This window comes from Notolepis coatsorum (assembly GCF_963971535.1).
Source record: "Notolepis coatsorum genome assembly, chromosome: 9".
NCBI lineage: Eukaryota > Metazoa > Chordata > Actinopteri > Aulopiformes > Paralepididae > Notolepis > Notolepis coatsorum.
The window spans coordinates 151,508,345-151,580,433 of NC_140173.1; the positions used below are offsets into that span (position 1 = coordinate 151,508,345).

The 72,089-nt window shown below is 44.2% G+C and overlaps 1 protein-coding gene across 1 annotated transcript; it reads right to left on the reverse strand.

Moving 5' to 3' along the window:
• Positions 1–13,988: 13,988 nt before the first annotated feature.
• Positions 13,989–47,613, reverse strand: LOC311234825 (E3 ubiquitin/ISG15 ligase TRIM25-like; the record flags this gene model as incomplete). Its single annotated transcript, XM_084322069.1, has 6 exons — positions 13,989–14,557; positions 30,124–30,283; positions 30,586–30,819; positions 40,232–40,327; positions 46,310–46,684; positions 47,383–47,613. 6 exons carry the CDS (start codon positions 47,611–47,613, stop codon positions 13,989–13,991), a joined length of 1,665 nt encoding a protein of 554 aa, XP_084178195.1.
• Between the last annotated feature and the right edge of the window lie 24,476 nt (positions 47,614–72,089).

Here is a 72,089-nt window from a genome sequence, read left to right on the forward strand (position 1 = left end):
CCTGCCCCCCCCTGGTCATCTAATCCTCACCCATCAGCCACTTCTGTATGTTGTGTTTGGTTTTGATTGCGACGTCCATAACGAGAGATATTAGGGTGAGCGGTGAGAGGGCGTGTGCCAGTGAGCGGGTGGAGGGCGTGGCCAGTGAGCGGGTGAGAGGGCGTGTGCCAGTGAGCGGGTGAGAGGGCGTGTGCCAGTGAGCGGGTGAGAGGGTGTGTGCCAGTGAGCGGGTGAGAGGGCGTGTGCCACACTGTGCCAGTGACAGAGCTGAGGCTGAGACCACTTATCCATTTATCCATAATTATCGTGAACTGCGTGAAATCGACAAGTGGCATTTTTGTAATACTTTATATACTCTATATACTAAGATACTAGGTCTTGTGGGCATGTTTTAGTTAAAACATCCCCCGTTTCATGTAAACTCAGTTGAGTTGCAGCTCTGCACCGAGCGTTCAACATGCAGCTCACTCCTCCATCACATCCAGAGACCAGACTGTGACATGAGGAGCATCACTGTGGTGGTTTAGAACGGGGAACTCTGTGACACTAAAGACGGCGGCAACGACAAAGAATAATATAAAAATAAAAAATTTTAATTTAATTTTTTTATAATACTAATAGAAATATGGATATGTATCGATAATTTGGTCCGATTTATCGATTCTTCCAAATGGCATATCGTCTCAGCCTTAATCCGTACGCCCAGCCGTCACCTCGGGTGACCCACGCCCCTTCTGGGAAGACCAAGTCACCCCAAAACACACACACACACACACACCACAATTTCACATCAACAATAGGTTATGATTAGCGATCGCGTCTATATTAATCCCAGCCGAAGAGTGCAAGAGCGCTTCCGCATTTTGCCCTGATTGGCCGCGGTAACGCCCTCCAAATGCGCATTTTCTTTTTCCCCGCTCAGACGCGAAATAGAATACATGTATATTATCGCGACGCGGACCAGATTCACTCGCAACGCCATAACGTTATTTCCCTGTACATTGTAACGTTAACACAACGCAGCTGTCAACTGTACTTTACATATTATCCAAACGAGGACCACATAACGCCATAACACGCCATAACGTTATTTCGCTGTACATTGTAACGTTACATATTATCCAAACGAGGACCACAAATAACGCCATAACGTTAACACAAAGCAGCTGTCAACTGTACTTTCATAACGCCATAACGTTATTTCGCTGTACATTACACAACGCAGCTGTCAACTGTACTTTGTAACGTTATGTTATTTCAGGGCATTCATAACGTTATTTCGTGCACTGTACATTGTAGCCCAGCTGTCAACTGTACTTTGTAACGTAACACAACGCAGCTGATTGATTGATTGAAAGGTTTATTAACAGATTGCAGAATGGGTACAGTACAGTACAGTACGGCTCAAAACACACAATTGCCAAAGTAAACAAACCCTGGTCACACAATACAGAGATGAGAGACCGGTGAGAAGATGCAGGAGATATATCACAGTTGTTGTTTTAATAGAGCGACTGTTAGTAACAGTGAGTCAAGACAAGACAACGCATGTTCTAATTTACCATATTCACACGACCCTATTCATACGGGGGGCCATTTTGCTCTCATGTCATGCTCAGGTGGGGGTTCCTTTCCACCCAGAGAGTCAATGGTCAATGTCGGCCTATAGACTGTGACTCAACCATACAGTACCGCATTAGCGACGACACAAACGCATTCTATTACTTCATCCCTCTCCTGCTCCTCCTCCTTTTCGAGGACCTCATGCGAATGCGCGGCGAGCACCTGGGCGAAGGAAAAGGAAATGCGCATTGCTTACCGGCGAATGGGGAAGAATGCGGTAAGCGCTCTTGCACTCTTCGGCTGGGATTAATATAGACGCGTCCCGATCACATTTTTTTGCTCCCGATCCGATCCCGATCATGTGATTTTGAGTATCTACCGATACCGATCTTTCCCGATCCGATAATTATAATTATTTTTTATAAAATATATATTTTTATTTAAAAAATTTTCCCCATCCCAATTTCTCACATTACATTCACCCTGAATGTTGACGTTATCCAGGTGAAAAGTTAACTTCATTCAAGCCCGGCATTGCAACCGGAGTAATCTAAAAACTCCGCCTCCAACCTGCTGCTTCATGAGAGCAATGGCGCCATCATCTGTAAAAATCAGGTGACTGCATGTTCTGCAACTAGTGGATGTCCCTCATCCTTGACATAAATCATTTGATGTATAATTAAATCAAAGGAAATGCGTTTGTTTTGGCAACATTCTGAAATGAAAGAAGCTAATAAATAAACAAGTAAATATATATATATTTTTTAAATTTGTACACAAAACTTCCATTTGAGTGGACATTTATGGAGAGAGAATCTACGCATATAGAAGATCTGAAGAGAAGAGAAAAAGAAGATGCATTTGGAAACACGACCTATTGGACTGAGTGGAGAACACTGGAGACAATTGTCTTCCTGTAAGTTTATGGGTCGTGTCTTTGTGTCATAAAGGCCATCATTCTTCTCTGTAATAGAACACTCTGTCCGGTGAGGATTCTTGCCTTACAGCCACTGTAGCCGCAACTATCCCTCTGCCTCTTGTTGTCGCTGAACTTTAATGGACCTTTTTTGGGAGTCTGCGGACTGCTCTTATCCACACCTTCATATGTCTCCTATCAATATATATATATATATATATATATATATATATATATATATATATATATATATATATATATATATATATATATATATATATATATATATATATATATATATATATATATATATATCCAGTGTCTGACTGTGGCTGGCAATGCCTAATGTGTCTGTAAGTAAGACTGCAGTGCCAGCAGTGGCCACCAGAAGGAAGACTTGAGGGTTAAATCCTTCACAAGATGCTCACTGCCCACTCAAAGCCCACGTGGTTTCAGGTGTAAATACGCCCAGGAGGTTGTGTCCTGTTCCTGTGTCTTCTTAACCCTTTCACTACCATTGATTGATTGAATGAAAACTTTATTAACAGATTGCAGAATGGGTACAATACAGTACAGCTCAATACACACAATTGCTAAGAGGATGCAGACCAGAAAAATACTTTCGTTTTGTTTACATCAGGGTCCCCCTTTAGGTTAACCCTTTCACTACCACACTACAGAAGGTTAACCCTTTCACTACCACACTACAGACGGTTAACCCTTTCACTACAACACTACAGACGGTTAACCCTTTCACTACCACACTACAGACGGTTAACCCTTTCACTACAACACTACAGACGGTTAACCCTTTCACTACCAAACTACAGACGGTTAACCCTTTCACTACCACATGACAGACTGTTAACCCTTTCACTACCACACTACAGACGGTTAACCCCTTCACTACCACACTACAGACTGTTAACCCTTTCACTACCACACTACAGGTTAACCATTTCACTACCACAACACAGACGGTTAACCCTTTCACTACCACACTACATAACGTAAAATGTTCACTACCACACTACAGACGGTTAACCCTTTCACTACCACACCACCCGTTCACTACCACACTACAGGCGGTTAACCCTTTCACTACCACACTACAGACGGTTAACCCTTTCACTACCAAACTACAGAAGGTTAACCCTTTCACTACCACACTACAGAATGCTAACCCTTTCACTGCCACAGTACAGAAGGTTAACCCCTTCACTACCACACTTGAGAGGAGTTAACCTTAAAGTACAATGTCAAGTATTTTCCTTTTAGGAACTTTATACTTTTACTCCACTACATTTCAAGGGAAATATTGTACTTTTTACTCCACTACATTTATATGAACCCATCAGTTGTTAGTTACTTTGAAGAAAAGGATTTTGCATAGAAAACACAATATATACTACATTAAAAATAATTATGAAGATTATATACTTTCACATGTGAAGCCTGTCAACTTCAAGAGGATGTAGTCAGAGCAGCATAACTGGACCACATACCACTTTAACATAACCTTTAATCAGAGCAGCATAACTGGACCACATACCACTTTAACATCACCTTTAATCAGAGCAGCATAACTGGACCACATACCACTTTAACACAACCTTTAATCAGAGCAGCATAACTGGACCACATACCACTTTAACATAACCTTTAATCAGAGCAGCATAACTGGACCACATACCACTTTAACACAACCTTTAATCAGAGCAGCATAACTGGACCACAAACCACTTTAATATAACCTTTAATCAGAGCAGCATAACTGGACCACACACCACTTTAACATAACCTTTAATCAGAGCAGCATAACTGGACCACATACCACTTTAACATAACCTTTAATCAGAGAAGCATAACTGGACCACATACCACTTTAACACAACCTTTAATCAGAGCAGCATAACTGGACCACATACCACTTTAACATAACCTTTAATCAGAGCAGCATAACTGGACCACATACCACTTTAATATAACCTTTAATCAGAGCAGCATAACTGGACCACAAACCACTTTAACACAACCTTTAATCAGAGCAGCATAACTGGACCACATACCACTTTAACACAACCTTTAATCAGAGCAGCATAACTGGACCACGTACCACTTTAACATAACCTTTAATCAGAGCAGCATAACTGGACCACATACCACTTTAACACAACCTTTAATCAGAGAAGCATAACTGGACCACATACCACTTTAACATAACCTTTAATCAGAGCAGCATAACTGGACCACACACCACTTTAACATAACCTTTAATCAGAGCAGCATAACTGGACCACAAACCACTTTAACATAACCTTTAATCAGAGCAGCATAACTGGACCACACACCACTTTAACATAACCTTTAATCAGAGCAGCATAACTGGACCACACACCACTTTAACATAACCTTTAATCAGAGCAGCATAACTGGACCACAAACCACTTTAACATAACCTTTAATCAGAGCAGCATAACTGGACCACACACCACTTTAACATAACCTTTAATCAGAGCAGCATGACTGGACCACACACCACTTTAATATAACCTTTAATCAGAGCAGCATAACTGGACCACATACCACTTTAACATAACCTTTAATCAGAGCAGCATAACTGGACCACATACCACTTTAATATAACGTTTAATCAGAGCAGCATAACTGGACCACATACCACTTTAACATCACCTTTAATCAGAGCAGCATAACTGGACCACATACCACTTTAACATCACCTTTAATCAGAGCAGCATAACTGGACCACACACCACTTTAACACAACCTATAGAGGTCAATGGATACACAAACGTCACAAATGTAGAATGTGTGCTTTTACTTTAGATACTTAAGTACATTCAATAGGGACCACATCTCCCAGTCCTTGTCTCTCTCCACTGGCTCCCAGTGAGGAAGAGAATCAACTTTAAAATGCTACTCCTCACCTACAAAGCCCTCGACGGTCTCGCTCCGGCCTACATTGAGGAACTCTTGGTCCAACCCATCAGCTCCAGGTCCCTCAGATCAAATGACCAACTGTGTCTGAGGGTCCCACGGGTCAAACTGGTGACAAAGGGTTTCCGGGCCTTTGCAGTGATGACGCCGACACTGTGGAATAAGCTCCCCCTCAACATCAAGTCTGCCAACACCGTACAGACATTCAAGGCCTCGCTTAAAACCCACCTCTTCTCTCCGGATGATCACTGAGTTACTTTGCTGTTGTGTTGTGTGTCTGAGGTGTTCTCATGTTCTCTGTCAGTCCGTCTGCCTGGTTCCGTTTTCTTTGTCCTGACCATTTATTGGTATTATTTCCCCCCCGGGCTGCGCCCCGGACCGATGTAAAAATTAGCTGGGGGTGCATTATAAATGCAAATATCATATCATATCAATAGCAAACACGTCTCTACTTTTACTTAAGTCGAATTTTTATGGAGGACTTTTACTTTGACCAGATTACTCATTTATCTGAGTACTTTTACTTTTACTTAAGTAAAGGAACTGTGTACTTCTTCCACCAATGACATTTAGTCATTCTCATTAAAAGTTCTGTACAACAGGTCAGCAGGAAGGGTGCAACTCCTTCAACGAAGTAGCACTGCTTGTCAAACAGTGCTAAGCTTGAGTGCTACAGTCTTGAGTGCATAGTACTTGGGACATTGATGTTATATTATTATTATTGAGGACATTGGGACATTGATATTATATTAGTATATTATTATTGATATTATTATTTTGCACATGTTATATATTCAGTATGTTTGTATGCCAGTGGTGATGCTCCAAACTCAATTTCGTTGTACCAACAATGACAATAAAGATTCTATTCTATTCTATTCTATAGTAGTAAAGACATACTACCATATATGTAGTGATAAAGGCAAGGACGATTATTTACATTTACATTTAGTCATTTAGCTGACTTATTTATCCAAAGCGACTTACACGTTTTAAGTATAGTAGAGGGCAGATTATTCTAACCCATGCAAATACTAACAGTATGCAAAGAACAGTTTTTTTTTTTTTTTACTTTATTTTTTAGCGTTTATCGCTTTTTCTGGTCAAGCATGACCGACAGAAACAGGTTGAAATGGGATGTAGAGCAGGGGAAGACACTCTGAGAAAATACGGCGGGTCCGGGAATCGAACTCGTGTACCCCAGATCCGTGACGAGCACGGTTGTCCCCGACGCAGAAATGGCGCAGAGGTACGCGGTGAGCTACGGGAGCTCGCCCATGCAAAGAACAGTTTTATATACTGTAGGGCTATCAGGGCATGGAATTGTCTTCCACGTGACATACTGTACGTGACATAAGAGGTGTAGCAAGCTTCAAAAAGTTATTAAAATCTTACATGTGAGCCAATATTGATAATGTTGGGTAATGCAATATGTTACCTTAGATTTTTATATATTTGTATATATTTAGATATAAAAAAGATTTTTGATCCACTTTTTCTCCTTATTTTTCTCCCATCTCAATTTCGCCTCGCCAATTCTCCCTTCAATTCTCCCCTCCCCTGTCTCAAACGTTGCTAGACCATGCCTCCCACTGGTCGGCTGTAGTGAGGATAGAAGCCTTGCATCACGTGTCCCCTCCGGTACACGAGGAGGCAGCCGTCGCATCTTTTCACCTGTAAGGCGCAATCTCTCAGTGGCGAGGAGTAACGCGTGGGAGGCTCACGCTGCCCCCGTTACTTCCTGATTCTGCTGTACAGACGCACCAACCGACCTGTAGGAGTCGCTGTCCACAACGTCCAATCCCCATCCACCAGCTTTCCCACCCCTAACACTGCCAATTGTGTTAGTATGAACGACCAGCCAAGCCGGAAGCAACGCCGAGAGCTGGGCTCGAACCCAGCATATCCTACGTTAGTGGCAAGCGCCTTGCCCACTGCGCCACTTAGCCGCCCTGGATATTTAGATATAATTTGTTTGTGTTCCACACGATATGAAAATCTGCATAAAATATATACCTAGGTAAATGGAATATTGCTCCACTTCTACAAGGGCTATTTGCATATTCTTGGTATCTAGGTACATCTATGGACCTCAGGGAATGTATTCATAGTGTCAGAAATATTGTGTCTATTACTAGGCTTGCTTAAATTGTGATGAAACAAAGGAGAATATGAATTATGATTTTTCTTTGCATCTTTGACAGTGAATAACACCATGATAATAATGACCAAACTTACCAAACTGCCACTGATCTCGTTCAATACACTCTTGAGATCATGTGTACAAAAAATCTAAGGAAATTAATAAAGGGAAGATGATAAAACCGAAGGTTCTGTAGATGCTTCTCCTACCATTGTTATGCCGACGATACTCAACTCTTCCTCTCCTTCCCTCCCTCAGATATCCACGTCTCTGAGCGGATCTCGGCCTGTCTGTCCGACATCTCAGCCTGGATGACGTCCAACCACCTCAAACTGAACCTAAGCAAAACAGAATTGCTCCACCTGCCGGCCAAATCCTCCCCCCTAACCGACCTAACCAATCACAGTCGAGAATACAGCTGTGACTGCGTCCCCGACCGCCAAGAACCTTGGTGTTGTCCTCGACGACCAGTTGAACTTCTCTGCTCACATCGCAGCGACGACCAGAACCTGCCGATTCCTCCTGAGCAACGTCAGAAGGATACGCCCCTTCCTGACAAAAGAAGCCACCCAACTCCTCGTCCAATCAACAGTCATCTCCCGCCTCGACTACTGCAATGCACTGCTCGCTGGCCTCCCGGCCACTGCCACTAAGCCTCTTCAACTCATTCAGAACGCAGCGGCCCGCCTGATCTCAAACCTACCGAAGTCGGCCCATGTCACCCCACTTCTTAGGGACCTGCACTGGCTCCCCATTGCTGCACGAATCCGCTTCAAGGCCCTCGACCTAGCATACCGTGCGGCAAAGGGAACCGCTCCCGCCTACCTCCGGTCAATGGTCTCTAACTACACACCCTCAAGACCCCTACGCTCTGCATCTTCTGGCCGCCTCAGACCTACTCCTATCCAAGCTCCGGGAGGGTCATCAAAGAGAAGTCGCCTATTCTCAGTCCTTGCCCCACAATGGTGGAATGAACTACCCACCCCAGTTAGGACAGCCGAATCACGTCCAATCTTTCGCCGTCGACTAAAGACGCACTTCTTCAACCATTATCTGAATAAAAAAAAAAAAAAAAACAATAAAAAAATCTAACCCTAACTAACCGTACTGTCATGCACTTGTCCTAATAAACTAACCTACACTGTAGCACTCAACACTTTGATGAACATTGTTGCTCAGCTGATAGAGTTGTGCCCTTCCTGATGGCTTGTCGTACAGAACTTGTAAGTCGCTTTGGATAAAAGCGTCAGCTAAATGACTAAATGTAAATGTAAATGTATACAGTACTGAATTCTCCCATCCGGACCAATGCAATTTGATTTTTTTTTTTTTTTTAACTCAATTTTTATTTGCATTTATATTCACAAACATACAAATAATAACATCTTTGATTGTCAATCTTCCACCGTTTGGCTTTTCAGGTGGTTACACAGACAGTGTACATCGCCCTTATACAGGCCTAAACCATAAAGAGAAAATTAAAAAAAAAAATACAAAAATACCGTTCTTGCAGAAAGAAGAATATATACAATTATTGACTAAGTCATTCTTTGAATAGTAATCGCACATTCGTTGGCCTGTACAAAATCCAAAGACGATATGTATATCTTCCTTGAACAGGGATATATAGAAAATGTTTTAACTCAGTTTACCTTGCATTTTGTTTTACATACATATATACCCCATCATCCTTGGCTATTAATCCCACATCAGTTGATTTCCCAGATATTTGGTACTAATACTTAGTGTATGTCGTCCTTAAACCATCATATCAAATTATAATACTTGCTCTAAAATTTTTTTAATTCTGACTCAGGTAAATATGCGCGTCATGGGTCCAAGGACCCTCCTTGAACCTCCTTCCTCCTGTATCCTTCTATTTCCTTTAAACCTCCCTTTTCTTCTAGTACAATATTTGTATTGGGTTTTACAGTACACATTTCAGGTTTTCATTGTAGTCAGTTATTCTTAATTCCTTTTCTCCACAAGATTATACCTATACCCACATACCCCCCCTCCCCCCTCCCCTTTTCTCTCTCTTAGCATCTTTGGTTTTGTTTTTACTGCTCTCATACAGAAATAATATGTACATTCATTTGTACCTCCATTAGAATAGCTCGTACACAAATATAAATAATTGAAAAGAGGAAAAGAAAATGTACATAAAAATAAAAATAAATAAAAATAAATGACATCTTTACAACACCTTCACTGACGTGTCTCCGGTCTCTCCCGGGGTCCGGGTCACGGCTGACCGCGGGAGAGAGCGGGGGGACTCATCCTATAGCAGCCCTCCTATATCTTCCCTTCTCAGATATTCATTAAATGGTTTCCATGCAATTGGAAATATTATTATAGAATATGATGCTTATACATTACCTTATTTTAGCCAATTCACACATTTATATTTATATATATACATATATTATCTTTAAAATGCCCGAGTTCAATTTGGATTTAGTAACACCAGGCGTGCATAAGAACAGATAATGATATCTACTGTAATCTAGTGTACTTTTTTATTTTCCCCACAGTGCAACCGTTTTGAAACTAATTTCAGATCTAATTGTTCCTACATGCTAACAATATGGAGGAGAAACTAACTGTATTTCAATATTTGTCAAAAACGTTACCTTTTGTGGCTTATTATCCCGAATAATAACAGTTATTGATATGATTCATTCAGAACGCTGAACTTTGAACCCTCACAGTATGTGACAGGAAGTGTAGTTCGGAAAAATTCCAACGCTGGTCGACAGCTATGCATGTCCTCTACAAAATGGCCGCAAAAAGACTACAATTCCCATGGTTCAAAATGTCCATTTCCGTTTCCGCCTTGGAATAGAGTTCAGAAAAACGAAAACTTAAAACTATCTAATGGCACTTTTAACCTATTTATAAACTAACGTATTGATGATAATTTTTTTTATTGATCTTTTTCCCCCTCCATTTTTCCTCCGATTTTCTCCCATCCCAATGTTAGTCGTATGCCAATTCCCAATCCCTTCCTGGTCGCTGCGCACTTACCCCCCACAGTCAGATCATCTGGGAGAGTGGAGGCTACCACGTGCTTCCTCCGACACACGTCTAGCCAATCAACCGCTTCTTTTCACCTGGCAGCGCGGATTCTCATTGAGAGGGCGTAGCGTGTGGAAGGATCACACTACCCCCCTTAGATCCTATCCGCGCTTAGCAGGCGCCCCGACCGAACTGTAGGAGTCGCTGTTTACGACCCGGACCCACCCCGCCAGCTTCTCCCACCCTCTAATACAGCCAATTGTATTAGTGTGAACGGCCAGCCAAGCTGGTGACAACCCCGGAGCTGTGAGCTGGATTCGCCTGGATTCAAACAGGCGAATCCAGCTCACAGCTCCGGGGTTGGTGACGAACGCATTCTCCGCTACGCCACCTAACCGCCCCGTATTGATGATAATATACATTCTACATGCTTTTGTGACATGTTAGTGATGTTAATACTTGAAAACGTTTGATGAAAAAATCGCAATAAATAATGTCATTTTGGGGTCGGTACCGACCCTAAGGGGTGGAACAGGTTGTTGTGTTTCCTCGGTTGGTACGTCTTGCTATGTTTTAATTGTATTATGTTTTAATTATACTGTATATGTTGTAATGTGTTAATGTTGTCTCGGACCCCAGGAAGACTAATGGGGATCCTTTGCTAATAAACAAATAAACAAACGTTCTGTACAACAGGTCAGCAGGAAGGGTACAACTCTTACAGCTGAGTAACAATGTTCATCAAACAGTGCTGAAACCTTGGTGCTGCAGTGGTGAGTGCAGAGCAGTAGAGACATATTAGTATAGTAGGAAGAGTGCATGATATTATAGGACAGTAAGAAGGTTATTTTTTTAATATTTCTTTTTCATTTCAGATATTGATTGAAGAAGTGTGTCTTTAGTCGACGGCGAAAGACTGATCGGGTTTCGGCTGTCCTAACTGTGGTGGGAAGTTCGTTCCACCATTGTGGAGCGAGGACTGAGAATATGCGGCTTCACTTTGACGACCTCCCGGAGCTCAGATAGGAGTGGCTCTGAGGCGACCAGAAGATGCAGAGCGGAGGGGTCTTGAGGGTGTGTAGTTAGAAGATGCAGAGCGTAGGGGTCTTGAGGGTGTGTAGTTAGAAGATGCAGAGCGGAGGGGTCTTGAGGGTGTGTAGTTAGAAGATGCAGAGCGGAGGGGTCTTGAGGGTGTGTAGTTAGAGACCATTGACCGGAGGTAGGCGGGAGCCGTTCCCTTCGCTGCACAATATGCCAGGTCGAGGGCCTTGAAGCGGATTCGTGCGGCGATGGGGAGCCAGTGCAGGTCCCTAAGAAGTGGGGTGACATGGGCTGACTCTGGTAGGTTGGAGATCAGACGGGTGAGTCTGGATGAGTTGAAGAGGCTTGGTGGTGGTGATCAGTAGACCAGCAAGCAGTGCATTGCAGTGGTCAAGGCGAGACATGACTGTTGATTGGACAAGGAGATGAGCGGCTTCTTTTGTCAGGAAGGGGCAGATCCTTCTGACGTTGCTCATGAGGAATCTGCACGTGTGTGTGTATGTGTGTGGGGGTGGGTGTGTGTGTGTGACACGCCCCTTGATTGTAATGAGCTGGACAGGTGTGTGTGTGTGGGAACATGAACGTGATATCTGCCATGCGAGACTAGGCGAGCAGGCTATAAGGCTTGTTGTCAACTATGAAGTGTTCGACTTTCTGACTCCCCCCCCGGCTGCAATCGTCTACTCTCGCTTGTTCGATACGAGAAGGCATGAGACGTAATAATGTTACCCTGAGATTTTGTGTAGAGGGAAAAGAGGAGGGGTCCAAGGACCGAGCCCTGGGGGACACCTGTCCGAAGGGTGCGGGGGGCCGACAGGGTCCCTCTCCGTGACACTTGGTAGGAGCGGTCGTCGAGGTAGGATGTCGGAGCCAGCCACTCCCATTCCTGTGAGGGACGCGAGGAGGATCTGATGGTTGACTGTGTGGAAGGCTGCCGACAGGTCCAGGAGAATCAGGACAAAGGAGAGGCCTTTCACTTTTGCTAAGTGAAGAGCATCTGTGACCGCTATGAGGGCCGTCTCTGTGGAGTGACCAGTCCTGAAGCCTGACTGATTAGGGTCTAGGAGGTCATTCTGTAAGAGATAATCACTAAGTTGGTTGGATACAGCACGTTCAAGTGTTTTAGAAAGAAAGGAGAGAAGAGAGACAGGACGATAGTTGTCTATTTAGTAATAATATGTTTTTGGCTAAAACTGACACATTTACAGAAATGTTTATTAATATGTACGGTCCTTTTTTAAATAAACTGAAACTGAATAATAATAATAACTTTATTTTTATAGCACCTTTCATGCAGGGGATTGCAGTTCAACGTGCTTTACATCAGTAAGAAATAAGACATAAAATCAGTGTAAAACAAGCAAGTTCAAGTTCTTTAATAGTTGTCATACAGAAGTACAGAATACTTTCATACAAAATGCTTCTTACTGTTACGCTCCATAGCGAGAGCAAAGCATAAAGTTGGATAAATGCAGATATATTAATCAAATCATATCAGAACCTCACGTACAGTAGGCTTCTTGAATTTCTGTAATCTGTTACAAAACATGATACAGGTTATAGTATGGACCCAGCGGATAGTGGGGCGTAAAGACAAAAGTAAAAATAAGTAAAATAATAGCAAGAGTAAAATGAGCAGACATATAAAATCACAGTTTTTCACATTAGGATCCAACATTCCAACAGGCCACCTTGTTTATGGTTTGATTCGGTTTTATTAGAATAGAAAAGACATGAATGATGAAATGAGCACATACAAATTAATTTCAGGTAACTAACATTGCATACCTCTTGTCGTGGAATTAACACAGCATTATGCATTTTGACAATAAAAGTCAGCATTGGTGGGTTAATTTCACTGGATGCATCAACAAGGCTTTCTAAATGTAAACATTATCTGTGCACCTCCCCTTTTCTTCTCTCTCTCCCTCTGGTTCTCACTCTCCCTTTTCCCCCTCTTTCTTTCCTTCTCTCTCCCTTAATTATTGTAATTCTCCTTGTATACTATTGCTACTGTCATTTTGTATTTAATTTACTTGTACAGTATGCATGTACAGTACACATAACCTTGTTTTTTGTTGCAGCCCCCCCCCCCCCCCCCCCCCCCCCCATTCCCTCTAAAGGATTTAGGTTTAGGCTGCTTTTGTATAATAAGAATTTGTTCTTACTTGGTTGCCTGGGTAAATAAAGGTTACAAAAGAAAGAAAAAAGATTTAAAAAGAAATAAAAATTAAATCCGATATTACATTTTAATGCCAATATGGGCCAATAATATCGGTAGGCCAAAGATATCGGACATCTCTAATTGGTATCAATTATATTTAAAAATAGATACGCTGGTCTCAGGCTCTACCATATCTTCATTAATTCTGCTGTGTCTCCATCATAGTAAACACGTATCCCTGGATAGAGGGCCTGAGTGAACGTGGTGTGAACTGTATGGAGGAGGGTCACGGTCATGTTGTCAGAGACACTGTAGAAGGACAGAGTACCTGCCTTGTGATCCAGGTACACTCCTATCCTGGAGGACTCAGGGCCTGAGACTGTAGTCCGAACATTATTGTGTCTGAAAATGTAGCCTCCAAAACAGGAGCTGGAGCTGTAGCTGTTGCTCACTAAACACCAGGACTTGTTATTGTTTCCAAAGCCTGACTGAAATGCAGGAACATCAGCAGCATCTCTTCTTCTCATGTCTCTGTAACAGACTGCTGTATCAACATAGGAGCCGCTCCACTCTACTTCCCAGTAACAGCGTGCAGACTGACCCTCTCTGCACAACACCTGACTACAGTCAGTGAATCTCTCAGGATGGGCAGCGTAGTGGTGGTTCTTTCCTGTACTCGTCACCATCCTGTTCTCCTCTGACAGGGACAGGCTGTTGTTCACTGTGTTTGGGTCCAGTGAGAGGGGACGGGCGTCTGGGAGAAAAAGACATGACATCAAATCAGAGCAAGTTAAACACACAACCTCTACAGGGAGGTGCAGTCTGACGTCACTCTGGAGCGCCCGCGAGGTCCACCCGTACAGGGATCCATCATCACTGGGAAAATGGATCATGGGATAAAAGACTCTGTGCGGAGCTCCGTTGTTAGGTGCAGGTCCAGGCAAAGCAGCCTGGCAGACGGACAGCTTCTGTAGGATCCGTCTCTCTCGTATCTCCAACTGACCCATATTCAATTCAGATTCTTTAACTGTCATTTTTTTTTGCTGTTTTGCTTCATGTATTACATACCTTGTAATTTTATTTGGTTGTTTGTTTGATGTGTGTTTTAATGATTTCCCTTACCTCTGTGATGTATGTGTCATCTGTCTCTTTTCTATTTTATCCTCTCCTCTTGTCCTCTCGCCAGGCCGTCATTGTAAATAAGAATTAGTTCTTAACCCTTTCACTACCACGCTACATAGTCTTTTACCGACAGGTCAACATCGATAACTGCCACATCACCCTCCAAGCAGTCATACGGTTTCATTTTTATTTTACAATGGTAATAAATTACGACATGTCAAGTGCCAAAACAAACATGCTAACCTTTTTACTCCAAATTATGTAAGGGATAATGTATATGTGTATCATCACTGGGAAAATGGATCATCGGCTATTGTAACAATTCTGCCGCATGAACATTGAAAAGCGTTCCATTCTTGCACAAGATGTGTTCCCTTCTATCACTAACATTATCGTTTAAAGGGGGACTATCTTATAAATGGCCTTTTTCAGTGTTTAGCATTGTTTCCTAGCTATATGGACTTATATTAATATGATCTATGTCTCTAATTCTCATATTGGCGCATTCTTCCAATTCTCCTCTCACAATATTCACCCTCACTGAACTGAGTCATTTGAAAATGTGCTGATTTGTGATGTCAGAGAGACACCGCTGCATGTTAATGTTCAGGGGGGCCGACGCTGCTCAGTGGTTTAGGAGCCCAGGCTGCATGATAATGTTCAGGTGAACACCACGCTCAGGGACCGAAACTAAAGCCCGCCGCCCGCCAGGGGCGCTCAGTTTTTACCTTTGGCGCTTGACACTTAGAGGGCTGCCCGCCGTGTGGCGTGTAATCAATCAAGTTCATAACGATACTCTTATTTTGAAAATCTGTGCGGGTCTCATTTCCGCCCCAAGCGCATCTCCAGTCATAATATCGATGGCTCCGGCAGTTAGCAACAATTAGGTTCGTATGATACTCTTATTTTGAAAAAAAACGTGGCAACGAGTCATATCCGCCCAGCCCTGCAGCGGGATACTATTGGCTAAGGGCTTCTGCTCGCAGTGCTCATGTCAACTCCATGAGCTACCGTTACTGTTTAAACAATGACCCAGTCAACTATTCACTTTTAGTTTAATACATGACGAGGCATTGTCTAACGGTATCTAGCTGGCTAGCTACTGATAGCTGCTGATATCAACAAATGCTCCAGCAATAGTCGACTCGAGTGCATAATACCTCCGTTCCCTCGTTAGCTAGCTTAGCTAGCTCACGTTAGATCTATCTGTCCCAGTAAACTAAATTGTCTTAACGTTATCTACCGGGCTAGCAGTAGCTACAGATAGCTCCTGATATCAATGTCTTATAACATTGATTGAATGCGTATTCTAGCTGAGGGCATGTTGAATGTGATTTGACAAAAGAACCGTAACGTTATAAATAGGGTCCAGCTGCATCGCCGGAGAATCCTTGCATGCTGAATGTAGGGTCTAGCTGAATATAGGGTCTAGCTGAATATAGGGTCTAGCTGCAGGGCCGGAGAATCCTTGCTGGAGCTGGAGGCTACTCAAGTATACACAGACAGTGGAGCTGTTTGCAGATAGCAAGCATTTTGACTTATTGCGTGGTGGCGATGTCTCGCAGATAATACAATTACAAGTATGATTATATAATATATATTTTATTTAAAAAATTTTTTTTTATATAAAATATATATATATATCTTTTTAATCAAAAGAATTTTGGCAGGTAAGAAATATGCTTGGCGGGTAGACTCTTCCCATCTACCCGCCACTGGCCGGTGAGTCAAAAAGTTAATTTCGCTCCCTGACCACGCTGCTCAGTGGTTTAGGAGCCCAGGCTGCATGTTAATGTTCAGGTGAACACCACGCTGCTCAGTGGTTTAGGAGCCCAGGCTGCATGTTAATGTTCAGGTGAACACGCTGCTCAGTGGTTTAGGAGCCCAGGCTGCATGATAATGTTCAGGTGAACACGACGCTGCTCAGTGGTTTAGGAGCCCAGGCTGCATGTTAATGTTCAGGTGAACACCACGCTGCTCAGTGGTTTAGGAGCCCAGGCTGCATGTTAATGTTCAGGTGAACACGACGCTGCTCAGTGGTTTAGGAGCCCAGGCTGCATGTTAATGTTCAGGTGAACACGCTGCTCAGTGGTTTAGGAGCCCAGGCTGCATGTTAATGTTCAGGTGAACACCACGCTGCTCAGTGGTTTAGGAGCCCAGGCTGCATGTTAATGTTCAGGTGAACACCACGCTGCTCAGTGGTTTAGGAGCCCAGGCTGCATGTTAATGTTCAGGTGAACACGCTGCTCAGTGGTTTAGGAGCCCAGGCTGCATGTTAATGTTCAGGTGAACACGCTGCTCAGTGGTTTAGGAGCCCAGGCTGCATGTTAATGTTCAGGTGAACACGACGCTGCTCAGTGGTTTAGGAGCCCAGGCTGCATGTTAATGTTCAGGTGAACACGACGCTGCTCAGTGGTTTAGGAGCCCAGGCTGCATGTTAATGTTCAGGTGAACACCACGCTGCTCAGTGGTTTAGGAGCCCAGGCTGCATGTTAATGTTCAGGTGAACACCACGCTGCTCAGTGGTTTAGGAGCCCAGGCTGCATGTTAATGTTCAGGTGAACACGCTGCTCAGTGGTTTAGGAGCCCAGGCTGCATGTTAATGTTCAGATGAACACGACGCTGCTCAGTGGTTTAGGAGCCCAGGCTGCATGTTAATGTTCAGGTGAACACCACGCTGCTCAGTGGTTTAGGAGCCCAGGCTGCATGTTAATGTTCAGGTGAACACCACGCTGCTCAGTGGTTTAGGAGCCCAGGCTGCATGTTAATGTTCAGGTGAACACCACGCTGCTCAGTGGTTTAGGAGCCCAGGCTGCATGTTAATGTTCAGGTGAACACGCTGCTCAGTGGTTTAGGAGCCCAGGCTGCATGTTAATGTTCAGGTGAACACGCTGCTGCTCAGTGGTTTAGGAGCCCAGGCTGCATGTTAATGTTCAGGTGAACACCACGCTGCTCAGTGGTTTAGGAGCCCAGGCTGCATGTTAATGTTCAGGTGAACACCACGCTGCTCAGTGGTTTAGGAGCCCAGGCTGCATGTTAATGTTCAGGTGAACACCACGCTGCTCAGTGGTTTAGGAGCCCAGGCTGCATGTTAATGTTCAGGGGGGCCGACGCTGCTCAGTGGTTTAGGAGCCCAGGCTGCATGTTAATGTTCAGGTGAACACCACGCTGCTCAGTGGTTTAGGAGCCCAGGCTGCATGTTAATGTTCAGGTGAACACCACGCTGCTCAGTGGTTTAGGAGCCCAGGCTGCATGTTAATGTTCAGGTGAACACCACGCTGCTCAGTGGTTTAGGAGCCCAGGCTGCATGTTAATGTTCAGGTGAACACGACGCTGCTCAGTGGTTTAGGAGCCCAGGCTCATGTTAATGTTCAGGTGAACACCACGCTGCTCAGTGGTTTAGGAGCCCAGGCTGCATGTTAATGTTCAGGTGAACACCACACTGCTCAGTGGTTTAGGAGCCCAGGCTGCATGTTAATGTTCAGGTGAACACCACGCTGCTCAGTGGTTTAGGAGCCCAGGCTGCATGTTAATGTTCAGGTGAACACCACGCTGCTCAGTGGTTTAGGAGCCCAGGCTGCATGTTAATGTTCAGGTGAACACCACGCTGCACAGTGGTTTAGGAGCCCAGGCTGCATGTTAATGTTCAGGTGAACACCACGCTGCTCAGTGGTTTAGGAGCCCAGGCTGCATGTTAATGTTCAGGTGAACACCACGCTGCTCAGTGGTTTAGGAGCCCAGGCTGCATGTTAATGTTCAGGTGAACACGCTGCTCAGTGGTTTAGGAGCCCAGGCTGCATGTTAATGTTCAGGTGAACACCACGCTGCTCAGTGGTTTAGGAGCCCAGGCTGCATGTCAATGTTCAGGTGAACACGCTGCTCAGTGGTTTAGGAGCCCAGGCTGCATGTTAATGTTCAGGCCGACGCTGCTCAGTGGTTTAGGAGCCCAGGCTGCATGTTAATGTTCAGGTGAACACCACGCTGCTCAGTGGTTTAGGAGCCCAGGCTGCATGTTAATGTTCAGGTGAACACCACGCTGCTCAGTGGTTTAGGAGCCCAGGCTGCATGTTAATGTTCAGGTGAACACGACGCTGCTCAGTGGTTTAGGAGCCCAGGCTGCATGTTAATGTTCAGGTGAACACGACGCTGCTCAGTGGTTTAGGAGCCCAGGCTGCATGTTAATGTTCAGGTGAACACCACGCTGCTCAGTGGTTTAGGAGCCCAGGCTGCATGTTAATGTTCAGGTGAACACGACGCTGCTCAGTGGTTTAGGAGCCCAGGCTGCATGTTAATGTTCAGGTGAACACCACGCTGCTCAGTGGTTTAGGAGCCCAGGCTGCATGTTAATGTTCAGGTGAACACCACGCTGCTCAGTGGTTTAGGAGCCCAGGCTGCATGTTAATGTTCAGGTGAACACCACGCTGCTCAGTGGTTTAGGAGCCCAGGCTGCATGTTAATGTTCAGGTGAACACGCTGCTCAGTGGTTTAGGAGCCCAGGCTGCATGTTAATGTTCAGGTGAACACGACGCTGCTCAGTGGTTTAGGAGCCCAGGCTGCATGTTAATGTTCAGGTGAACACGACGCTGCTCAGTGGTTTAGGAGCCCAGGCTGCATGTTAATGTTCAGGTGAACACCACGCTGCTCAGTGGTTTAGGAGCCCAGGCTGCATGTTAATGTTCAGGTGAACACGCTGCTCAGTGGTTTAGGAGCCCAGGCTGCATGTTAATGTTCAGGTGAACACCACGCTGCTCAGTGGTTTAGGAGCCCAGGCTGCATGTTAATGTTCAGGTGAACACCACGCTGCTCAGTGGTTTAGGAGCCCAGGCTGCATGTTAATGTTCAGGTGAACACCACGCTGCTCAGTGGTTTAGGAGCCCAGGCTGCATGTTAATGTTCAGGTGAACACGCTGCTCAGTGGTTTAGGAGCCCAGGCTGCATGTTAATGTTCAGGTGAACAACACGCTGCTCAGTGGTTTAGGAGCCCAGGCTGCATGTTAATGTTCAGGTGAACACCACGCTGCTCAGTGGTTTAGGAGCCCAGGCTGCATGTTAATGTTCAGGTGAACACCACGCTGCTCAGTGGTTTAGGAGCCCAGGCTGCAAGTCAAGTCAAGTCAAGTCAAGAGTTTTAATTGTCACGGCATACAGGTATACAATGAAATGCGGGTGGTCTTGCCCGCAACGATGTGCAATACAGTGGTACATATAATAGAATCAAAAGAAGAAACAACATTGTGCAGTAACAGGTAGCAGGTAACATGGAGTGACATCTCGGTATCTGTACATAGTTATTTACAGAGCATGTGTGACATGCTAGTTAGCTTTGGTAGTGCAATACACTGTTCCTGTTATTCTAATTTAAAGTGTCCTTTCCTTTGGCCATAAGTGTGCGTGTGTGCGACATGAGTGTGTGCCCGCTCATGTTAAAGTGTTAAGTGGCTGCTCGTGTGTGAGCGTGCACAGTGTGCGTGTCGTGTGTGTGTTCATGTGTGCTTGTGTGTGGACAGTTCAATGTTCTGAGCACTCAATGTTCATTGTTCATGGCTCTGATGGCCTGGGGGAAGAAGCTGAGCCTAAGCCGCTCTGTCCTAGTAGCTGGGGTTCGCAGGCGTCTGCCTGACCTCAGCAGCTGAAACAGGCTGTTATTGGGGTGGTGAGGGTCTTTCATTATCCTGCAGGCTCTGGATTTGCACCTCTTGTTGTATAGAACCTGCAGGGGGGGTAGTGCAATACCCGTGGTACGCTCGGCTGAGCGCACCACTTTCTGTAGGGCCTTCTTGTCCTGTGCCGTGCTGTTTCCATACCAGGCAGTGATGTTTCCGGTCAAGATGCTCTCTACAGCTCCTGAGTAGAAGGACTGGAGTATCTTCCCCGATACTCTGAACTTCCTTAACTGTCTCAGGTGGTAGAGACGCTGTTTCGCCTTCTTTACTACTGTGTCTATGTGTGTTGACCATGTCAGGTCCTCTGAGATGTGGACCCCCAGGTACTTGAAGCTGCTCACCCTGTCCACGGTAGCCCCGTTTATCATCAGTGGTGTGTGTGTCTCCTGCTGTCCTCTCCTATAATCCACGATCAGTTCCTTGGTTTTGCCAATGTTCAGGAGCAGGCTGTTGTCCTGGCACCAGCGTTCCAGTACCTCAACCTCCTCCCGGTAGGCCTTCTCGTCGTTGTCCGAGATCAGCCCCACCACCACCGTGTCATCTGCGAACTTCACTATGGAGCTGCATGTTAATGTTCAGGTGAACACCACGCTGCTCAGTGGTTTAGGAGCCCAGGCTGCATGTTAATGTTCAGGTGAACACGACGCTGCTCAGTGGTTTAGGAGCCCAGGCTGCATGTTAATGTTCAGGTGAACACCACGCTGCTCAGTGGTTTAGGAGCCCAGGCTGCATGTTAATGTTCAGGTGAACACCACGCTGCTCAGTGGTTTAGGAGCCCAGGCTGCATGTTAATGTTCAGGTGAACACGACGCTGCTCAGTGGTTTAGGAGCCCAGGCTGCATGTTAATGTTCAGGTGAACACGCTGCTCAGTGGTTTAGGAGCCCAGGCTGCATGTTAATGTTCAGGTGAACACCACGCTGCTCAGTGGTTTAGGAGCCCAGGCTGCATGTTAATGTTCAGGTGAACACCACGCTGCTCAGTGGTTTAGGAGCCCAGGCTGCATGTTAATGTTCAGGTGAACACGACGCTGCTCAGTGGTTTAGGAGCCCAGGCTGCATGTTAATGTTCAGGTGAACACCACGCTGCTCAGTGGTTTAGGAGCCCAGGCTGCATGTTAATGTTCAGGTGAACACCACGCTGCTCAGTGGTTTAGGAGCCCAGGCTCAAAACAGCTCCAGATCTTGAGGTAGAAAAATGCTGTTTTTGAGGACTTGATTAGAAATACAAAACAATGAATAAAAAAATATATATATATTACAGAGGTGTTCCATAGACTCACAGGAATTGTGTAAAAGTGCCCAAATAGTGAAAGAAATAGTAAAATAGTTCCCCTTTAACTGCCTCTCCATTTTTGGTTAAAATTTTATTCGACGATTTCTTTTTACCATTAATTGCGAATATCTTTCATGTATCAGTTGATTGATTGCTTGGTTAATTGAATCATTCATCCATTGATTGAGTGTGCTAGACGGGTTCCAAGGTGAGTAGGTACTGAGTAGGTAGAGAGTAGGTACTGAGTAGGTACTGAGTAGGTACTGAGTAGGTACAGAGTAGGTAGAGAGTAGGTAGAGAGTAGGTACTGAGTAGGTACTGAGTAGGTACAGAGTAGGTAGAGAGTAGGTACTGAGTAGGTACTGAGTAGGTACTGAGTAGGTACTGAGTAGGTACTGAGTAGGTACTGAGTAGGTACTGAGTAGGTAGAGAGTAGGTACTGAGTAGGTACTGAGTAGGTAGAGAGTAGGTACTGAGTAGGTACTGAGTAGGTAGAGAGTAGGTAGAGAGTAGGTACTGAGTAGGTACTGAGTAGGTACTGAGTAGGTACTGAGTAGGTAGTGAGTAGGTACTGAGTAGGTACTGAGTAGGTACTGAGTAGGTACTGAGTAGGTACTGAGTAGGTAGTGAGTAGGTACTGAGTAGGTAGTGAGTAGGTAGAGAGAGTAGGTACTGAGTAGGTACTGAGTAGATACTGAGTAGGTACTGAGTAGAAACTGAGTAGGTAGAGAGTAGGTACTGAGTAGGTAGTGAGTAGGTACTGAGTAGGTAGAGAGTAGGTACTGAGTAGGTAGTGAGTAGGTACTGAGTAGGTAGAGTAGGTACTGAGTAGGTAGAAAGTAGGTACAGAGTAGGTACTGAGTAGGTACTGAGTAGGTACTGAGTAGGTACTGAGTAGGTAGAGAGTAGGTACTGAGTAGGTACTGAATAGGTACTGAGTAGGTACTGAGTAGGTACTGAGTAGGTACTGAGTAGGTAGAGAGTAGGTACTGAGTAGGTACTGAGTAGGTAGTGAGTAGGTAGTGAGTAGGTAGAGTAGGTAGAGTAGGTAGAGAGTAGGTAGAGAGTAGGTACTGAGTAGGTAGAGAGTAGGTACTGAGTAGGTAGAGAGTAGGTACTGAGTAGGTACTGAGTAGGTACTGAGTAGGTAGAGAGTAGGTACTGAGTAGGTACTGAGTAGGTACTGAGTAGGTAGAGAGTAGGTACAGTTTTTTTTCTTTTTTTTTATTTCTTTATTACAAGAAAAAAAAATTTTGAACATTTTCAGTTGTAGATATTGTACATTTTCCATATTTCTTTCTTTTTTTCCCTTTCATTTCCCCTTCCTCATTCCCACCCCATCCCCCCCACATCGAGGTTGTTGACAAACACATCTGCAAAACATACAAACACATAGCATAGATGTTTCTGGGAAAGAACCCTCTAAATTTTGGAGATTCAACTCCCACTTATTATCTGAACCTGAATTTAAGGATTTTATTCATACACAAATAAAAATCTTCTTTGAGATAAACGACACACCTGAAATTAGCAGTGACATACTCTGGGAGGCCTTTAAGGCATATCTCCGCGGACAGGCTATCTCCTTTGCCTCTCATTTTGGGAAGCAGGAACAATCCAAATTAACGGGTATATCAGATGAGATTAAACGATTAGACATCCAGTACTCGTCTAAACCCACCCCTGCTCTATATAAAAAACGACTCCAGCTTCAATCACAATATGATTTGCTTTCAACTAGTAAGATCGAGAGACTACTCCTGCACACCAAGCAACGTTTTTTCGAGCAGGGGGACAAGGCAGGAAAATTACTTGCATACCAAGCATGAGTGGCGAGTGCCTCTAGACTGATTAGACCCAATTAGGTGTCACTACAACAGACCCTACGGAAATTTCTGAAATTTTCTCTGACTATTATTCCAAACTTTACACGTCGGAGTCTTCCCAGCAGGACTGGGATCGCCCAAACCCCCTCAAGTCTCTCAAGTACCCTCAAGCGAATAAAGCGGAAGCTGAAGAGTTAGGCACGCCTATAACCATCTCTGAAGTGACTGAGGCAATCAAATCTTTACAAAGTGGTAAATCACCCGGGCCAGATGGCTATACTACAGAATTTTATAAAACTTACTCCGTGTTGGTTGCCCCTTTCCTACTGAGAGTATATAACGACTCCCTTCTAAAGGGCCAAATGCCACCCACGCTATCAGAGGCGTCATTGTCCCTGCTGCTCAAAATAGGGAGGTGCAGTCTGACGTCACTCTGGACAGCCCGCGAGGTCCACCCGTATAGGGATTCATCATTGGGAAAATGGATCATCGGCTATTGTAACAATTCTGCCGCATGAACATTTAAAAGCTTTCCATTCTTGCACAAGATGTGTTCCCTTCTATCACTAACATTATCGTTTAAGCATTTTTGGTTAAAATTTTATTCAACGATTTCTTTTTACCATTAATTGCGAATATCTTCATGTAGAGCTATAGATTGTGGATGAATACGCACAGAAAGGTACACCATGCAAATGTTCATGCTTTACTTGGTTTAAACAAGACAATTTAGAAATGGGCAAATACATTGTGTTTTCAAGATGGTGGACCGGCCGGAAACAGCAATGACGTAACCACTACACCTCCCTATTATGTCAGAGTCTATCCGTCAGCCGACACACGACAACACAAGTGATAGAAAGAGGTCATCGTTGAACTCACATTGTAAAAGGTACTCTCTCGTCCCGGGCTTTGGTTGAAGTAGAACAGCCACTGGAGAAACTAGAGACACAAAATATCAGTCACAGCATGTTATTATCAACATGGATGAAACAATAGAACTCATCACTTATTTCTGATTTGCTCCCTGAGCTGTTCCAGAGGTCCTGACGAGTGGGTTCACAGGGAGGCTCATTCTGGGTTTCTATTGTGATGTCACTTGTCTTTATTTATTTGTCTTTGTATGCATCTATCTCTCACTCTTTCGGTCTGTTATCTGTTGCTATTTGATTGGATTGAGTGATCGATGTACAATCAATTACAATTTCTATTGATTAAAAATGAAAATAAATTCCATTTCACTGCTTCACTGCTTTCCTAAAACATACTTTCATGATCATCTAAAGTAAACAAAAGAAATGAGCAGAAATAGATACCATCTTACTGAAATATTGTTTATATATATATATATATATGTTATCATAGAACCTGCTGGAGTGAACCTGCCGTTCAGAGCCGGCTACAAGGCAGTAGCCGCTCCGCCATTAACGGGGTCCTCAAGCTCGAGTGACCATGACTCCATCTTGCTATTTCCCGCATATCAACAAAGATCACGTGACGCCGTCGTGTCACGTGAGACAAAGAAGTGGACCGACGAATCAGAGGCCACGCTCCAGGACGTGTTAGCAGACACGGATTGGGATATGTTCCAAGGAAGCGCCAGTGACGTCAGCGAGCTCGCAGACAGTGGTGAGCTACATAACAACAATAGCTGATGGTATTGTCCTCACGAAAATGGTGCAGGTTTTCCCAAACCAGAAACCGTGGGTGGACAGCACTATTAGAGCAGCTCTGAACTCTCGCACCACCGCCTACAACCTGGGTAGAGAGTCAGGAAACATGGAGGAGTATAAGGCTTCAGTCTATACTCTACGCAAGGCTGTTAAACTTGCTAAGAGGATGTATATGCTGACAAACTGGAGACACAAATGGCACAAAACGACACAAGAGGATTATGGCAGGGACTGAAGACAATAACTGACTATAAAGTCAGCGCCCCCTCAATGGGGAGCGACGACGCCTCCCTCGCAGACAAGCTCAACACCTTCTACGCTTGGTTTGGTGTAGACAGTGGCACTGCTGGCTCTCCGGCTAGTGACGTCACTGGCGCGCCGGCTGTTGTGGAGGGGGGGGCAACCGCGGGGGGGCGGGACGCTCTCTCGTTGTCGGAACACAGTGTGAGAAGAGCATTTATGCAGGTGAACACCAGGAAGGCTGCTGGCCCAGATGGTATAACAGGACGCATACTCAAGTCCTGTGCCAACCAGCTGGCCCCAGTGTTCACCGCCATATTTAATCAATCCCTGGCGGAGTCAGTGGTCCCTGCCTGCTTCAAGATGTCTACCATCATCCCTGTACCGAAGAAACCCTCCCCAACATGTCCAAATGACTACAGACCGGTGGCACTCACCTCTGTGGTCATGAAATGTTTCGAGAGGCTGGTCAAAGACCACATTTGTGCCTCCCTCCCCAGTGATATGGACCCTATGCAATTTGCATACAGGACAAACCGGTCCACCGACGACGCGGTCTCCCAGGTACTGCACAGCACCCTCTCGCACCTTGACCGTCAGAAGGGGGGCTATGTGAGACTGTTGTTCATTGACTACAGCTCAGCGTTCAACACCATAGTCCCCACCAGACTGGTGGACAAGCTGATTGAGCTAGGTCTGAGCTCCGCCCTGAGCGCCTGGGTACTGGACTTTCTGAGCGAAAGACCCCAGGCGGTCAGGGTGGGGGGTCAGACCTCCAACACCATCACCCTGAGCATCGGGTCCCCCCAGGGCTGTGTTCTGAGCCCCCTGCTGTACTCACTATACACACTATTGTGTGGCCAAGTTCAGCTCCAACTCCATAGTGAAGTTCGCAGACGACACGGTGGTGGTGGGGCTGATCTCGGACAACGACGAGAAGGCCTACCGGGAGGAGGTTGAGGTACTGGAACGCTGGTGCCAGGACAACAGCCTGCTCCTGAACATTGGTAAAACCAAGGAGCTGATCGTGGATTATAGGAGAGGACAGCAGGAGACGCACACACCACTGATGATTAACGGGGCTACCGTGGACAGGGTGAGCAGCTTTAAGTACCTGGGGGTCCACATCTCAGAGGATCTGACATGGTCAACACACATAGACACAGTAGTAAAGAAGGCGAAACAGCGCCTCTACCACCTGAGACAGTTAAGGAAGTTCAGAGTATCGGGGAAGATACTCCAGTCCTTCTACTCAGGAGCTGTAGAGAGCATCCTGACCCGAAACATCACTGCCTGGTATGGAAACAGCACGGCACAGGACAAGAAGGCCCTACAGAGAGTGGTGCGCTCAGCCGAGCGTACCACGGGTATTGCACTACCTCCCCTGCAGGTTCTATACAACAAGAGGTGCAAATCCAGAGCCTGCAGAATAATGAAAGACCCCCACCACCCCAATAACAGCCTGTTTCAGCTGCTGAGGTCAGGCAGACGCCTGCGAACCCCAGCTACTAGGACAGAGAGGCTTAGGCTTAGCTTCTTCCCCCAGGCCATCAGAGACCTGAACAATGAACATTGAGTACCACAGAACACTGAACTATCCACACATAAGCACACATGAGCACACACACGACACGCACGCTGTGCACGCTCACACACTAGCAGCCACTTTAACACTTCAACATGAGCGGGCACACACTCATGCGCACACACTCACACTTATTGCCAAAAGGAAAGGCCACTTTAAATCAGTATTAGCAACAGTAACAGTGTATTGCACTACCAAAGCTACCTAGCATGTCCTATATGCTCTGTAAATAACTATGTACAGATACCGATTTTGATGTCACACCATGTTACCTGTTACCTGTTATTGCACAATTTTTTTTTGTATTGGATTCTATTATATGTTGTACCACTGTATTGCACATCGTTGCGGGCAAGACCACCCGCATTTCATTGTATACTCGTATGCCGTGACAAATAAAACTCTTGACTTGACTTGAAAGTGTAGCCAGCATTGAGTCATGTTTTACAAGTCTATACAGGTGCAGCTCAATAAATTAGAATATCGTGGAAAAGTCCATTTATTTCGCCGCATTGATGCAGTAATATGTGCAAAAGGAGCCCCAACTAAGTACTAGTAGAGTGAACATACTTTTCAGTAGGCTGACATTTCTATATTAAATATATATATTTTTTGATTGGTCTTATGTAATATAAACATTTGAGATACTGAATTTGGGGTTTTCATGAGCTGTAAGCCATTACTTACTTTTACATAGGTCTTTAAATCCCTGGCTTGTGCCCTCCGCTCCAGATGTTGCCAGGACAGCCCTTCTTTCTTCATCTCCTGTTCTGTGGTTCTTCTCCAGGTGGCTTTCGGTCTGCCTCTCTTCCTCCTGCGCTGTGGGTTCCATGTCAGCGCCTGCTTTGTGATTGTAAGCCATAGTCATCAAAATTTAAACAAATAAAGGCTTGAAATATTTCACTTTGTATGTAATGAATTTATAAGAGTTTTGCTTTTTTAATTTAATCACTGAAAAGAATGAACTTTTCCACAATATTCTAGTTTATTGAGCTGCACCTGTATATTCATCTCACCTTCTCCTGATATCTTCATGTTTTACAACAGTGTATATATTCATCTCACCTTCTCCTGATATCTTCATGTTTTACAACAGTGTATATTAGGCTTGGGCGGTATGACGGTATGACGGTATACCAGGGTATTTCGAGATCCCGCCGGTATGATTCTCAATACCGTGACGTCACAGACTGCTATTACACTGACACGGAGTTGATTGTAGTGCACTGCACAGCAGGCGCCAGCAGAGGGTTACGTGGCTACCGTTCTGGGACTGGGAGCTAACGTTAGTACAGTAGAAGCCCTCGAGAATCACGTCCCCACTGCCACTCATCTACCACTCCAATGTCACTTTAGAACTCACTCAGGTGTTAATTTTCGGGGGCTGGTACTTAATTTAAGTGCTTCCCCAGGGAGGGGGTCGGGGGCTACTGCCCTCAGACCCCCAAGATCATTTGTATATGGGCAGTCTGACTTGGCGTACTGACCATATATTAGTGTTGCAATGCATGATAAATAAACAGTGAAAAAATCTAAGAAATCGGATGGGGCTGGGACATTTGGGACGAATAAAAATGTAAGATGAAAATCTCCCCAGCCGTGGAGGTGTGAAATCTGGCCCGGTCGAGAACAATAGGAGTCACAAAATCAGAGTGGTGAAGTAGTGGCAGAGTAGCAGTAAATGCCTGACTTCTAAGGGCTTCTACTGTAGTACCTGGATGGTGCGGGCTAACTAGCTACCGTTCTGGAACTGGAAGCTAACGTTATAGTAGTACCTGGATGGTGCGGGCTAACTAGCTACCGTTCTGGGACTGGGAGCTAACGTTAGTAGTACCTGGATGGTGCAGGCTAACTAGCTACCGTTCTGGGACTGGGAGCTAACGTTAGTAGTACCTGGATGGTGCGGGGTAACTAGCTACCGTTCTGGGACTGGGAGCTAACGTTAGTAGTACCTGGATGGTGCGGGCTAACTAGCTACCGTTCTGGGACTGGGAGCTAACGTTAGTAGTACCTGGATGGTGCAGGCTAACTAGCTACCGTTCTGGGACTGGGAGCTAACGTTAGTAGTACTTGGATGGTGCGGGGTAACTAGCTACCGTTCTGGGACTGGGAGCTAACGTTAGTAGTACCTGGATGGTGCGGGCTAACTGGCTACCGTTCTGGGACTGGGAGCTAACATTAGTAGTACATGGATGGTGCGGGCTAACTAGCTACCGTTCTGGGACTGGGAGCTAACGTTAGTAGTACCTGGATGGTGAGGGCTAACTGGCTACCGTTCTGGGACTGGGAGCTAACGTTATAGTAGTACCTGGATGGTGAGGGCTAACTAGCTACCGTTCTGGGAGCTAACGTTAGTAGTACCTGGATGGTGAGGGCTAACTGGCTACCGTTCTGGGACTGGGAGCTAACGTTAGTAGTACATGGATGGTGCGGGCTAACTAGCTACGGTTCTGGGACTGGGAGCTAACGTTAGTAGTACCTGGATGGTGCGGGCTAACTAGCTACCGTTCTGGGACTGGGAGCTAACGTTAGTAGTACCTGGATGGTGCGGGCTAACTAGCTACCGTTCTGGGACTGGGAGCTAACGTTATAGTAGTACCTGGATGGTGCGGGCTAACTAGCTACCGTTCTGGGACTGGGAGCTAACGTTATAGTAGTACCTGGATGGTGCGGGCTAACTAGCTAACTAACGTGGCAAATGTTCTGAGAGCTAACGTCGGGACCTGGCTGATGCTGGCTAACTAACGTGGCTAACGCTCTGAGAGCTAACGGGACCTGGCTGATGTTGGCTAACTTAACGTGGCTAACGTTCTGAGAGCAAACGTCGGGACCTGGCTGATGCTGGCTAACTAACGTGGCTAACGTTCCATGATTTGTTTACTTGGTAACAACTGATATCTTCATGTTTTACAACAGTCTATATATATATTCATCTCACCTTCTGCTGATATCTTCGGCCACGTATCCTTCAGGATGTCCGTCAGTTCGTCTCTCAGCTCAGAAACAGCATCACTCACATTCCTGAAGTCACGTAGAGGATGGACAGCGATACTGGGTAAGTCTGGAGATACGCTGGGACTGGAGAAGGACTGGAAACCCTGGATAGAGATAAATTATATTAAACAAAGAGTCAGAATCATACGAAAATCACCTACAGTAAAACTAGTATTTCTTTTTTTTCCAGATGTACAAATGGCTGTAGAAATACTATAGTGAATCACTATAGAAATAACTATATACATAGTATTTCTTTGGTAAAACCACAGGGATACTAGTGATTCACCATACATTTCTATTGACTTTACTACTGCAAATAGTACATGGGCAGAAACAGACATTTTAAAGTAGATCTATATGGTTTAAATATAAAAGGAATAGAATATATTAACATCCAGTGAACCTGAATGAAATGGATGTGGTCGTCAGTGTGCTCCAGCTGCTCCAGCTCCACCCCTCTCCTCCTCAGCTCCTCTAGCTCCTGTTCCAGTTGCTTCAGGAGCCCTTCAGCCTGACTGACTGCAGTCTTCTCCTGGGCTCCGATCAGGGCCTTCACCTCCTTGCGCCTCGTCTGTATGGAGCGGATCATCTCAGAGAAGATCTTATCACTGGCCTTCACTGCTGTCTGGGCTGAACTCTGTTAAGACACAAAGACATGAATGGACTGCACTTTTATAGCACTTTCTTCTAAAGAGCTTTACAACTATGTGTCAATGGAAAGATGTACTGTAAAGATGCCAAGAACAAATGCAATGAAAAGGACTGTGATGTATAGAGCCATGACTGCATGGAATACCTTACCATCTGCATTAACTAGGGTTGAAGAAAAACAGACATTTAAAAAACACAAATCATATAAGAAAGAATCGTACCGTCAGTTAAGTAAACATAGTGGGTGATTGAGAAGATGGGTATGTGTGATTGGTGAACTTAGATTTTAATTAGGGATGCTCGATATTGGCTTTTTTACCAATACCGATATACCGATATTGTCCAACTCTTAATTTCCGATACCGATACCAACCGATACCGATATATGCAGAGTTTCCCCCCTCAAAAAACTGAATAATTTCAGGTAATTAACATTACATATCTCTTGTCGTGTAATTAACACAACATTATGCATACTTTGACAATAAATGCTTGCCTGGGTAAATAAAGGTTAAATAAATGTAAAAAAATATATATATATATATTTGAAAACCGATACCGATATTTTCCGATATCACATTTTTATGCCAATATCGGTAGGCCGATAATATCGGACATCCCTAATTTTAATATATTTGTATGTTGTATTGAGATGTATTGTTGTACTTTAAGTGAACATATATGTCTTGAAACATGAGAGTAGATGGGTATGTGTGATTGGTGAACTTAGATATTTTATTATATAATATTTGTATGTGTTATTGAGGTGTATTGTATTGTTTTATTGTATTGTATTGATTGTATTGTATTGAGTATTGTATTGATTTGTGTGGACCCCAGTAATAGTAGCCTATGCCTGTGGCAATGGCTAATGGGGATCCGAATAAACTAAACTAAACAACTTGTGCCTCACATTCAAAGAGATTTGCACTCATTCATACCTCATTGCACCTTACCCTAAGTTTTGTACCTCATTCCATTTCTGCGTTGTACCTCACTGTTACTAATTTGACTCTGTATTGTATATGTATATTGACTGAACACTACTTTATTCTGCATACTTTTTACTTATTTTCTTTTATTTATTACAGTATGAAGCACATTCTCAGGGGCTCATACAGAAAAAAGCTAATCATTTTTTTTCGTTCTTTTTTTAATATATATATTTTTTTATCTCATTCATTCCATAAGAACGTAGAATACACATTTACAGACTTTTTTTTAATATGGTCCATTTGCATGTTCTTGGTATCTGATTCTAGGGACATCTATGGATCTCAGGGAATGTATTCCCAGTGTCAGAAATACTGTGTCTGTTACGAGGCTTGAGGAAATTGTAATGAACCAAATGAGAATATCAATTAATTTCTTTTTATCTTTGACTGAATAACATCATGCTCAAATTGACCAGACCTGAAAAATCTAAGCAAATGAATAAATGGAAGATGATACAGTACTGAATTCTGCCATCCGGACACATGCAATTTGAAATTTGATTATAGAATATAGAATAACAGGCCTAAAGTTGTTATGCGATTAAAATGCGATTAATTAGATTAATTAATTACAATCCTGTAATTAATTAGATACATTTTTTTAATCGCCTGACAGCACTAGTTTTTATCTCTTTTTGTACTTACTTTTAGGGTGTCCTGTCTGTGTACATGTCCATTCGTGTTTTTGTGCCTTTTTATGTTCCATGTAAATGGACCACAATGGAAACAAGCCACGGCTTTATTGTGTTTTATCCATTTGACCAGCGTTAGTTAGTTAAAATGTTGTCCTACTGTTGTGTCAATAAAGTATTCAATCACACACACACACACACCGAAGGCTGAGGTTAACATGCAAGGCGCTAACCTGCTTGTTGGTTCCGTCAGTGTCTTTTTCTTTATTAAAACCATTATTTATTATTATTAAGAGAGTATGTTTTCTTTATGTAGACAGTAAGATGGTGGAGAGGGATGCAGAATAGGGCAGATACAGGAAAGAAGGCTCTGGCAGGATTGGATCGCAGGCTAACAGGGGTACATGTGGTTCCAGAGTAGGGTCCTAACCACTACACCATCTCTGGGCACATTGGGCCTCATTCACCAATACTCTCATTATTTTTCTTATATTTTTGCTTAACCGACTGTTATCTCAACACACTGGGATTTTAAAGTCATATTTGGGAGCAATTGACCAATGGTAGGCTTTTAAATAAATGTTTTATCTGGGTACGAGTTTCTTATCTCGGTAAGAGTGCTCTCGAACACTCTTAGAATTTGGTCTTGCCTAAGAGAAAAGCAAAAATAGAAAACATTGCTGAAGCCCAGGTAAGAACAAAATAAGGACTTCCGGTTTGCGACGTTCTGGTGAGCAGCCACACGGTCGGTGAATATCAAGAAAAGGAAGTAAAACAATTCAAAGCGAAATAAAAAGTGAATGATTCAGACTAGCATGACGCAGTGGGCAGCTAGCATACAGACTGACATCCAAGTTAAAATGCAGATCGCCCAGGACATGCGGGCTAGCACACGGGCTATTGAGTTAGCTAACCAAGCTATCAAAGCTAACACACGGGCTATCCGGGCTATCCAAGCTAGCACGCAGGCCTGGCTGGAGGAGCTGCAGGCTAACATGGAGGTTAACACGATGAATGCGACGCAGCAAGGGATACAAGCTAACGTGGTGTTGGACCGCTGCGAGGTCTGGCTGGAGAAGGAGCTGCAAGCTAACATGGAAATTAACACGATGAATACGACGCAGCAAGGGATACAAGCTAACGTGGTGTTGGACCGCAGCAAGGTCTGGCTGGAGAAGGAGCTGCAAGCTAACATGGAAGTTAACACAATGAATATGATGCAGCAAGGGATACAAGCTAACGTGGTGTTGGACCGCTGCGAGGTCTGGCTGGAGAAGGAGCTGCAAGCTAACATGGAAATTAACACGATGAATATGATGCAGCAAGTGATACAAGCTGGTTTGGGAGAGGTGAAACGGACAGCCCCCAGGGGAGGGACGCTGGATACAACCGGATCAACCAGGACTCGGACACCGAGGTCGGCCGGACCATCCGCACACGAGATGCAGGCGCGGAGGTCGCCTGGGCCACACACACCAACCGAGATCCGAGCACCGAGATCAACCGGACCAGCCAGAACTTGAATAACGAGGTTTCACACACCAAGCAGGACTCGAGCACTGAGGTCATACACACCGACCAAGATTCAATACCACATATGCATATAATGTGATAGTGAATATAATGTGATAGTGAATGGAGGTTATGATTCGAGACACACTGCAGACAACACACAGACCACTGGGAATACAGACCGGGTAAACACATTAGATGGGGAAATTGGGACTTGATTCGGGACATATAATACAAATAACACGTACTAGACTAAACTGTAGACACAAACACACATGACGCACAACTAAGCATATTATTTGATAGTGAATGGAGTAGGGCTGACCTTCGAAGCTTTTTTTGGCAATCGAAGCTTCGGGGCCGAGCTTCGATTTTAATTCGAAGCTTCGAGAAAAAAAAATTATATTTTTTTTTAATATATATATTTTTTTTGTTTTTATCTTATGTTGTTGTGGGACTTGTACAGCACTTGGTAAACTTTGTTGTTTTTAAATGTGCTCTATAAATAAAGTGGATTGGATTAATTAATTAAGTAGCCCCTTTCGTGACTGACGCAGCCAACAAGGTTTCACTCGGCTGCGCTGCCTGGGTGCAGTGGGGCTGCTCTCACAGCCAACAACATGACATTACATAATTATGTTGCAACCTTCGTCTATCAAGCAAACAATTATATAAATATTTATATGTAGTTGATAGAGACAAAGGCAGAATTCGACTTAATTAAGCACGTTTTATTAAGACATATTTTTATATGGGTCGGGACACTTTAAAAAAGCAGCACAATGAACACAAATCTGTCCGACATAGTCTTAAATAACAAACGGCATTGCTTCGCTTCTTCGTCGACATGTCTGCTGCACATGTTTTCAACACAGATAATCTCCACGTGCTTGTTGTAGAGAGGTGGAGTCGAGGCGCCGCTTACTTCCGTTTCATTGGAATGGAGGCGGGAAGGCGCCGCTTACTTTCGTTTCATTGGAATGGAGGCGCAAGATTTTGGAGGCAAAAAAATAAATAAAAAGTATTAAATTTTTTTTATTATTATTATTATATATTTTTTTACTTTGATAATTTTTTTAATGCTCGAAGCTTGTGCCATCGAACGAAGCTTCGAAGTATTTAAGACAGCCCTAGAATGGAGGTTATGGTTCGAGACACACTGCAGATAACACACAGACCACTGGGAATACAGACAAGGTAAACGCATTAGTTGGGGAGGTTGGGACTTGATTCGGGACATATAATACAAATAACACGTACTAGACTAAACGGTAGACACTAGCACACATGACACACAAACAAGATGACAGGGAACATGGGGAATCACATGGGGAATCACATTCGGAGACCGGACCGGGAGCTCTGGAAATGTACCAACATATGAAAGATAAAAATTCAAATAAAATGTTGGATAATAATAGGGACATTGGAGAATCCCCATTGGGGATATCTACGTCGTTATAGGAGGGGCCCTCTCCAGGAGGCGTCTATGCCAAATACAACGCAGTTCGGTTTCCGGGTTCCTCTGATTGGCCACGACGCCCACGTGACCCCGCGCTAGCACGCCCCTTATCCACGCCTGCCGTTACGCCGCGCCAAGCTCCTCTGTGTGTTGCAGCGCGCGGCACAGCGGCAGAGGTCCCTGTGTGTTCTCGCTTCCTCAATTTATACGCATGGAAGTATTGACTACGCCGTAACGAATCATTAAAAAAATATACCGTTAACTGGAATATGTTGTTTCTTTACACATATGTTGGATTATGTAATTGGTTTGTCATGACAAACCAATAAAATCGCTACTTTACATCAGGGTGAACGCTGTTAATGTCGGCGGCGGAGTCAATACAATGTCCTGCATTAGAAGCGAACATCACAGTCAATAATTACAGCTTTAATAGCGGAGAAAGTGGGATAAAAAGGTCTCTGCCAGTTTCGCCCGAAAAGGTTATTATTATGACTCAACGAGTCGGAGACAAATGATGACCACAACACAATTGCACATCAAACTACGGACATCGCCGCGACGTTGCTAGTGGCACCAGCTGGTTTGTCATGACAAACCAATTACATAATCCAACATATGTGTAAAGAAACAACATATTCCAGTTAACGGTATATTTTTTTAATGATTCCTTACGGCGTAGTCAATACTTCCATGCGTATAAATTGAGGAAGCGAGAACACACAGGGACCTCTGCCGCTGTGCCGCGCGCTGCAACACACAGAGGAGCTTGGCGCGGCGTAACGGCAGGCGTGGATAAGGGGCGTGCTAGCGCGGGGTCACGTGGGCGTCGTGGCCAATCAGAGGAACCCGGAAACCGAACTGCGTTGTATTTGGCATAGGAGAGCCTTACCCCTCCAACCCGCCAACGGGGGTTAAACGGGGTTAAAAAGAATTACCTGGGAAGCGCCATATTGTCTTTAGTCTTCTTTTATATTATTTTCTTCTGAGTTATGTTAGAATAGCAGTTGCTTTAAATGTGAACATGGACAAATATGAAGGACAAGAATTCAAAATGTTGGACATGAAGAGAGGCTTGGAGAATCTCCTTTGGGGGGTATCTCCATCTCTGGGGGGGGGGGGGGCTTCTCCAGTGGGAGGGCTGATCCCCCCCCAAACCGCCAATCGGGGAAAGAGTGCTAACCATATAACAATTTATGTTCAGTTCATTTTTTCTTATTGTGTTGTTAGTTTATTTTTTCATAAATATGTGCGGTGATGTCGGTGACATGGGAGGTACAGAGGTGGGCAGGCGGGGTTCCGTGGGGGGGGGGTCAGGGGGGGGGGCATCGTTCCGGCGGTTCGACCCGGGGGAGGGGGGGCCTTGCGTGTTGTGGGATTGGTGTGTGGGGGGTGGGGTTTCCAGGGGTCCTCGGACGCCGTGGCCTGGGCGGTCTGGTCACCGGGCCGGGGGGCACCGGGCTTGGGGTCGCGGGGGGTCATTGAGGCGTGGTGCTTTGGCCTTCTGCGGGCCTGGGCTTGGGGTTCTCGTGGGCCGGGGGCCTGGTGGTCGGGCGGGGGCGGGTGGGAGCTCTGGGTGCTCGCCTCCGCGCATGGTGGACCAGGATATGGGGGTGTTCTGTTTCTCGGGGAGGAGGGCGGGAGGGAGGGGTTTCTCTCAGGGGGATCAGAGCGGCTGGGCTTTGCCAGGCGGGGTCCTGTGTGTTGGGGGGGGTCGGTGGGCGTGGGGTGGGGCTCTCGTGGCATGGGAAATAGCAGGCTTGGCTCGGTGGGGGGGGGGAGTCCCCCATCCTTTCCTCTACTGGGCCTGGCCCAATTGATTCAAGGGACCCGTGTCGCTGGGGGCCCGGCGGCGCGCGCATCGGCCTGGGATATGGGGGGCTCCTATGGGCTTAACTCAGGGGGGGACCATCGTTTCCGCGGTTTGGCCCGGGAGAGTGGGGTCTTGGATGTTGTGGGGTCGTCGGCCGTGGGGTGGGGTGCTGGGTGGCATGGGAGGTAGCGGGCTGGGCTTGGCTCGGTGGGGTGGGGGGGGGGGGGGGGGGAGTACCACCCCTCGCCCCTCTCCTGGCCCTGGCCCAATCAAATTCAAGGTACCCGTGTCGCTGAATACTCTGCCACGCGTGAGACGGCCCTGGGATGTGGGGGAGCCCTGTTTCTGGGGGTGGATGGCGGGAGGGGGGGTCCCTCTCATGGAGGTCTGGGAGGCTGAGCGCGGCCGAATTCAAGGGGCCCATGTGGATGTACTGTTGTGTTGTTGATGTCATTGTAGATATGGTGTAAGTGTTGTTCGTCTATAAATGTTAATAAAAAAAGTAAAAAAGTAAAAAAAATAAAAATAAATGCTAGTTAACACTTTAATCGCCGATGACGTGTTTAGACGTCATTCCTAGCCATGCTCATTCTGCCGAAGACGCCGTAACGCGTCTTTGATATCAATATTTCAAAAATCTGTGATCGAAATCATATTTCCCCTCCGGGGCCCTGAGATATACTGCAAAGCTCCACTCAACTCTCTAGCTGTTCAAGAGCGCCATCTGGTGGCCGATCGGCAGATCGCCAACAGGAAATGACTCGTCAAACAGGAAGTGCTCATCCATATGTCGTCCGGGCACTCGCGATCGTTAGCCTGACTCTATCTCCACACACTGGATAATCAATCGCTCGCCCTAACTCAATAAACAACGTTATTTGGACGTATATAGTATTATACAACCTGGAAATGGTTCATCAGGATCAACATCCCATAATCGAAAACTGTCTACTCCACGCTGATCGCCCAACGACCCGAGGAGACTGGGGTGAGTTTTAGCGTGTAGTATTACCGTGTTCGATATGGCGGCACGGTGGTGTAGTGGTTAACACTGTTGCCTCACAGCAAGAAGGTCCAGGGTTCGATTCCCGCTTGGGGGCCAGGTTTCCATGATGCCAGGTACCCAGGTGGGGTATCTCCCAGGCCTTTCTGTGTGGAGTTTGCATGTTCTCCCCGTGCTCGCAAGGGTTTCACCCCCGATAAGATAAACCCAATGGAAAAACATGCACAACAACAGATCGCTAACGCTGTGGCGTCCTTGACGAAGACGGACAGGAGCACTTGGATTGGTCCCCTGGCGCGGCTCACGTTGACGCCTGTCTGCTCCCGGCTGCCCTTGGGGGGGAAGGACGACGGGATGGGTTAATCGCAGAGACAAATCGCATCTGCGATCCTAAAGAGACAATGCATGCGTGTGTGTTCCGGTGTGTGTGCTAAACTAACCGCTGTGTGTACCACTAAAACATTGAGTGTCGTTGCATGCCGAATAAAGACCTCTGCAACAGGTCCTGCATTATTATTAAACTGCTATGATGATCATATGACCCACACTGGATGAATCATCTAACGCTGCCCACGGAATTATAAACGACCCCCCGCCCATCCGGTCAAGATAAGATGATACGTAGTAACTTCTAGAAGTACCTCCAGTTGAAATTTTTTATCTGGCACAGATCGCTATCAAACTGTATTTCATCATGCATAGAATGCATTTGGGGCTATAAATCACATTCTGAAGAAAGCTGCAGAAAACGATAAAAACATACTTATACTTTAGACCGTATTTTAGTATGAATATGTGAATGAAAAAGTATAACGTTGCTACACACTGAACAATATATATAGGACCTTGAATGGGCCATGATAATGTCAATTTAGCAATACAATTTAAAAAGTTATAGCCCTGCAAAGAAGGGGAACTTCTCCATAGACAAATAGAGATGGCGAGGGATGGTAAATTATGAATTTTAACCATGGCGATCAAAGTGTTAAGAACTAAATATGTTCTTATATCGCTTCGTAAATGAGGCCCATTGTGTCTTGCTGAAGGACACTTCGGCATGCTTCCAGGAAGAGCTGGGATCGAACCGGGAACCTTCAGATTACCAGATGAAAAAAATGCATGCGTGTCCTACAGGATGTGTCACCCATCTCGCATGTGTGTGTTCGCTGCATGACGATGTAGCAAAGTCCAGTTTCATATGACCTAGGGCTGGGCGATATAACGATAAATATCACGATATATTTTAATAATCGATATCGAATAATTTTTTTTTTTTTTTATATATATTTTTTGTGACCTGCAACAGGGCAGTTTTAAAACCAGAGACAGTGGACAGACTTGTCTTTCTTGCCTGCAACTTAAAGTAATGGCTTTGCTTGTCCAAATGACAATACTGACCAAATTGAGATTTATTTTTCTCTTGTCCATTTATTTCCAAGTTCCAAGTTTCTTTAATAGTTGTCATACAGAAGTACAGAATACTTTTATACAAAATGCTTCTTACTGTTACTGTTACGCTTTTGTTTGCTTTCTAATTTAAAATACAGTTTGAAACCGTCTGTACACAGTAGGCTATGTGTGCTAGCAGAACTAGACTCCAGTCACGAGTCACGGTGCACATGTGGTTTGTGGTGGTTTGTCCACCAAAAAAGCGCCAAAAGATCAAAAATAAACTAGCAGAGCCAGAACTGTTCAACTCCCCTGGAGCCACAGCCAGCAGAGAAGCCGGTTTACTTTAGCTTTTAAACCAGCTGCAGCCCGAGAACTGGAGTGTGAGGCGATGTAACACTAAGGATGGCGGCAATGACAAAGAATTGCTGCAAAATAAACATACATCTGTTAAAAAATTTAAAAAAATATTTAAAAAATTAATACTTATAACAATTCGATAATTATCGATATCGAGAAATATGATAACATTATCATATCGTTATCGCGATATGCTTTTTTTCCATATCGCCCAGCCCTAATATGACCTCACCTTCAGTGTCTCCACAGCCAGTCTGAGTGCTTTCAGCTCCTTCTCTCTCTCCTGGACTATCTCCTGGACTTTGAGAAGACTCCCCCCCAGCTGTTTCTGTAACAAATCAACATAGGAAAAAGAGTTTTAGTTAGGGACTTCATTTAAAGCTACACTAGAGACAGCTTTATCTATAGTGTAAGATTGGCACCCTGTGGCCATGAGAGGTAATTGCATCTTGGCGGATGAGAGAAAACAGTAACAAACTAGAATGGGTGCTCGTTGGAGCACATTATGTCCGCGACATGCTATATAATTGGGAATAAATATGTCCCCCCAATGAGTGAAGGAGGTATGGCATGTATACCAGCGTTTCCGTTAGCCGGTAATTACCGGTATTTGACCGGCAAAATCTGTTGAAGTCCGACATATTTAATCTCTCCGGTCATAGTGTCCGGTGAAAATAGTTCCCTCTGGGCACAGTTTGATTATTTGAATTGTATTTGGATGGGCTGGAGTTGGGTGGCCTATGCGATGAATGAAACAATCATTGCGTTTGTTGTCGTTGCTTCGCTCAGCGAGAGCTTGCTGCTGGATTTGCGGAAGGCATGCAGCTGCAGACCCACAGAACCCACCAGCTTTGCTGGCACAGTGCGGTCCCCAGACCTGGAAAGCTGCTCTGCGGGTCTGCAGCTGGATGCTTCTTGCAAACTAACTGCGGCCGGCTCGCGCTGATAACAGCTTTCATTGTTGGACCGGCTGCTTGGTGGAGCAACGATGAAACGAATGTAATGAATCGTTCGTCGCATGGGCTATTTAATTTTGGCCTGTTTTGGTACGGTTCGGGTGGTCAAGTTGTGCTTGGAGGGAGTTGTTTTCACCGGACATTATGACCAGCACCAAGTCGTTGGGAGGTGGAGATATACATCACGCAAACCCACGATAATGTTGCCGTCTCTCTCTGCAAAATTTCTCAGTTCTTCGCTTGATATAATTAATACAAATGTCCAATATAACGGAATTCGTTAGCTCATAAAAATGTGATTATAACAGACTGCTGTTTAGTGTCGGACCGACTGCCCACATACGCGGTCTATTTTATTTCAAGTCAGCAGCAGCACGGAGTATCGAGGGACTTATTTTATTTGGAATATATTAATGACTGTATACGCAAAAGTAGCCTCGTTTTAAGTAATAATATTATAAATCTACATGCCTTGAGGATGACATTCTTTATATAGCCTGCCTATCAATTGTTTTAAAGCTCAATAAACTATGACCGGAATTAATCTCATTTGTCCGGTAGATTGAAATCTTGCAGGTCACGGAGACCGGCAAAAAAAAATTCTAACGGAAACCCTGATGTATACATATGTTTTATATCGTCTCTTGTGGTCTGTTCAGGAGGTCTGTGAGTCACAAGTGCTTTCTTGCAGTTTGTGGTTTTCATTGGGATTGATGTGCCTTTAGCTACACAAGTTGCTTCCAATAGAAAACGCTAGCGTTTACTCTGACTGCCCAACCAGTCATGTCATGATTTCTCAAAACACAACTGAGTAACACTAGCTGGTTACTGGAAAACAAGAGACGTGCTGGCGGCCTTTGGCCACGCTGTTCACATCACAAAATGAACTCCTCACTCCCTCACACTAACCTTCTGTTTTTAAAGAATCAAACTTTGAAATTCACTGACCTGGTTAAATTCAAAACAGCGCAAATTATGTTTAAAGTAATCAATAATACAGTGCCTAGTAACATTCAGTACATGTTCACAGGCAGAGATGGTATCTACGGGTTAAGAGGGAAACTGCTCCTAAAACACCCTACGACCTTGAAGCAAATGGGCATCTCGGTCTGTGGGGTGTCACTTTGGAGCAGCCTGCATGAGACGTACTAAAAATATTAGAACATTTAAAAGCTGTTATAAACAAACATTCTTAAACAAATACATGGAAGAGGAAAATCTAGAGTAGTACTGTTACTTACGATTATGATGACATATTCTATTCCTTGCAAATACTGCTTTCTTTTCTTCTCAGTTTTTTCCGTTTTTTTATCATTTACTATATGTTCACACCGAAACGTCATGATATGATTTATTTCAGGCTGCCAATAAATTTGAAAAACCTGGAGTGTGTGCCTGGACATTGTTTCCCTATTGTTATGTATGATATCAGAGGTTACAGCACCCAGTGGCAAGTCTAGTGAGGTGAGCGCGTTCTACAACTTTTTTCACTATAGATAGAGAGCAAGAATCTGTCAATTGTGTGATGTAAGGACTAGATAAGCACTAATTCTTTCTACCCTTCTCGAACCAAATTCTATGTTTTGGTTTCTTTCTTTTTATTTGTATGTGTGGGTGTGTTTGTGTGTATATGTATGTGTGTATGTATGTAGATATATGTATGTATGTATGTATGTATGCATGTATGTTAGGGATGGGTACCGAATTCGGTACTTTTGAGGTACCGAACCGAAACACGTCGGTACTACCGAGTATCGAATCAAGTGAGAATTCTTTTTTTTTTTACTTTTTTCTTTTCATGTCAACGTTCACACGCACAATATATGCTTACCTAGGATTTGACTTGATTCAACAACAAAGCAGTCAAAGCAATGACAAGCCGAAAACTGTCGAAATGGTAGTTATTTGAAGTTTGGATTTTTTTTTAGGACTGAGGTAGGTAAATAAAATTTCTTGAGACTAAAGTACCGAAAAAAGGTACCGTTGGGTACCGGTATCGATTCACAGGTACCGGTATCGGTTCAAATGTGAAAGGTACCCATCCCTAATGTATGTATGTATATTGTATATTGTTTTTGCTTTTATCAAATTTGTTGTGATAGTTATGTGTGTTGGTTCGAGATAAATAAAAATCAATCAATCAAAATGTCTAATTTATATTATATATACATTTTCTAAATGATAATCATTGCCCAAAGCTGTTGCCAAGTAAAATAATTGGGCTGTTGATGAGATCGCACTGGGTGAGGCTTGGCCATTGCACTTTGTTTGTGCCGACTCCTGTGAATGCCGAGCAAAAGGGAATGTTTTATTGTATAACTGCGTTAGAAGTAGGTCAACATGAAGGCTGATCTTTGGACCGGAAGGGAGGAGGCCTGCACTGAGAGCATATTGCAACATCCTGCATCTCTCGTTAGGTTATGCAGTATGATGCCGCAGGCCTCTTTGTCCCCCTCCCGTCGGGCAGACGCTACCGCTCTATCACATATCACCTAACCTATCTGTCTATCACCTAACCCAACCCCCTCCAATGTACAGTAAATTACCAAGTATGGTTTCGTCAATATTCCAATCTACAGTTTTGCTTGTACAATTGTACTGTCCCCCCCCCACCCAACCTACCCAACCTCCTCCAATGTACAGTCCCCCCCCCCACCCCACCCCACCCCCCCGCCCCACCTACCCAACCTCCTCCAATGTACAGTTTCTACGTCAAATGTATATACTCTCTTTTCTGGACTCTTCTTGTATCACAAACAGTACTGTATTTGCAAATCTGGTATGTCATAAATGTATAGATGTAGCAGTACTGTCTATCTGTATGTCGTGTATGTCATATATGTTATGATGAATTGAAAATGGGGGACCCTGATGTAAACAAGACGAAAGTCTTTCTCTGGTCTGCATCCCCTTAAAAATTTTATGTATTGAGCTGTACTGTACTGTACCCATTCTGCAATCTGTTAATAAAGTTTTCAATCAATCAATGTTCTACCTCTGGGTTTACTAAGAGCTTCCTCCAAAGGCTAGATTTGTATATTATCCTATTTTATTTTGGTGTGTTATTAGTCAGGTTGTGGAAGTGCTGTTTCTGTGTGTCTGTGCATCACACACTTTGATTATATGCACTTTTACTGTAAATTGTGCCCCTATGCATTATGCACTTTACTATGTTAAAAAAGTGAATATCAGGAAGGCAGCAGGTCCAGACGGCATCCCCGGCCGCGTCCTAAAAGTCTGTGCCGACCAACTGGCCCCAGTATTCACTGACATATTTAACCTGTCCTTAGAACAGGCTGTCATCCCCACCTGCCTGAAGAAGTCCACTATTATCCCTGTACCCAAAAAATCCAAGCCTGCTTGCCTCAACGACTACCGCCCTGTAGCTCTCACCTCCATAGCCATGAAGTGCTTTGAGAAGCTAGTAAAGGGCTACATCTGCTCCTCCCTCCCCATCAACATGGACCCCCTGCAATTTGCATACCGCCCCAACAGGTCCACGGAGGACGCCATATCCCATGTGCTGCACACAGCAGCATCACACCTGGACAAGAGGCAGGGGAACTATGTGAGAATGCTGTTCATCGACTACAGCTCAGCATTCAATACCATAGTCCCCTCCATACTCATAGCCAAGCTCAGGGACCTGGGCTTGGGCTATGACCTCTGCCAGTGGGTCTTGGACTTCCTGACTGGCAGACCCCAGGTGGTGAGAGCAGGCAACTGCACCTCCTCATCCATCACCCTCAACATAGGGGCCCCCCAGGGCTGTGTTCTGAGTCCCCTCCTCTACTCCCTGTACACACACGACTGTGTGGCTCAGCGGAGTAGCAATACAATCGTCAAATTTGCTGACGACACAGTGGTGGTGGGCCTGATCTCTGCCAACGACGAGAGGGCCTACCTGGAAGAGGTCAAGGTCCTGGCGGGATGGTGCCAGGAAAACAGCCTCTCCCTGAACGTCAGCAAAACAAAGGAGATGATTGTGGACTTCAGGAGGTCGGGGGTCAAGGACTACAGCCCCCTCAGCATCGACGGGGCACCGGTTGAGAGAGTCAACAGCTTTAAGTACCTCGGAGCCTACATATCCGAGGACTTGACATGGACCACACACATTAACAGTGTTGTGAAGAAGGCACGACAACGCCTCTACTTCCTCAGGCGCCTAAGGAAGTTCCAAGTCAGCCAGAAGATCCTTAAGAACTTCTACTCATGTACAATAGAGAGCATCCTGACCGGCAACATCACCTCCTGGTTTGGGAATAGCACTGCACAAGACCGTAGCAGACTACAAAGAGTGACACGTTCAGCCGAACGCACAATTGGAGGGGGGCTCCCCACCCTCCAGAACATTTACTACAAGCGTTGCAAGGGCAAGGCTAAGAGAATCATTAAAGACTCCAGTCACCCGAACAACTGCCTCTTTGAACTGCTGCGGTCAGGCAAGCGATACAGGAGTCTCAAGGCGAGCACAGAAAGACTCAGAAGAAGCTTCTATCCCCAGGCCATCAGGCTGCTAAACGAACAATGAATGAACACTACACAACAACAACCACCAAACGCACATAGCACACACATCCACACGCACACACTCACTTTAAACAAACACACTGTAGCACCCACTCCACACACTTATAGCACACACCCACTTTAAACAAACACACTGTAGCACCCACTCCCCACACTTTATATTTATGGATGAAGGATTGCACTACAACTCGTACACCTTACTGTAAATTGTACCTAAAATTGTACCTCATCCCATTTCTGCTTTGCACTAGATAGTACTGTACATTAGTACACTGCATAGTATTGTGTATTGTATATTATATGGTAACTCAGAACATTGTACATATGTCTATACCGAACACTGTGACCTCATTTTCTTCTTCTAAATTCATGCTATATTATGTTATTATGTTATTTGATACTATCTTGTCTAGCACAGTCTCTGGAGCGTAACAGTAAGAAGCATTTTGTATGAAAGTATTCTGTACTTCTGTATGACAACTATTAAAGAACTTGAACTATATGCACTTTTAGGGGATGTTGATATCAACCTTAGCATTTGTCCTTTTATACTGTCTATTTTTTTTCTGTACCGTTTCTACTCTGCTCCTGTATTGGATTAGTCGTAGACAGTGTTTGCTCTGTACCTGTATTCCAATGTGGATTTGTCCATACATGGCAAATAAAATCTCTGACTCAGATGTTCTTTAGTCTATTTTCCTCAGTAATCATTACCTTGTTTCACTTGTGTTTCGTGATGATCTAATTAAACACCTTTGTTCATTGTGGACCCTTCTCATTCTTTAAATGTGATCTTCGTCATGAAGTAGATGTTCTGGTCCTACCTGTTCCTCAGTCCTCTCTGCTGCAGCCGACACCGTGTCGTGGCCTTTATGTTCATCCATGGTGCACAGATAACAGATACACTGCTGGTCCGTACGACAGTAGACCTGCAGCAGCATGTTGTGACTAGAACACATCGTGTCCTGCAGTCGGGCCGTGGCTTTGACCAGCTTGTGCTTCTTCAACACGGGGATACTGTGGTGAGGTTGGAGGTGGGTCTCGCAGAAAGAAGCCAGACACACCAGGCAAGACATGAGGGCCTTGTGGCGTCTGGTTCCAGTGCAGAAATCACAGGCCACGTCTCCTGGTCCGGCGTAGGTCAGAGCAGCAGAGGCAGAAGCCTGCTGGCCCCCTGTCCTCTTCAGCTGCTCCACCACCTAGGAGGACAGAAGGAGGACGGCTCAGTCACTGATGACCACAAAACAAGGAAAACAATACATCTGCAATGAGAAATTACATGTGTTTCTGTCTCTCTTCATGTACATGGGGGGAGGGGGGGTTCAGTACCGATACGCAAAACTGACCATCAGAGATATTTGTTAATGAGTCGACTATTAGCATAAGTTACTTCATATTGCACACGGACCAAAAACTTTAAATTCAATCAAAGAAATGTAGGCCTGGAGAAAAGTTCGGAAATGTGTAGGAACACTATGTATACAGGGGCATAGCAAGACCTTTCTGTGCCTTGTTAATTAATTCATTGATGATTGACACATCCATAGTAGAAATGAGGATTCGTATGGTTAGCATTGTTATTATCGCACATTCAAAAATGCCCTTATGTTTAAAATGTTCATAGAACAAAAAGCTCAATATACTGCACAGGAAGAAAACACCTTTTTTGAACTTTTAAAAAACCATTTTAAAACAAACCTTTTAGTAAAGACACTGAGACCCCTCCCCCAGTTTTGGGCCATAGGTCATCTGTTCCCCTCTTAAACTGGTGCATTTATATAGTGCTTTTATCCAAAGCGCTTTACAATTTGTTCCTCACATTTGACCATTCACTCACACATTCACACACCGACGGCAGAGCCATGCAAGGTGCCAACCTGCTCATCAAGCCACCCACCTCCGCCAGCATGGTGTTTTTCTTCAGTGCGGGCCTTTGATTGAAGCGCTGTCTGCACTGGGGACAGCTGTAGACTCCCTTCTTCTCATCCTGGTCCCAGCTATCTCCAATACAGCTGCTGCAGTAACTGTGTCCACAGGAGACCGTGACTGGTTCCGTCAGAAGGTCCAGACAGATAGAACAGCAGAACTGGTCCTTGTCCAACACAACACCCTCCTGCTGTTCAGCCATTTTACCCACGTGTAACGGTTCTCAATTGGTCAGAGATTGAAGAGACTGCTGTCGACTATTTACTTCCTACAGAAGACACATCAAATACAATAACTGTAGTTTTCTGGTCACTGCACATCTTGCATACCTCAGCAGATAGCTACAAGACTGCTCTTTTTATAATGTCTCAATGACACAGTATTTATAAAAAATACATGTACTATTTTACAATCTCTACTTGCCAACACAATGTACCAGAACACAGTAGCCTATAACATACATTTGTAGGTCTATAAACCAAATTGGTAAACTTGCACAACCTGCTGGACATAGCAGGAAATGCAACAGGTACAATATATAACGTTGAAAATTGATTGAAAACTTTAATAACAGATTGCAGAATGGGTACAATACAGTACAGTACAGCTCAATACACACAATTGTTAAGGGAATGCAGACCAGATAAATACTTTCATCTTGTTTACATCAGGGTCCCCCATTTTTTATTCATAACATATATGACATACACGACATAGTGTGTATTGAGCCGTACTGTATTGTACCCATTCTGCAATGTTAAATAAAGTTTTCATTCATTCATTCATTCACAGATACAGTACTGCTACATCTATACATTTATGACATACCAGATTTACAAATACAGTACCGTTTGTGATACAAAAATAGTCTAAAAAAAAAAAGAGTGTATATACATTTGACGTAGAAACTGTACATTTGGAGGTGGTTGGGTGGGCGGGTGGGGGAAACTGTACATTGGAATATCGACTAAACCTTACTTGGTCCCAAGAAGAGGGTCTCATGTATTACTGGGTTAGGACATTTACTGTACATTGGAGGGGGTTGGGTTAGGACATTTACAGGGGCCAGTTTCGAATTGCAGTCAGTCTCCTGTAGGTGTTCTTTGAGAGTGGTTTTGAAAGTGGGTAGTGATTCACATTCCTTTACAGCTTTGGGTAGGGCGTTCCACATTGATGTGGCATCTAGATGAGTTATGCACATGATGCTAATGACTAGTGAAGTGACTACTCGATATCCTTCCACTCAAACCTGTCTCATTTAGAAAAAGTTAATGGCCCTGTACCCCACATTCCCTGAGCTCAGTCGTAACAATTCTCTCACCTCCAGATTGATTGATTGAAAAGTTTATTAACAGATTGCAGAATGGGTACAGTACAGTACAGCTCAATACATACAATTGTTAAGGGGATGCAGACCAGAGAAAGACTTTAGTCTTGTTTACATCAGGGTCCCCCATTTTCAATTCATCATAACATATATGACATACATGACATACAGATAGACAGTACTGCTACATCTATACATTTATGACATATCAGATTTGCAAATACAGTACTGTTTGTGATACAAAAGTGTCCAGAAAAAGAGTGTATATACACTTGACGTAGAAACTGTACATTGGAGGAGGTTGGGTGGGGGCTGTACATTGGAGGTGGGGGGGGGGGGGGGGGGGTTGGGTAGGGGACACACACATTATTAATACTGACAAAGCCATACTTGGTAATTTACTGTACAACTAGGTTAGGACATTTGTAGGGGCCAGTTTCGAATTGCAGTCTCCCGTAGGTGTTTTTTGAGAGTGTTTTGAAAGTGGGTAGTGATTCACATTCCTTTACAGCTTTGGGTAGGGCGTTCCACATTGATGTGGCATAATTGCGAAACGTGTTTAGTCCCTTGTTTGAGCCGAATCTGGGTTTAACATGATTTGTGGAACTCCCTCTGGTGTTGTGGTTGTGGTATTCACGGACCTTTGGGAAGTATTTTGACATGTACATGGGTACCTTAGTCGTGTAGTGTATCTTGTAGACCAGGCCCATTGCAAGTTGCTGTACTCTGTCATCTACTCTAAGCCATCCTAGGTTGTCAAAGTGGGCAGGGGTGAGGTGGGTTCTAGGAGTAAGGTCAAGCAGTAGTCTGACCAGTTTGTTTTGTGATGTTTGTAATTTAGTTTTTAGCGCCTTTGAGGTGCTTTGGTACCATGAGGTGCAAGCATAGTCGTAGTACCCTTGAATGAGTGAATGAAAATAACATGTTTGCATTATGTATGGTGCCACATACCTACAGAGGACATCAAATACAATAACTGTAGTTTTCTGGTCACTGCACATATTGCATACCTGCATGTTGTACAACATAAAATAATAGTAGTATAGTATTTAATAGTATTTAATACTTGACAAAGATGAAGACACCCTGAAACAGAACAAGATAGCAAACTCGGCGCTGACAACATATACCATAAATACATAATAACACTATGGTAACACATATATATATATATCTATATAATGCATATAATATAATATATATATGTATACAGTAATAGTGAATGAGTGAAAACAAAGATGGCCGCTCAGCATGGTTGGTAAGACGCTGCCCTCTAGTGGCCGGCGATAAACGCTTCACATTTAAACTTCCTTCCCCAAAATAACTAACTCCACATTTAGCAATTATGCCACATCAATGTGGAACGCCCTACCCACAGCTGTAAAGGAATGTGAATCACTACCCACCTTCAAAACCACTCTCAAAGAGCACCTACAGTAGGCTGCCATTCGAAACTGGCCCCTGAGTGTAATGTCCAACCCTTGATGTGGTCTCTCTCTAACCAGCTAGCCACCCTCCAGTTAGCTCAGCTCGGAACTAGGCAGAATCTGCATATGGCTCGCTGATAACAAACTATCATTACACATGGGCAAAACAGAGTCCATTCTCTTCGGTTCAAATAACAAACTCAGCAAGACCGACGGCTTCTCAGTTACAGTGGGTGACAATATTGTCACAAGGAAAGATGAAATTACCTACCTGGGTTCCATCCTAGAGGCTAATCTCTCCTGTGACAAAATGGCATCCAATGTAATAAAAAAAGTCAACCAACGAACTCGATTCTTGTACCGGATCTCCTCTCTGGTAAACAAGAACACCCTGAAGACTCTGGCAGGAGCACTCATTCAGGGGTACTACGACTATGCTTGCACCTCATGGTACCAAAGCACCTCAAAGGCGCTAAAAACAAAATTACAAACATCTCAAAACAAACTGGTCAGACTACTGCTTGACCTTACTCCTAGAACCCACCTCACCCCTGCCCACTTTGACAACCTAGGATGGCTTAGAGTAGACGACAGAGTACAACAACTTGCAATGGGCCTGGTCTACAAGATACACTACACGACCAAGGTACCCATGTACATGTCAAAATACTTCCCAAAGGTCAGTGAATACCACGATCACAACACCAGAGGGAGCTCCACAAATCATGTTAAACCCAGATTCGGCTCAAATAAGGGACTAAACACGTTTCGCAATTATGCCACATCAATGTGGAACGCCCTACCCAAAGCTGTAAAGGAATGTGGATCACTACCCACTTTCAAAACCTCTCTCAAGGGACACCTACGGGAGACTGCAATTCAACACTGGCCCCTGTAAATATCCTAACCCAACCCCCTCCAATGTACAGTCATTTACCTAGTATGGTTTTGTCAATAGTTCAATGTACAATTGTGTTTGTTTGTACAGTGTCTCCTCCCCCCCCCCCTCAATGTACAGTGTTACTTGTTTATACAGTGTGCCCCCCCCCCCCCCCCCCCCCAACCACCTCCAATGTAAATTACCCAGTATGGTTGTCAATATCCCAATGTACCCAACCCCCCCCACCCAACCTCCTCCAATGTACAGTTTCTACGTCAAATGTATATACTCCCTTTTCTTGACTCCTTCTGTATCACAAAAAGTACTGTATTTGCAAATCTGGTATGTCATAAATGTATAGATGTAGCAGTACTGACTATCTGTATGTCATGTATGTCATATATGTCTATATGAATTGAAAATGGGGGACCCTGATGGAAACAAGACAAACGTCTTTCTCAGGTCTGCATCCCCTTAACAATTGTATGTATTGAGCCGTACTGTATTGTACCCATTCTGCAATCTGTTAAATAAAGTTTTCATTCATTCATTCATTCATTCATTCATTCATTCATTCATTCAGCTGTTGGAAGCCAACATCTCCAGCTAACTCCACTGTCTCCTCTCTGTTGAGTAGCAGCGACAAACGTCTCTCTACCACTATCACGGATCTTCTATCATGCTGTGGACCATCTCGTTTTGTCCGGCATGTCTTCTCTGGTCATCAAGTCATTGGCGACCGACTGACAACGGATTCATTCAACATCATTACATCCTTCCCAGCTGGCACGTCTCTGAAATATTCCGTTTCACAACTACTCCAACTCAATAATGTCAGCGCTCCTCCGTGCCGGCTCTCAGTCATCAAAACACTTGGTCTCCTGCATCGCCCTCCTCGCTACATCCACCGATCCTCCCGGAGAACGTTTGTTTACTCCCGGTCTGACTCCAATCACATGCCCGCGCTCTGGTCTCCCCCCCAGCGCATTTCCTCAACAACATTACGTCATCAAAACAACCCACATGTGCGTTCTGTCTGCCTCCGCCCCCTTCCCAAAGCACACCAGTCTGACCAAATCCAACCACATCTCAAATTTGCTCTGTTTAACACCCGATCACTAAATAAAGATAAAGCCCCTCTACTCAATGAATTAATTATTGACAATAACCTGGACTTTCTTTGCTTAACATGGCAAAAACCCCTGGATTATTATTTTCTTAATCAGACCACACCTGACGGCTACTCCTACATGGTCAAACCACGCCTCCACAGGCGTGGAGGTGGAATAGCCACATTCCACAAAAGAAGCATTGACACAAGCAATATTACCATCCCGGCTGCCTCCTCGTTTGAACACCTTGCTTTTAAACTGTCTGGTCCCAAACCCCTAGTCACTGCAGTCAAGTTTCAAGTTTCTTCAAGTTTCTTTAATAGTTGTCATACAGAAGTACAAAATACTTTTATACAAAATGCTTCTTACTGTTACGCTCCAGAGACTGTGCAAGACAAGATAAGATAAGTATGAAATAAAATAACATAGTATAGTATGTAAATTAGAAGTAAAAAAATTAGGTCACAGTGTTCAGTATAGACATATGTACAATGTTCGATGCAGAATAGACGTAACTGAGTTACCATATAATATACAATACACAATACTATGCAGTGTACTAATATACAATACTATATAGTGCAAGGCAGAAATGGGATGAGGTGCAATTTAGGTACAATTCACAGTAGGTGTACGAGTTGTAGTGCAAATCCTTTATCAATAAATATAAAGTGTGTTTGTGTGATCTAAAGTGTGGAGAGTGGGTGCTGCAGTGTGTTGTTTGTTTAAGTGAGTGTGTGTGTGTGTGCTGTGTGCATTTGATGGTTGTTGCATATTGTTTATTGTTCGTTTAGCAGCCTGATGGCCTGGGGATAGAAGCTTCTTCTGAGTCTTTCTGTGCTCGCCTTAAGACTCCGGTATCGCTTGCCTGACCGCAGCAGTTCAAAGAGGCAGTTGTTCGGGTGGCTCGAGTCCTTAATAATTCTCTTAGCCTTCCCCCTGCACCGCTTGTTGTAAATGTTCTGGAGGGTGGGAAGCCCCCCTCCAATTGTGCGTTCGGCTGAACGTGTCACTCTTTGTAGTCTGCTACGGTCTTGTGCAGTGCTATTCCCAAACCAGGAGGTGATGTTGCCAGTCAGGATGCTCTCTATTGTACATGAGTAGAAGTTCCTAAGGATCTTCTGACTGACTTGGAACTTCCTTAGGCGCCTGAGGAAGTAGAGGCGTTGTCGTGCCTTCTTCACAACACTGTCAATGTGTGTGGTCCATGTCAGGTCCTCGGATATGTGGGCTCCGAGGTACTTGAAACTGTTCACTCTCTCAACCGGTGCCCCGTCGATGCTGAGGCCCCCCAAACCAAACCCAACCTTCCCCTCTGACCTGTCTGAATTCCTGACACAACTCTGTGCTATCTCTCCATCCATCCTTTTAATCAGTGATTTCAACATTCATGTTGATACTTCGGACTCCAAAACCTCCACAGAATTCCTGGACATTTTAAACTTTTTTAATCTTACCCAGCATGTTGATTTTCCCACTCATAAGAAAGGTCACACACTGGATCTGGTCTGCACATCTGGCATCTCCATCAGTAACCTCACCTGCTCCGACCTCACCATCTCTGATCATCTGGCTATCACCATGGACATTCTCATCCCTACTCCCCCAATCAAGCAGATGCGTTCCATAACATTCCGTAATCTCAAATCCATCCACCCCTCCTCTCTCTCTTCCCTACTGACTGACACCATCCCTGATGCCTCCCTCTTACAGCATGGCTCCCCTGCAGACCTGGTCAACATTATACAACAACACTCTCTCCTCCTGTCTCAATCAGCTCGCCCCAGTCAAAACCAAGTCTGTCTCCTTCACTCACTCCGCCCCCTGGTACACCGATCACCTACACCACCTTAAATCCAAGGGCCGCCAGCTCGAACGGCTATCCAATAAAACCGGTCTCACTGTCCATAAAGAGGCCTACAGACAACATCAACAGCTCTACAAAGACGCCCTCAACTCTGCACGCTCCTCCCACTACTCCGCTATCATACAGGTCTGGCAGCGACAACCCCAGGACTCTGTTTTCCACCATCAACACACTTCTTAAACCCTCTGACACAATCTCCTGTTCCTTCACTGTCAGTAAATGTGTCTCCTATCTGTCACATCTCCAAACAAAAATTTACAAAATCCACAACCAACTAACAATTGCCTCCGCCAACACTATTTCCCCTCTGGATTCAACCCCCCCTCCACTGCCCAACCCCCCTTTTACATCCTTCACTGAAATCACCGCATCGGACCTATCCTCCATTCTCTCTACAATGAAAACTTCAACCTGCATCCTGGACCCTATCCCCTCCATCCTAGTCAAGGCTTGTCTCCCTGCCCTTTCTCCCCTAATCACCTCCATCGTAAACTCCTCTCTGACCACTGGCCTATTTCCCCCCGCCCTCAAAATTGCTTCAGTCACCCCCTTACTAAAAAAACCCGGTCTCAACCCTGAAACCCTTGATAATTTCCGCCCCATTTCCAACCTCCCCTTCCTCTCAAAAATAATTGAGCGAGCCATTGCCTCCCAATTAAAATCCTACCTCAACAACAATAACCTTTATGATACATTTCAATCTGGATTCCGCACCAAACACAGCACCGAAACTGCTCTTCTAAAGGTCACCAACGACATACTCCTCTCTGCCGACTCTGGTTCCCTCTCCATCCTCATTCTCCTAGACCTCAGCGCTGCTTTTGACACCATCAGTCACCCCATCCTCATCACTCGTCTCCAGTCCTCCGTTGGCATCTCCGGAATCCCCCTCACCTTGCTCCAATCATACCTCTCACACAGGCACCAATTCGTCTCCATCAACAACTGCAAATCCCCCACTGCCCCCATCACTCATGGTGTCCCCCAAGGCTCAGTACTTGGTCCCCTGCTCTTCATCCTCTACATCCTTCCACTTGGTCTGATTCTCCGCCAACATGGCCTGCGTTTTCACTGTTATGCAGACGACACTCAGCTCTACCTCTCCACCAAGACTATCACTCCAGCCACTCTCTCCACCCTCAGCACCTGCCTCACAGACATCAAAACATGGATGCAAAATAACTTTCTCAAATTAAACTGCAATAAATCAGAAATCATCATTATCGGTCCAAAATCCCTCACCAGCCACACCCAGGATTTCACCCTAAATATTGATGGTACCATTGTCACCCCCTCCACTCACGTCCGTAACCTTGGCATCATCCTGGACTCCACCCTTTCTTTCCTCCCCCATGTGAACCACATAACCAAATCGGCCTTCTATCACCTCCGGAACATTGCTCGTCTTCGCCCCTCCCTATCACTCTCCGCTGCTGAAACACTGGTTCATGCATTCATATCATCAAGACTAGATTACTGCAACAGCATCCTCTACGGCTCACCAAACACTATTCTCAATAAACTCCAATATGTCCAAAACTCTGCTGCCCGCATGCTCACCTCCACCCGTCGCTCTGATCACATCACCCCTGTCCTCCACGACCTCCACTGGCTTCCAATCAAATACAGGATACATTTTAAAATACTACTCATCACATTTAAAGCCCTCAACAACCTTGCCCCTCCCTACCTGTCCGACCTCCTCCACCGCCACACGCCCACCCGTCGCCTTAGGTCTGCAGATGCCAACCTCCTAACGCCTCCCACGACCAAGCTCCGGACCTGGGGCGACAGGGCCTTTGCTGCTGCTGCCCCCTCCCTCTGGAATGCCCTCCCCAGCCATATCCGTGATGCAAACACCCTGACATCTTTTAAATCAGCCCTCAAAACTCACCTTTTCAATCTTGCTTTTGACCTCTAATTCTGTCGGTTTTATTTTATTTTATTTTGTCATGTATTATTTGTTCTGTTTTTTTGTTTTGCCATAGTTTGTCTCTCCTGCCCATGTAAAGCGTCTTTGAGCACCTGGAAAAGCGCTATATAAAATAGATGTATTATTATTATTATTATTATTATTACCTTTACTTCCTCTATCCCACTCCTCCTGCCACTTCTTTTTCATTTCATACTTAACTACACTCTTAACTTCTGCCTTGCTGTACCTCACTTCCCTACTTACTTCTACTCTACTAGCTGCTTCCTTAGCAAATGTATCCGCCAGTTCGTTCCCCTCCACCCCTATATGTGCTGGCACCCATATGAAACACACATCTGCGCCTACCCTCCTTACCCTAAACATCGCCTGCGCTATTTCTAAAATAATGTCCTGCCTTGATTCTGACTCTGTGTTCTTTATACTTACTAATGCACTACTTGAATCTGACGCTATTAACACCTTGCTTGGCTTAATTGTTTCCACCCAATTAATAGCTAACAAAATAGCCATTAACTCACCCGTGTATACCGACAATTTATCACTCACCCTCTCCTTTTCCATGATATCCACTTCTGGGATTATAAATGCAACCCCCACCTTGCCACTGATTGTTTTTGATGCATCTGTGTATACTTTAATCTGCTCTCCATAGTTAATTTCTATATACCTATTGACTTCATACCTATCCAACACTTCCTCACCTCTTTCCCTCCTTCTTTCCAATAAATTAAAATCTACCTCCACCTCCTCAAACAGCCATGGTGGAACATCAGACAATGGTACCGTCGGGCTTATCTCCATCTCCCCTATCCCTATCTCCCTACTTTCATTCCCTATTGTCCACCCAAAACTCTTAAACTCTTTCTTTTCTTTTTCCTGACACACTAATAATACCTTTTGAGTGGGGTGACTCTCCTTATGGCCCTTTAAAGTTTACCCAATACGTTAACGCTATTTGCTTCCGTCTGAACTCCAAAAAAGGAGCTTCATTCATTTCCACTTGCAATGCAGATACTGGGGTTGTTCTGATCGCACCACAGCACAGTCTTAACGCCTGATACTGTATTATATCTAACTTCTTTAATAACGTTTTTGATGCAGATTGATACACGATGCAGCCATAGTCTAAAGCAGACCTTACTAATCCTATATACACAGCTTTCAAAGAACCCCTACCTGCTCCCCACTCCCTACCCCTCAGGCACCTTACAATATTTAATACTTTCTTACACTTAGCAACAACTTTCCCTATATGGTTTGCCCACGTAAGCCTTTTATCAAACCAAATCCCTAGATATTTAAAGCACTCTACTCTCTCTAACCTTTCCCCATATAACTTAAGACTAACCTGATCTGACACTTTCCTTCTAGTAAAAAATGCCACCTTTGTCTTTGCCACTGAAAATCTAAAACCCCACTCTTGTGTCCACTTCTCTACTTTCTCTACTGCTTCTTGTAATTTCTTAACTATATACTCTATATTCTTTCCCCTTTTCCACATAATCCCATCATCTGCAAATAATGCCACCCCAATACTGCTCTCTATATTCTTAAACACTTCATTTATCATAATAGAAAATAAAACTGGACTTATTACGCTTCCTTGAGGTGTCCCATTCTCCACTACATACTCTCCACTATACTCTTTCCCTACCCGTACTGTTATTGACCTACCTGTTAGAAAGTTTTCCACCCACTTATAAATTCTCCCTCTTATTCCCATATGTTTTAACTTGATCAATAGTCTTGCTTTCCACATCATATCATACGCCTTTTCCACATCAAAAAATATAGCTACTACACTTTCCTTATTAGCTTGCGCCTTCCTTATCTCAGTTTCTAGACATATAGCTGGATCTATCGTATTTCTCCCTTTTCTGAATCCACTCTGATAACTCTAATAATTATTTTTCTTTCTATATGATACTGTAACCTTTCATTTATCATTCTTTCCATAGTTTTCCCTACATGTGATGTTAATGCTATCGGACTGTAGCTTCCTGCTAAACTTGGATCCTTTCCTGGCTTGCATATAGGAACAATAATTGACTCTTTCCACTGAGTCGGCAAATACCCCTCATCCCATATCTTATTATACAACTTTAATAATACCGCTTTGCTCATATCACTTAAGTTATCTAACATACAATAGCTTATTTGATCTTTCCCTGGCGTTGTCTTCCCTGCTTTCCTTAATGCCCTATTTAGTTCTGTTATTGTAAACATCACATTTATTACACTTCCATACTCATTCTCATCCTGCATTGCCTCTCTATTTTTCCCCATTGTACTTTCTCTCTGTTTATTTTCCTCATCACTCAAATTCGCATTACTATGTACCTTAACAAAATTATTCGCTAATAATTCTGCTTTATCCTTACTTTCAACTACTACACTTTCTCCATCTTTCATTATCGGATATCCATACTCCTTCCTATTACCAGACATCTTCTTAATCATGCCCCAGTGCCCCACACTCGACCTAACGGCGTATTCCTACCTATTGACTCACAGAATCTCCTCCAGCATTCTTTCTTCGCTGTCTTCACTACACTCCTAACTATTGCCTGCTTTCTTTTATACTCAATTACCTTCTGAACTGTATGTGTCTTCCTTAATATTTTAAAAGCCTTATTCCTATTTTTTTATTGCCTCAGTGCATTCTTTCGTCCACCATGGAACTATCTTTTTCCTGCTACTATTTTAAACTTTCGGTATCACCTTTCTCCCTGCTTCTACTATACTATTACTTATTTCTGTGTTGAGGCCATTAATATCCTGATCTACATTTATTTCCCTCAATTTGTCATCAGTTAACATCCTGTACTTGTCCCAATCTGCCCCTTCAAACTTCCACCTCCCCTCTCTCTCATCCTGCTCTATTTCCCTTTCTGCCCTTCCTATACTAATGAATATTGGGTAATGATCACTACCTATAGTACTCTCCTTATGTACTTCCCAATTAGTACTTCCAGCCATACCTTGCGTTACCAAAGTGAGATCTAGCACTGACTCTGTACCCTTTATCAAATTCACTCTAGTCCCTGATCCATCATTTAAACACACCAATTCCTTTTCATCCATTATCTCTTCTATTACTTCCCCATTTGCATCTTCTTGTTCGCCCCATATTGTGCTGTGTGCATTGAAGTCTCCACACCAAACAACATTACCTCTCCAACTTTCTAATATTATTTCTAGTTTTACTTTCTCTAACCTTTTGCATGGGTTATACAAATTGATTATCTTCCAACTCTCTTTCTTACTCCACACTTCAATAACTATTACTTCCAGTTCTTGTATTGTTCCTAACCTTCTATAATTTATGCCCTCCTTAATAAATATTGCACACCCTCCCCCATTTCCACTACATCTATCTTTACGTGTTGTTGTATACCCTGTAACATATTAGGGTTCTTATGATCTATACGAATACTCCGGAGACAGATACATGCTGTATGTATATGAATTGAAAATGGGGGACCCTGATGGAAACAAGACAAACGTCTTTCTCAGGTCTGCATCCCCTTAACAATTGTATGTATTGAGCCGTACTGTATTGTACCCATTCTGCAATCTGTTAAATAAAGTTTTCATTCATTCATTCATTCATTCATTCATTCATTCATTCATTCATTCATTCATTCATTCATTCATTCATTCATTCATTCATTCATTCATTCATGTATAGCTGGTTTAATGGGTCTAGACTGCACGTAATACAGGGCATGATAATAGTGGCCAGTAGATGGTGCTGACACTCTAGCTATAGGCTATAATTGATATCCAATACATTACACTCCTTCCCTGTAAATACAAACTCGTACTGTTTCGTTTTTCTTTTCCTTTGTTATCCCCATAACCAAAATCACTTCAACAATTACTGGCATAACTTAATACGTTATAACAACACCCGTATCTTTAAAGTGCCTTTTGTTCTATTAAAACATTCCCAGAACATAACATCACTAATACGAAAGAACATTCGTTTCTCTTTAACCCGCTTGAGTCTCATCTAATCATTCTTGAACCTTGCTGGTGTCCTGTGCGCTCTTTGCGGGTACCGGCTCAGGGTAGGACTGCTTGCTTTAACAGGTGTCGGCAGAGTGTCTCTGGGTTGAGCTGTACTCTGCGATGGTTTATGCTGTGTTGGGCTTTGCTGCAGCTGCGGTGGTGGTGGCGGTTCAGGGCTGTCATTTGCAGGCCTCCTCGGAGTGTGAGCTGGTCCTGGTGTGGACTCCCTGGTGATCTGAGTCTCTTTAGTGGTTGGTCTGACAGACGGCTCTGTGCAATCCAGAGTTTGTGTCACATTTTCACTGGTGTGTTGGTATGGTGTTTCTTCTCTGGAGAACAGTAAGTGGTCAATATGGACTGAGCGCTGTCTCCCTCCATCGTCGATCAGGTACCTGACTGGTCCGAGGCGCTTTACCACTGTTGCTCTTAACCACTTTTCCTTTCCCTCACGGAAGTTTTTTACACGCACTTGGTCACCTGGCTGTAGGTCTCTCAGCTTTGTTGTTGTTTTGTCATGGTAGGTCTTTTGCTTTAGTTGTTTCTCTTCAACTGTTCTCGCCAGGCTTGGTTTGAGTAGACTGAATCTGGTTCTCAGTTGACGTTTTAAGAACAGCTCCGCTGGTGTGACTCCTGTACATCAAGAGGAAGTTTGCCAGTCTGTGTTGTAGTGACAGTTTGGTCTGCAGAACCTCTTCTCCAATAACCTGTTTCATGAGTGCTGCTTTAACGGTTCGTACGGACCTCTCCGCTGCCCCGTTCGAGGCGGGGTGGTATGCTGGCACCAGTGTCTGTTTGATACCGTTGCTCCTCAGAAACTGCTTGAACTCACAGGATGTAAATTGTGGTCCATTATCTGAAACCACTTCTTCTGGTAGGCCCTGAGAAGCAAATATGTTCCGGAGCACGTCAATGGTCTTCACCGCTGTAGTGGTTGTCATGGGAACAACTTCGAGCCATTTTGAGTGACTGTCAACGAGTACCAGGAAGTACTGTTTGTCTCTCTCACAGAAGTCTATGTGTATCCTCTGCCATACACGGGCTGGCCACTGCCAACAGTGCAGCGGGGCTGCGGCGGGCAGTGTTCTCTCTGACTGACACGCTCCACAGTGCTGTACTGTTTTCTCAATGTCATTATCCATGTGGGGCCACCACACATACCATCTTGCGAATGCTTTCATACGGCAGATCCCCGGGTGTCCAGTGTGTAGATCACCCGGTACTTTGGCTCTGTGCGCTGCAGGAACAATAAGTCTCCTGCCCCACAGAACACATCCTTGCTCTTCAGATAGCTCTGTCCTCCTAATGAGGAACGGTCTGAGAGCCTCATCCTCAATGTGGTCTGGCCAACCATTTAAAGTGATCTCTCTGACTTTGCTACTGGATCTTTGCGAGTGCTCCGTGCTATGTCTCTTGCATGCACAGGGAGGTCATCTACTGCTGAGAAGTAGAAGATGTTTTTTATCTTCAGCCGTTTTGTCCTTGTCACGTCTCGGCAGCCTGGATAACGCATCAGCGTTGGCATGATCGGCAGATCTGCGATATTCAATGTCATAATTATACGCCATGAGTATCAGTGCCCACCGCTGCATTCTCAGAGCAGCCAGGGTAGGAATGTCTGACTTTGGGCCCAGGATCACCAAGAGCGGCTTGTGATCCGTGATCAGGGTGAACTTTCTTCCATAGAGGTATTTATGAAATTTCTTCACTCCGAAAATGATGGCTAGAGCCTCTTTCTCAATTTGCGCATAATTACGCCCTGCATCCGTCAGGGTGCGTGACGCAAATGCAATGGGCTTTTCTTCTCCATTTTCCATGATGTGCGATATCACCGCACCCACCCCGTAGGGTGATGCATCGCATGCTAGCCTCATTGGCTTCTTGGTGTCATAATGTACAACCGCTGTGCTCTCTAACAGCTGGTTTGTCGCCTTTTTGAACACTTGGTCACATTCCACTGTCCACTTCCAAGGTCTGTCCTTCTTCAGTAGCGCATACAGTGGTTGTAACAGAGAAGACAGGTTCTTTATGAACCTCCCATAGTAGTTCAATAATCCAATGAATGAACGGAGTTCCGATTCATTTGTGGGGCTTGGAGCATTCATTATCGCTTCCACCTTCTCTTTGGTGGGGTGGAGTCCTTCGCTGTCCACCATGTGCCCTAAATACTCCACTCTGCTCTCCATGAATTTGCACTTGGCACGTTTCACTCTGACGCCATATCTCCCCAGACGACCTCGTCCAGCATTTTCAAGTGGTCCTCTTTAGACTCCGCTGTGATGAGAATGTCATCCAGAAAACATGTCACGTGGTCTAGCCCTTGCAGGATTTGATCCATCACTCCCTGGAAGATGGATGGCGCGCTGGAGACTCCATATGAGAGACGGTGATACACATACAGTCCCCGGTGTGTGTTCACCGTGAGATATTTTGCCAATCTCTTTGAGTCTTTATCCAGTTCTAACTGCTGATATGCATGTGACAAGTCCAATTTGGTGAACAACTTTCCTCCAGCCAATGTTGCGAACAGATCCTCTGTGTTCGGTAGTGGGTATGTTTCTTCCTCCACACTCTGGTTTATGGTTACCTTGTAGTCACCACAGATCCTGATTGACTTATCCGGCTTTGGGACTATGACTATGGGCGACGCCCACTCACTTCTGTCAACCTTGGATATGATGCCTAGTCCTTCCAGTCGATCCAGCTCCTTCTCAACTGGTTCTTTGAGGGCATATGGCATCGGTCTAGCCTTCCTGATGATGGGCTGGGCTCCTGGCTTTACTCTGATAGAGGCTTTGAACTCACGGATTGTGCTGGGGCCTTCCTCAAACACAGCCTTGTGTTTATGTAACACAGCCTCCATGTCTCCATCACTGTCACTGCTGGCTCTCACCGTGAATATTTCTCTCCAGTTCAGCCTGAGTATCTTCAGCCAGTCACAACCTAGCAGCGCTGGTCTGTCTCCCTTCACAATCACCAGGGGCAACTTGTCTGTCTGCCGCTCATATTCTACATTCACTGTCACTTCTCCCAGCATGGGGATTCTCTCTCCCGTAAAAGTGAACAGTTTTGTGTTGCATTTCCTCAGGGTTAGATGAGCTAACGACTTTCTGTAAACAGTCTCTGACACTAGAGTTGCTTGAGCTCCTGTGTCCAGTAACATATCCACCACCCTGCCTTCAACTGTAACAGGGATGTGAATGCCATGTGTTTTGTTAGCAGCAGTGTACACTGTGTACACAGAAAGCTCTTCATCTGTATCGCTTTCCCCAGCCTCCTGTTGTACATAATGCGTCTTCCTGTTCCTACACATCCGTGCAATATGTCCCACTTTCGAACAATTGTGGCACTTTTCATCCTTGAATTTACATGCCTCGTGTGAATGCTGCTTACCCCCACATCTGTAGCAAGGCTTAAACTCCTTCTGGTCACCATCTTGTTTTGGTTGCCAGCTCTTTTGTGTACGGTGTGGCTCAGATTTCTTTTTCCACTGCCTTTTTTCATTTTCCCTCACACTGTTTACAATGCCCGTCTCCTTCAGCTTGCTTGAAAATTCTTGTGCATTGAGTGATGCCATCTCCATTGCTAATGCAGTCTCACATGCATCCTTGAACGTCAGCGCTTGCCGCGATAACAGTCTCCTTTGTACTTCTTCGGCTTTTAATCCACTCACAAAACGGTCGCGAAGTGCATCGTTCAAATGTGCACCAAAATCACAGTGAGTTGACAGTTGCTTTAATGCTACTACATACTCCGCAATTGACTCACCATCCTGCTGATTTCTCTTTTGAAAACGGAATCTTTCCATAATCACGATTGGCTTTGGCTTGTAATGCTCACTGAGCGTATCACATAGCTCCTTGTACGTCTTTGCACTTGGCTTGTCAGGACTGAGTAGATTTTTCAAAAGTCTGTATGCTTCTGCTCCAATGGCTGTTAGGAACACACTGACCTTCTTTTCCTCATCCACTTCATTTGCCAACATCCACATGTCCAGTCTTTCCCTCCTTATATTCCGATAAGTTACCGATCCTAAACATAGCCATCTTGTTAGCTCCGTCAGCTAGCTTTAGCTTACTCCGTTAGCCTCTTCTTCTTCAGAGCTACAAAGTCCACGGAATTAACTAACTTAGTTGCTAGTTTGCATGTTGTGTCTCCTCCCAGGTATATTCTTCTTAGAATTCACCGTCCTCGTCGCCACTGTAACATATTAGGGTTCTTATGATCTATAAGAATACTCCGGAGACAGATACATGCTTTATAGCTGGTTTAATGGGTCTAGACTGCACGTAATACAGGGCATGATAATAGTGGCCAGTAGATGGTGCTGACACTCTATATGTAATATCCAATACATTACAGGGGGGGGGGGGAGCACAGAAGATCAGGCAAAAATTTATATATAAAATACAAATAAAAATGGATTCTACTCCTCACCTACAAAGCCCTCAACGGTCTCGCTCCGGCCTACATTGAGGAACTCTTGGTCCAACCCATCAGCTCCAGGTCCCTCAGATCAAATGACCAACTGTGTCTGAGGGTCCCACGGGCCAAACTGGTGACAAAGGGTTTCCGGGCCTTTGCAGTGATGACGCCGACACTGTGGAATAAGCTCCCCCTCAACATCAAGTCTGCCAACACCGTACAGACATTCAAGGCCTCGCTTAAAACCCACCTCTTCTCTCCGGATGATCACTGAGTTACTTTGCTGTTGTGTTGTGTGTCTGAGGTGTTCTCATGTTCTCTGTCTGTCCCTCTGCCTGGTTCCGTTTTCTTTGTCCTGTCCATTTATTGGTATTATTTTTCCCCCGGGCTGCGCCCCGGACCGATGTAAAAATTTGCTGGGGGGTGCATTATAAATGCAAATATCATATCATATCAATAGCAAACACGTCTCTACTTTTACTTAAGTAGAATTTTTATGGAGGACTTTTACTTTTACCAGATTACTCATTTATCTGAGTACTTTTACTTTTACTTAAGTAAAGGAACTGTGTACTTCTTCCACCAATGACATTTAGTCATTCTCATTAAAAGGTCAGCAGGAAGGGTGCAACTCCTTCAACGAAGTAGCACTGCTTGTCAAACAGTGCTAAGCTTGAGTGCTACAGTCTTGAGTGCATAGTACTTGGGACATTGATGTTATATTATTATTATTGAGGACATTGGGACATTGATATTATATTAGTATATTATTATTGATATTATTTTGCACATGTTATATATTCAGTATGTTTGTATGCCAGTGGTGATGCTCCAAACTCAATTTCGTTGTACCAACAATGACAATAAAGATTCTATTCTATTCTATTCTATAGTAGTAAAGACATACTACCATATATGTAGTGATAAAGGCAAGGACGATTATTTACATTTACATTTAGTCATTTAGCTGACTTATTTATCCAAAGCGACTTACACGTTTTAAGTATAGTAGAGGGCAGATTATTCTATCCCATGCAAATACTAACAGTATGCAAAGAACATTTTTTTTTTTTTTTTTACTTTATTTTTTAGCGTTTATCGCTTTTTCTGGTCAAGCATGACCGACAGAAACAGGTTGAAATGGGATGTAGAGCAGGGGAAGACACTCTGAGAAAATACGGCGGGTCCGGGAATCGAACTCGTGTACCCCAGATCCGTGACGAGCACGGTTGTCCCCGACGCAGAAATGGCGCCGAGGTACGCGGTGAGCTACGGGAGCTCGCCCATGCAAAGAACAGTTTTATATACTGTAGGGCTATCAGGGCATGGAATTGTCTTCCACGTGACATACTGTACGTGACATAAGAGGTGTAGCAAGCTTCAAAAAGTTATTAAAATCTTACATGTGAGCCAATATTGATAATGTTGGGTAATGCAATATGTTACCTTAGATTTTTATATATTTGTATATATTTAGATATAAAAAAGATTTTTGATCCACTTTTTCTCCTTATTTTTCTCCCATCTCAATTTCGCCTCGCCAATTCTCCCTTCAATTCTCCCCTCCCCTGTCTCAAACGTTGCTAGACCATGCCTCCCACTGGTCGGCTGTAGTGAGGATAGAAGCCTTGCATCACGTGTCCCCTCCGGTACACGAGGAGGCAGCCGTCGCATCTTTTCACCTGTACAGCGCAATCTCTGTGGCGAGGAGTAACGCGTGGGAGGCTCACGCTGCCCCCGTTACTTCCTGATTCTGCTGTGTACAGACGCACCAACCGACCTGTAGGAGTCGCTGTCCACAACGTCCAATCCCCATCCACCAGCTTTCCCACCCCTAACACTGCCAATTGTGTTAGTATGAACGACCAGCCAAGCCGGAAGCAACGCCGAGAGCTGGGCTCGAACCCAGCATATCCTACGTTAGTGGCAAGCGCCTTGCCCACTGCGCCACTTAGCCGCCCTGGATATTTAGATATAATTTGTTTGTGTTCCACACGATATGAAAATCTGCATAAAATATATACCTAGGTAAATGGAATATTGCTCCACTTCTACAAGGGCTATTTGCATATTCTTGGTATCTAGGTACATCTATGGACCTCAGGGAATGTATTCATAGTGTCAGAAATATTGTGTCTATTACTAGGCTTGCTTAAATTGTGATGAAACAAAGGAGAATATGAATTATGATTTTTCTTTGCATCTTTGACAGTGAATAACACCATGATAATAATGACCAAACTTACCAAACTGCCACTGATCTCGTTCAATACACTCTTGAGATCATGTGTACAAAAAATCTAAGGAAATTAATAAAGGGAAGATGATAAAACCGAAGGTTCTGTAGATACAGTACTGAATTCTCCCATCCGGACCAATGCAATTTGAAAATTTTTTTTTTTTAAACTCAATTTTTATTTGCATTTATATTCACAAACATACAAATAATAACATCTTTGATTGTCAATCTTCCACCGTTTGGCTTTTCAGGTGGTTACACAGACAGTGTACATCGCCCTTATACAGGCCTAAACCATAAAGAGAAAATTAAAAATACAAAAATACCGTTCTTGCAGAAAGAAGAATATATACAATTATTGACTAAGTCATTCTTTGAATAGTAATCGCACATTCGTTGGCCTGTACAAAATCCAAAGACGATATGTATATCTTCCTTGAACAGGGATATATAGAAAATGTTTTAACTCAGTTTACCTTGCATTTTGTTTTACATACATATATACCCCATCATCCTTGGCTATTAATCCCACATCAGTTGATTTCCCAGATATTTGGTACTAATACTTAGTGTATGTCGTCCTTAAACCATCATATCAAATTATAATACTTGCTCTAAAAAAAATTAAATTCTGACTCAGGTAAATATGCGCGTCATGGGTCCAGGGACCCTCCTTGAACCTCCTTCCTCCTGTATCCTTCTATTTCCTTTAAACCTCCCTTTTCTTCTAGTACAATATTTTTATTGGGTTTTACAGTACACATTTCAGGTTTTCATTGTAGTCAGTTATTCTTAATTCCTTTTCTCCACAAGATTATACCTATACCCACATACCCCCCCTCTCCCCTCCCCTTTTCTCTCTCTTAGCATCTTTGGTTTTGTTTTTACTGCTCTCATACAGAAATAATATGTACATTCATTTGTACCTCCATTAGAATAGCTCGTACACAAATATAAATAATTGAAAAGAGGAAAAGAAAATGTACATAAAAATAAAAATAAATAAAAATAAATGACATCTTTACAACACCTTCACTGACGTGTCTCCGGTCTCTCCCGGGGTCCGGGTCACGGCTGACCGCGGGAGAGAGCGGGGGGACTCATCCTATAGCAGCCCTCCTATATCTTCCCTTCTCAGATATTCATTAAATGGTTTCCATGCAATTGGAAATATTATTATAGAATATGATGCTTATACATTACCTTATTTTAGCCAATTCACACATTTATATTTATATATATACATATACTATCTTTAAAATGCCCGAGTTCAATTTGGATTTAGTAACACCAGGCGTGCATAAGAACAGATAATGATATCTACTGTAATCTAGTGTACTTTTTTATTTTCCCCACAGTGCAACCGTTTTGAAACTAATTTCAGATCTAATTGTTCCTACATGCTAACAATATGGAGGAGAAACTAACTGTATTTCAATATTTGTCAAAAACGTTACCTTTTGTGGCTTATTATCCCGAATAATAACAGTTATTGATATGATTCATTCAGAACGCTGAACTTTGAACCCTCACAGTATGTGACAGGAAGTGTAGTTCGGAAAAATTCCAACGCTGGTCGACAGCTATGCATGTCCTCTACAAAATGGCCGCAAAAAGACTACAATTCCCATGGTTCAAAATGTCCATTTCCGTTTCCGCCTTGGAATAGAGTTCAGAAAAACGAAAACTTAAAACTATCTAATGGCACTTTTAACCTATTTATAAACTAACGTATTGATGATAATTTTTTTTATTGATCTTTTTCCCCCTCCATTTTTCCTCCGATTTTCTCCCATCCCAATGTTAGTCGTATGCCAATTCCCAATCCCTTCCTGGTCGCTGCGCACTTACCCCCCACAGTCAGATCATCTGGGAGAGTGGAGGCTACCACGTGCTTCCTCCGACACACGTCTAGCCAATCAACCGCTTCTTTTCACCTGGCAGCGCGGATTCTCATTGAGAGGGCGTAGCGTGTGGAAGGATCACACTACCCCCCTTAGATCCTATCCGCGCTTAGCAGGCGCCCCGACCGAACTGTAGGAGTCGCTGTTTACGACCCGGACCCACCCCGCCAGCTTCTCCCACCCTCTAATACAGCCAATTGTATTAGTGTGAACGGCCAGCCAAGCTGGTGACAACCCCGGAGCTGTGAGCTGGATTCGCCTTGATTCAAACAGGCGAATCCAGCTCACAGCTCCGGGGTTGGTGACGAACGCATTCTCCGCTACGCCACCTAACCGCCCCGTATTGATGATAATATACATTCTACATGCTTTTGTGACATGTTAGTGATGTTAATACTTGAAAACGTTTGATGAAAAAATCGCAATAAATAATGTCATTTTGGGGTCGGTACCGACCCTAAGGGGTGGAACAGGTTGTTGTGTTTCCTCGGTTGGTACGTCTTGCTATGTTTTAATTGTATTATGTTTTAATTATACTGTATATGTTGTAATGTGTTAATGTTGTCTCGGACCCCAGGAAGACTAATGGGGATCCTTTGCTAATAAACAAATAAACAAACGTTCTGTACAACAGGTCAGCAGGAAGGGTACAACTCTTACAGCTGAGTAACAATGTTCATCAAACAGTGCTGAAACCTTGGTGCTGCAGTGGTGAGTGCAGAGCAGTAGAGACATATTAGTATAGTAGGAAGAGTGCATGATATTATAGGACAGTAAGAAGGTTATTTTTTTAATATTTCTTTTTCATTTCAGATATTGATTGAAGAAGTGTGTCTTTAGTCGACGGCGAAAGACTGATCGGGTTTCGGCTGTCCTAACTGTGGTGGGAAGTTCGTTCCACCATTGTGGAGCGAGGACTGAGAATATGCGGCTTCACTTTGACGACCTCCTGGAGCTCAGATAGGAGTGGCTCTGAGGCGGCCAGAAGATGCAGAGCGGAGGGGTCTTGAGGGTGTGTAGTTAGAAGATGCAGAGCGTAGGGGTCTTGAGGGTGTGTAGTTAGAAGATGCAGAGCGGAGGGGTCTTGAGGGTGTGTAGTTAGAAGATGCAGAGCGGAGGGGTCTTGAGGGTGTGTAGTTAGAGACCATTGACCGGAGGTAGGCGGGAGCCGTTCCCTTCGCTGCACAATATGCCAGGTCGAGGGCCTTGAAGCGGATTCGTGCGGCGATGGGGAGCCAGTGCAGGTCCCTAAGAAGTGGGGTGACATGGGCTGACTCTGGTAGGTTGGAGATCAGACGGGTGAGTCTGGATGAGTTGAAGAGGCTTGGTGGTGGTGATCAGTAGACCAGCAAGCAGTGCATTGCAGTGGTCAAGGCGAGACATGACTGTTGATTGGACAAGGAGATGAGCGGCTTCTTTTGTCAGGAAGGGGCAGATCCTTCTGACGTTGCTCATGAGGAATCTGCACGTGTGTGTGTATGTGTGTGGGGGTGGGTGTGTGTGTGTGACACGCCCCTTGATTGTAATGAGCTGGACAGGTGTGTGTGTGTGGGAACATGAACGTGATATCTGCCATGCGAGACTAGGCGAGCAGGCTATAAGGCTTGTTGTCAACTATGAAGTGTTCGACTTTCTGACTCCCCCCCCGGCTGCAATCGTCTACTCTCGCTTGTTCGATACGAGAAGGCATGAGACGTAATAATGTTACCCTGAGATTTTGTGTAGAGGGAAAAGAGGAGGGGTCCAAGGACCGAGCCCTGGGGGACACCTGTCCGAAGGGTGCGGGGGGCCGACAGGGTCCCTCTCCGTGACACTTGGTAGGAGCGGTCGTCGAGGTAGGATGTCGGAGCCAGCCACTCCCATTCCTGTGAGGGACGCGAGGAGGATCTGATGGTTGACTGTGTGGAAGGCTGCCGACAGGTCCAGGAGAATCAGGACAAAGGAGAGGCCTTTCACTTTTGCTAAGTGAAGAGCATCTGTGACCGCTATGAGGGCCGTCTCTGTGGAGTGACCAGTCCTGAAGCCTGACTGATTAGGGTCTAGGAGGTCATTCTGTAAGAGATAATCACTAAGTTGGTTGGATACAGCACGTTCAAGTGTTTTAGAAAGAAAGGAGAGAAGAGAGACAGGACGATAGTTGTCTATTTAGTAATAATATGTTTTTGGCTAAAACTGACACATTTACAGAAATGTTTATTAATATGTACGGTCCTTTTTTAAATAAACTGAAACTGAATAATAATAATAACTTTATTTTTATAGCACCTTTCATGCAGGGGATTGCAGTTCAACGTGCTTTACATCAGTAAGAAATAAGACATAAAATCAGTGTAAAACAAGCAAGTTCAAGTTCTTTAATAGTTGTCATACAGAAGTACAGAATACTTTCATACAAAATGCTTCTTACTGTTACGCTCCATAGCGAGAGCAAAGCATAAAGTTGGATAAATGCAGATATATTAATCAAATCATATCAGAACCTCACGTAGGCTTCTTGAATTTCTGTAATCTGTTACAAAACATGATAAAGGTTATAGTATGGACCCAGCGGATAGTGGGGCGTAAAGACAAAAGTAAAAATAAGTAAAATAATAGCAAGAGTAAAATGAGCAGACATATAAAATCACAGTTTTTCACATTAGGATCCAACATTCCAACAGGCCACCTTGTTTATGGTTTGATTCGGTTTTATTAGAATAGAAAAGACATGAATGATGAAATGAGCACATACAAATTAATTTCAGGTAACTAACATTGCATACCTCTTGTCGTGGAATTAACACAGCATTATGCATTTTGACAATAAAAGTCAGCATTGGTGGGTTAATTTCACTGGATGCATCAACAAGGCTTTCTAAATGTAAACATTATCTGTGCACCTCCCCTTTTCTTCTCTCTCTCCCTCTGGTTCTCACTCTCCCTTTTCCCCCTCTTTCTTTCCTTCTCTCTCCCTTAATTATTGTAATTCTCCTTGTATACTATTGCTACTGTCATTTTGTATTTAATTTAGTACACAACCTTGTTTTTTGTTGCAGCCCCCCCCCCCCCCCCCCCCATTCCCTCTAAAGGATTTAGGTTTAGGCTGCTTTTGTATAATAAGAATTTGTTCTTACTTGGTTGCCTGGGTAAATAAAGGTTACAAAAGAAAGAAAAAAGATTTAAAAAGAAATAAAAATAAAATCCGATATTACATTTTAATGCCAATATGGGCCAATAATATCGGTAGGCCAAAGATATCGGACATCTCTAATTGGTATCAATTATATTTAAAAATAGATACGCTGGTCTCAGGCTCTACCATATCTTCATTAATTCTGCTGTGTCTCCAACACCGTTAACACATATCCCTGGATAGAGGGCCTGTGTGAACGTGGTGTGAACTGTATGGAGGAGGGTCACGGTGTCAGAGACACTGTAGAAGGACAGAGTACCTGCCTTGTGATCCAGGTACACTCCTATCCTGGAGGACCGAGGGCCTAAGACTTTAGTGTGATCACTATTGTGAAAGAACCTGTAGTCTCCTGCCCCGGAGCTGTAGCTCTGTAAAGAC